At 41.4% G+C, this 72,089-nt stretch overlaps 1 protein-coding gene, 1 long non-coding RNA gene and 1 pseudogene across 4 annotated transcripts in view; 2 read left to right on the top strand and 1 right to left on the bottom strand.

Annotated features, from left to right (window-relative positions):
- The first annotated feature begins 4,066 nt into the window (after window positions 1–4,066).
- Window positions 4,067–28,885, top strand: LOC104863424. Its single transcript, XR_780565.3, has 4 exons — window positions 4,067–4,144; window positions 4,231–4,307; window positions 5,912–5,992; window positions 28,364–28,885. It is a non-coding gene; the product is annotated as an uncharacterized LOC104863424 (long non-coding RNA).
- Window positions 28,886–69,232: 40,347 nt separating this feature from the next.
- Window positions 69,233–72,089, bottom strand: part of LOC104863549 — a 7,091-nt pseudogene continuing 4,234 nt past the window's right edge.
- Window positions 70,403–72,089, top strand: part of Thrap3 (thyroid hormone receptor associated protein 3) — a 50,613-nt gene continuing 48,926 nt past the window's right edge. For 2 of the 3 annotated variants that reach the window (XM_010625803.3, XM_019207718.2), the window contains exon 1: window positions 70,403–70,582. The gene's annotated coding sequence lies outside the window, so the exon portion shown is untranslated. Of the gene's footprint in view, window positions 70,583–71,244; window positions 71,373–72,089 lie in introns of all 3 variants that reach the window. The other variant, XM_010625804.3, reaches the window with a different exon arrangement.

The raw sequence follows: 72,089 nt of genomic DNA on the forward strand, positions 1-72,089 counted from the left end.
TTTCTTCTCCACAGTTTAAAGAATTGTTTGTGAATTATTTCATTGAGTGTTTACAACTTTGTATCATGCTTAGTAGTATCAGCTTCACTTGTCTACAAACAAATAAGAAATCCTGAATTGAAGAAAAATGGGTCAAGAAAAGTAGATGGCACTAAATTCCCAAATTATATTAATACACGTCTCAAAGGAGAAAATAAATTTGACCAAAATACATATTGGAAGAACCAATAGCAGACAGTTTCAAAAAAAATCAATAATTGGTACATAATCCCTACACAGCTGAAAAGGAGCATACATATAAAGGAGCATGTTGTACTACAGAAAATTGTTATTTTACAAGAACAAATAGAAATTTAAACACAATGAACTGACATTAAGCCCTCTATTTACTTGACAGCACATGGCTACATAGATTTTTTTTTTTAATTTTAGCCATTCAGATGAGCATTTACATGCTTAGAGGTCTCCCACTATTCCTTTTTTATTCCCCAAATAATAATGACATTTAGAAACATTATACATTTAGTAGTATTTTTGCCCTCTGTTTTTGTGAAACGCCTTTTCCACACCATTTTAAAAAGTAGGTTTTCCTTCATTTGCTTGTTGCCTTGGAGGAAAAATTGAAGAGTACATAGTCTTCTGAAGCACACATTGAAAAATTATAAATAATTGGTGTATAATCATAATGCAAATCTCAAACTATGGAATAGAAATGAAAACATAGAGTTCTTCTCTTACCAGTATGCAAATGTCTTAGAATTTAATATAAAAGTTTAATCTCCCCAACATGTTTGGTATAATATAGCCTAAATTATCTATAATCAAACCGGCACTACAATAAATGTTAAACAGCTCTTCAATGATGATAAATTGTACTTTTAATAATGATAATGATGCTATTATAATGAAATAGAACATTGCAAAGCACACAAACCCAAGAACTGAAGAAAGAAAATGCTGTGCAACAGAAGGGAATCAAGAAAAGCAAAATCAAACAATTATTTGCTCATCACACACAGCTAATCTGAAGAAATAAGGCTTAGTACCTGTGAGCAATACATGTGGGAACGGCTTTTCTTATCCAGGACACATCAAACAATGATAAAGAGATGATTCTATGAGTAACTATGATAATGAGCTGGGGAGTTCAGATGAAACTGTCAAATTACAAAACAACAGCAAAACTGGCAGAATAGTTTTGTAATGGTTAAGTTGAATCAATTCCTAAAATTATTTGTCTCAAATCCTTCAAGCCCTGTTGGCTTCATTGGAGAAATGTAACAAACATTGGAAAAAATTAAAACCCAAATACAGAAACTTAGGGCACAGAAATATTGGGAACAATCTCTACTATTGCTTGGATAATACTTGTGCAGAAGCTGGTAAGCAGAGGGCATCCTTCTTATCACTCTCCCTGATCACACACCAGGGGTGGGTTTACCTCCGTTTCTTTGTGAAATACTTCTTCACTATCAGCCTATTCCATAGCATGGACTTGAACATATTCTCCTGTACCTGGAAGCATCCCAAGAAGAGGAAAATAAGGGGCACCTTAAAGAAATGAAGAGTCAGACCCTCCTCATGTGTGTCCTTCTCCCTTGTTCACTCCAGTGTGGCATGGGAGCACTTTTACCATAGCCAGAAAGACTGTTAAATTCTGGCCATTCCAGGATGATGCAGATTGATTAAAATATAAACAAAATACAAACTTCAATTTATTTCCCATTCCCTAGTCACATTCCCTAGCAAAAAAATGCTTTGATACCCTCAATAATTTAAAAATCTCTCTGAGTGAGTTTGGCTTGGGTATTCTCATAAATGATGAAAAATAAAATAGTTCAATAGTTAAGAAATGCATCACCAGGTGTCTGTAGATCTAAAGTAATTATTCTGTGGTAATTTTATGCCTTCTCAGTTTAAGGAATAAAACTCCATCATCAACATGAAATGTTTTTCACATTATTGGGTAAATGGAGTTAATAAGGTGGCAACTGAGCAGTTTGCTATTTGTCAGAATGACCAGTGACAAAAAATAGTGCTTTCTTCAAGTACCCACTGTTATTGATCCCACAGGGACAGGGAATGCAAGTGTTACAGTGATGAACAGTCTCTCTCAGTGAAAATGAAGGTTATAGGGAAATTCCAGGAAGGAGCTGTTCATACAATACAGGTTCCCTTTAGTCTGATCAGTGAACACCAGAGGCTGGGATGTGCATTAGTTTATGCCAGGGAGCTGTTTGTCTTCTTGGGTCCTAGACACTGTTCTAGCATTGTGGTTACTACAGCTCTCTATGGATGAAAATAAAAACAAAGATTAGGAAAGTAGCTGCATTTTTATGATAATAGTATACACAAATATATACATGGAAAATGCACATGATCAATAACTTTGGGAAAATGGATTTTGGAATCTTGTCATAATCAGAAGAATGTAATTTTTAAAGAGTTGTTAGTGTATTTGTTTTATAAATTAGGAAACATGATACATCAGTGGCTCCTGACAATTAACAATATAAAACCAGTTATTTCTCTAAGGATTTGAATAAGTGATATTCGTCATAAATTCAGTTTGTAATTTTAATTAATCAACTTTATGCTTGGTAGTGCATTAAATATGGACTCCTCTTCTTTCTGATTAGGATTCAACTGGAATTTAATTTGCAGTAAAAGTTTAGTCCTATTGTTCCTTAGGAGAACACAGGATTTTGCATTATTTTTGATTTGGGGGCGATTGTATGAATTTATAGAAGCATGATTTATGGTGGAAAAATCGTATGTGAACTCAAACAATGTAATGCCTCAATTGTATGTTCCACATTGTTCTATATTTTATTTGTTATTTGGTATGAAATTGATGAGTTCATAAGTTTTTAAAGGTCATTTTAAACTGTGCTGAGTATGTGCAGTGTGACAGACCCAGAGAATAATAGTATGCCTAATTTACCATTAAGTATTCATTTTATTTACAGAGTCCTTGATCAGATGATATCAAAGTAATTGAAATGGCAGAGGACAAAGGGAATTTAAGACTGAAATCCACAACTGCTACTATTAGAGGTCCAGGGATTTGACTCAGTGGTTCTGCTGCCTGCCTTGCAAGTGCAAGGGCCTGAGTTCCAACCCTGGTACAAAAAAAAAAAAGAAAAGAAAAATAAAACAACAACAAAAAAAACAAGTGCTACTATTAGAAAGCTACCATAACATGGCAGGTACTACATAAATATTCTTTGGGTTAACCATTACACAGTCAAAGTTAAACACCAAAACTGTACAATTAATTATGCTAATTCCAGGTGATAAAAAATTATATTTTATGTGGTATAATAACTTAAAAATCTATAGCTATCAAATATCCATCAATAGATATGTATAACTCACTGAACAATTAAAATTAAAATTTTACAACCAGTAGATACTGGATGTCCTATTTTCACATTAAAATAGGCTTCTTTGAAAAGTTACTAATCTTTTTAAATTCTCTAAGTAATTGGCTATCAAAGGATTTTAATACATAAATATCAATTGCTTGACATTCAAACCCATATAAGACACACATCAGAACTTCACTAATTTTTTTTTTTTTTTTTTTTGAGACAGGGTCTCTCTATGAGGGTGAGGCTGACCTGGAACTCACTATGTAGCCCTGGCTGGTCTCGAACTCATAGGGATCCTTCTGCCTCAGCCTCCTGAGTGCTGGGATTACAGCCGTGTGCCACCACACCTAGCACATCAGAACTTCAAGATTGAAAGGTTCATAAGTATTTTGAAGAAGGAAATGTATCCCTTAACAAGTTGCAGAAGGTATGAGGTAGAAAAGGCAGAAGACTACTTGATTAAGCCCTCATCCCATACTAAATAGGGAGTTGGCAATGGGTCAGCTTCCAGTAACTCAAGTAGTCTCAACCCTAATAGAAGGTCGCTTAGCCGGCTCAGCTCCCAGGCACATTGCTAGGTCCAAGTGACGGCCGGTTGCCATTCTCTACTGCCGCCAGCAGGGGCAGTGTTGGGCCTCCAGGCCAGGGCTCTTCTGGCCCCCAGGAAATTCTCAGTTCCCTTCTGGTCCTACTTCCGTTCCTACGGGAGAACTTCCGGGAGCAACAGAAATAAGGGTGATCCAGCTACCAACTCTCTCTGGTTTGTCCAGGTACTTGATTCTCAGTTCAGAAACAAATGTCATTGGATGTTGAATTCTGGTGCCAGTTTAATTTTTTTCTTTTCCTTTCTGCACAGAAAGCATCCTCCGTTACTAACGGTTTCCTGGATTCCGTTGGGAAGGCGGCCATCATGAGAGAACCGTTCCCGGACAGGTAACGTGTCTTCACTTTTCAGAGGGTTTTGATATTTTTATATAGCACTAGTATTATTTTTATTTCCTATAGATCCCAAATATGTATCAGGCTAATGAAATACTTTAAATTCTCAGTAACTGGCCAGGCATGGTGACACACTCCTCCCAGCTACTGAGGAGGCTGAGGCAGGAAGGTCACAAGTACTATGCCAGGCTGGTCCATTAATTTAGTGAGACCCAGTCTTTAGAGAGGAGGGTGGGACTCGGGAGGTAGTTTAGTAGTTGAGCGTGCGGAGGCCCAAGGTTAAACCTCCCATTTGGAAAAACATTCAGTATCTGTCAGCACATCATTTTTGAATTTTTATAAATAAAGAGGTCTTTTATTTGATTGACAATAGCGACAAAGCTAAGCAAGGGCAAAAAGCCAGAAGTGCACATGAAAATAAGAAAGCCAAAAATACATTTAAAAATGTAGAAAGAGGGGCTGGGGATTTAGCTTAGTGGTTCTGCAGTCTGCCTTGCAAATGCAAATACCTGAGTTCAATCCTAAGTACCAGAAAAAATCTAGATAGATAATGAGATAGATAGATGGATGTGCATTAAAGCAGTATGAAAACGTTCACAGGCAAAACATGAGTGGTGTTATAGTTCTTGATCTGACGCTAATGTTGAAAAGGTTGAGAACTTGTTAAAATTCTTGCTCAAAAAATGAAGTGACTCTTGTGTTACCTACACAGATTATTTTATGCCTACAGTCCTATATTTATAGAATACGTAATAATGTCTTGCTTTGGAAAACATGTTCTGTTGCTGAAATGATTTATAGAAACAGTGTATATACATCACAACTATTTCAGGAAAAGGAAAGTGAACGTGAGTGAAAATAATAGGAATGTTTACATGTAGGTATTTAATAGAAGTATTTTTGATAGTCAATTATGAAATGATATAGTCTGACAAATTAACTCGATAAAATGCATATATAATATATAATAATAAGTATTAACTGACATTTAATATAAATACACTATATATTTAGTAGAAGTTAAACAAGATGCGACTTTCATGTGTTGACAACAGAGTTGGGAAGGAGTAGGAATGATCCTTTTTGGTCCCTTTATGAGTGTGTATAAAACTTCATAACAAAACCTCCTTTATTTGTTCTCTCTTTTCAAATATTTTTTTTAAGTATTGTTGCTTGAAATCAAGTAAGTTGATTAAGCCTAATTTCCCTTTGCCTCTCAGTTGTCTTAGGTATATATTTTTCTCTGATTGCAAAAAACGTTGTTTACAATTTGATAAGTGGTGCAAATTATATATTTTATATCTAAGATAATATGTGTGATTTTTTACTTCCAAGATCCAGCCTTTCAGAATGAAGTAAGAGGAACAAGTCATCTTTGTACACATCCACATAATTTTCCTCTTCATGCTCTTGTTCCCTTTGGGTAGTTTTCCATCAAAGATGTTTTCTCTTCAGTCTGAAGAATTTCTTGTACGATTATGTGTTACTGTTTGAATAGGAACAGATATTCTCAAGTTTGTTTCATCTTGCTGTCAGTCTGGAAAGATAGTATTTGGGTTAATGAATACTATGTTGACTATTTTTAATTTTTATTTCAGTATTAGAAAGGTGCAGATCCATTTTCACCATTTCTCCAAGTGTGATTTGAAACAGTAACTGTCAAATTTCAGAGACATCAGGTAATGTACTTTAATTTTCCTAAGCATTTCATGGGTATACATCACCAATATTCTTTGTATTCTTTGTATTTCACACAGATATTCAATATATAGCTTTGGAACACAATAAAAGTATAATAGCTATTTAATCCATCCAATTTTAATGCATTTATAGAAAGAAAATTTGTCAAAAGTAAAATGAAAAGTCTCATGAAAAAATTTTTTCCAGAAGCCCAAATATTCAATTTTTATTTCTTAGTCAGATATGTTCAAATGTCTTCACTCGTGAATAAAGTAAGCGACATATTTTCCAAGCAAAATATTAACATAATTTGTTTTAATTGTTAATTTGATGCAATTTTTGACATGTATGAGAAGTTGTATGAGAACAGATGCAATTTTGCTCAAACAAAATGAAGTGATACACAGGCAAAATATTTCAAATCTACAATAATTATATAATATTCATCAGCATTCAAGTGTGGCAAATGCCTCCTAATTTGAACTGATTTATATAAACAGTACATATTAGGCAATCTGTATACTTTTTTGTGAAAATGAAAATATATGTATGGGCTTTGTACATGTGACGATTTTGGTATTTCACATATTCACAAAATGATAGAATATTTAACCAATCATACATCAAACAATTCTGAAAAGACATGAAAACAAGAACAATATATTTCTGTTTTTCTGTAGCAAGGGCTATGGCCATGATCTTTCATCTGGCAGGGATGCAATAGCATTCAGGGAAGTTGGGAAACTGTAGTAGAAAACATGGAAGGCTTTGAGGATACCCTGGTAGCATGTTTTTGGCTCAGTGAAGATAGTCAGAGACCAGGTAGAAGTGGAACCTTGTATAAGATTGACTAGGGGGCATATTTGGTCCCCTCCAAGTTTGAAACAGGGTCCACAGTGAAGAACGTTGGCAGTTATTGACCAAGTGCTCGCTGTCGGAGCCGGGTCACTGTAGAATTTGTGGTTTGGCTTCCTTGTCTTCTTGCTACATGAGCAGTTGTTATTTATGTTCTGTTCATTCTCGGTCTCTCTATTGTTCCTTACAGGAGATACAGAAGTAAGTGTACATGGAAAATGAATATATTTAATGTGATTGATGAATATAACATGTAAAACAGGAAGCTTTACTTTTTATCATGATACCACATTATTGAGAGAGAAAAAGTGGTAGTGGGTTTTGAGAAATTAAAGTGGTATTTTTAAGCAAATTTAAATTTTTTCCTACCAGTTATAAATGGTAATTTTTCTTCTAGGACTATATTCAACAAAACTACTCACAAATAGGCATAAAGTTTTGGTTAATAAATGGTGAAAGGTCTGTTTTTTTGTTTTAGATTGTACTTGAAGGGCAAGGGGTGAGATAGGGTCTTTCTATGCAGTGTAGGCTGGCCTTGAACTCACTGTGTAGCCCTCGCAGGCCTCAGACTCATGGCCATCCACCTTCTGCCTCAGCCTCCCCAGTGCTGGGATTACAGGCATGAGCCACTATGCCCAGCTGAAAGGTGTGTTTTTCAGTAAATTGTGTTGTACTCATACATACTTACAGAGCCTATGTTTGATTAATATTACTGATAAAGAAAAACATTTTGTTTCACATGTATGTGTATGTATATAAACGCATCACATATGTGAATGAACCCAGGACCTCACTCGTGTTAGACAAGTGCTCTACCACTAAGCCACAGCCCTGGTCCTTCTGTTTGTGAAGTTAGCATTCACCTTGGACATTTATCTTCTTATGCCTAACTTTTTAAGGTGTAAAATTTTCTTTAAAGCCAAATAATCTTCTGAAGTGTGGATCATCTTCATCTTTCTTTGTTTAATATATTTCTGTTAAATGTTTTCATTGATTGTCCAGTCCCCAGCATGTACTAGGTATAGACTATGAGATGGAAGTACATTACAGCAAACAAATAAATGTGGCATATGTCAGAGCGTTGAAGTTTGGTAGGAATTTTTAGAGTTCCATTAGTAGCTGGGCATGGTAGCACACACTTATAATCCCAGCACAGGAAGGCTGAGGTAGGAGGATCACAAGTTTAAGTCCCTCCTGGGCACTTTAGCAAGACTTTATTTCAAAACAATAAACAGGCCTGGGAATGTAGCTCAGTGTGACAGTCCTGTGCTCAATCCACAGTACCAAATAAAGGAGCTGCATTAGTAATTAAAGTATTACTTATACCTCTTTGTGGTAGGATTACTGGTTGATCTAGCGATTGGCATATGGATCCTTTACTTTTCTTCATCTCCTTAGAATAAAGAAAATATCAATTCATATACATGCAACTTTACAAGAAGAAAATTTCATTTCTCTTTTTTTGTAGTTTTTGCCCTATGTATTATTTAGGCAGTATATTGAGAAATTTATATTGATAATTTATTTGTACATTTACTATTTAAATGAAACAATTGTATATAGTTAAATGTGGGTGATTTTTGCAATGAGGTATTATATATAAAATACTACTTAGCAATATTTAATTAGAAATATTTTTTAGGCTGTGTGTGTGTGTGTGTGTATGTGTGTGTGTTTGTGTGGTGTAAGGGTTAAACTCAGTCCTTCATACTGATCTATTTCCCTTGCTTTTTATATTTTTTGAATCAGGGTCTCCTTCAATTATCTAGGTTTGGCTAGCGCTTGCCATCTTCCTGCTTCAGGCTTCCAGAGTGCTGGAATTACAGGCATTCACCACCACAGCTGGCTGTCAGTTTTCTTTTAATGTAGTTTTCACTTGAAATTTTCCTCCACATATTGTTTACATAGAACTATATAGCTTGATTTCCACATTTAATTTTTTTCCTCATTTCTCTTTGTTGTTGATTTCCAATTTCAGTTTATTGTGTCAAAGAACATATTTCATTTTATTTCATTGTTTTTATTTTATTGAGATTTCTTCTGTGGCCTGTTATGTGGTTTTTGCTGGAAATATTCCAGGTATACCCACAAAGAATGTATTTTCTACAGTTATTTGGTGAAATATTCTGTGGAGTTCTGCTAGGTGTGCTTGATTTTATCATGTTCATATTATACATTAGCATTTTAAAATTTTTCTGCCTAGATGTTTTATCCCTTTGGAGTGTGAGCTAGCTATGTGAGATGATGGGTGTGTGATCATTTCACAGTGTATGCAATTATCAAGCGTTGTACACTTTAAATATGTGCAGATTTACTTGTTGGTTATACTTTAGTAGCACTGGATAGAAATGTTTTTAAGGTGATTTATTGAAGTTTCCATATATTATGGTTGAGCTGTCTTTTTTCCCTCCTCCATTTGGTTATTTTTGCTTGAAATATGTTGGAGCTCTGTTGTTAGTATATATCCATTTATAATTTTATGTCTTTGTGATCAGTTGACTGTATTTATTCTCATAAACACTTTTTTGTACCAGGGATCGAACTCAGGACCTTGTGCTTGCAAGGCAGACGCATCACCCCTGAGCTAAATCCCTAGCCTTGTCATCAACATTAAATAACATTTTTAGAAAAATGATCAATTTCTCTGATATTAAAAATCATTCCTATTTTCTTATGTTTGATTTCGTATATACTTTTTCTATTCTTTCAGTGTACTTGCATGTTGAATATAATGTGTTTTATGTGAAGTGCTGATATTTGTATCTTATTTTTTATTTAGTCTAAAATTATTTTTCTTGAATTGCTTAATCCATTCACATTTAATATTATTCTTGATGTTGGATTTATGTCCACCAGTTTGCTTTTGCTTGGACTCGTGATTATTTTTGTCTTATGTTTCTCATTAAATACGTTTTCATTGAATAATTTTGTTACATTTTAGTGTCTTCGATCGTTTTTCCATGCTTTTGTATTATTAGAGAGATTTATGTGTCTGATTTACAGATTTAATGTATTACAAAGTGCTTCAGATTGACACTAAATTAATCTATAAATCTGTTCAGTTGATCCATGTGTATCTAGTAAGATACAGAACAGTCCCATGGTACTCCTGCATGTTGGTATTTTATATATATATTTTAGTGTCTTCGATCGTTTTTCCATGCTTTTGTATTATTAGAGAGATTTATGTGTCTGATTTACAGATTTAATGTATTACAAAGTGCTTCAGATTGACACTAAATTAATCTATAAATCTGTTCAGTTGATCCATGTGTATCTAGTAAGATACAGAACAGTCCCATGGTACTCCTGCATGTTGGTATTTTATATATATATTAAGAATGTAGGAAAGTGAAATGCATTCATAGATTTCATATTATTTCGTATAAAAATTCTTACCCACTATTTATCATTGCCTTTCTTGCTATGAATTTGTGTTCCTTGCTTTTTTTTTTTTTTTCTTTTTTTTGCAGCACTGGAAATTGAACCCAGGGCTGCATGCTTTCTAGGAATGCACTCTACCACAGTGCTATGTGCTTTCATCCCTATCTGTTTTCATTTTCTATTTTTATTTATTTATTTTTTGTTTTTGTTTTTGGTACCAGGGATCGAACTTGGGTCCTTTTGCTTGTCATTTTCTATTTTTCTTTTGACACATGGTAATGCTAGGTCCCTAAGATTCCTTGAGTGTCCTGGAAGTTGTGATATTCCTGCCTCAACTTCTTGTGTAGCTAGAATTACAGGTGTGTGCTGTAAGACTCAAAGTCTCATTTTCACTCCACGGAGCATGAACAGCCAAAAAGGCCTCCACAATGTTGGGTCCGAAAACCCAGCGAGGCTCCGGGAGCTATTTGGAGTCCTATATGCCTCACTTATCTACATGTCAAATTCTTCCCCTCTGTTTGGGAAGTTTTCTGTCATTAATTCTGTGAACAGCTTTTTAAAGTCACTTGCATTTTCTCCTGCTACTTTGTGGATTCCTATCAATCATGTTATTCTTCTTTGCATCACCTAGGAGTTTCTGGATATCTGTTTGAATCTGTTTTATGGATTCCATTTCTTTCCTATGTTGGGCATTCATTGTTTCCATTTCTTTCTTATGCTGGTCCTTCATGGCTTCTATTATGGTCCTGAGCTCATCTATTTTTTTCTCAGTTTCTGTTCTAGAATCTTGAATCATGACTTTCATTTTGCTCATCATCTCTGTGGTTATCTGGGAAATTATTTCAGTTTTGAATTTTTCTAGAGCCTGATTGATCTGTTTTGTTACTTCCTGTGCTGTGAGTTCTGAGTGTCCTGAAGGTTCACTATCAGACTTTTCGTCCTCCTTTGCCCTACTGTTTGCCATTGGTGAACTGTAAGTCTGTCTTTGTGTCTTGGTTAAGTGTTTTCTCATTTTTATTTTTGCTGTTGGCTTGTCCTTCATTCAATCTCTGGGTTATTAAATCTTCTTGATATCATTGCAGTATAGCCCCCGAGTCTCTAATGACTCATAGACATTCTCACTTTCACAATATCAGAGAAAACAACTCATCCAATCAATCCCTATCCCTTGTCCCAATCGATACAATCAGCAACACAACAGGATCAGTCACCTACTGAAAATTGACCACTTCTGGTAGTCATCAATGCATCACCCCCCAATCATGTGAATTAAATTAAAATCAAGAAGCAGCCCAAAATATGTTTGCAGTGGACAAACTCCTCAACATGGTATATTTACTATTTGGGATGGAGGCCTAGACCTAATTAGGATGAGAAGAGTAAACAAGTAAAAGAACTGGAGAAGGTTTCAAGTGAAGCCGGAGGACACAGAATGACCACACAATCTTTAGGAAATGGTAAAACTCAAAAGGGATAGACAGAGTGCAAGTATAAGGACAAGAATATATCCCCTTAACAGTTATAGGGGCTCACTTTCCCTTGAAACTACTGACCTTTGAGTGAGGCTCAATGATGGAAAAAAAAGAACATTAATAAAAAATTAAAAAATGATAAAAGAATAAATCTGAATTAGGGCAGGAGCAGGAACAGAAAAGGAGGTGAGGGCCAATATGGTGGAGCAAGAGACTGAGTTTGTGAAACAGGACAGAAAAAAGAATTTACAGAGTGGAATGAAGAAAAGAAAGAAAAGGACACAAAAATGACTTTGAAGGGCCTCTTTCAGACTATATTTCTGCTGTCATCATACACATCGTATGCAGCCATGTGCATAACCAAATCCACCTATCTCATCTAGTCACAGGCAGAATCCCGTGACACAGACTGACCTCAGGCCACAAGGACCAACTTGAGCTCCCCAACCTCCTGCAGGGTTGAACAGTTGAGACAGTTCTATCACAGGTTTCTCCTGCCCCTTCTTTATAGATGTTCATATTTGGGACCTCTAAAAATCACCCTTTATAGCCAGCTATGTCTTTGTGGAGTAGGTCCATGGACTGGCACATTCAGGGGATCTGGGGGGAGGGGGAGTTTGGCTCGGCAGCGCCTGTGCAACTACCCTCCTGGGGCTGGGGCAGCGATGTCGGCGCCCCCAACAAAGGGCGCAGCTACCCAGACCCTTCCAACATCATATTAAATGGCCAAAAACTGAAAACTTTCGTGTTAAAATCAGGAACAAGACAAGGATGCCCACTATCACCACTCCTCTTTGATATAGTTCTGGAAACATTAGCCATAGCAATTAGACAAGAGAAAGAAATTAAAGCAATAAAGAAAGGGAAGGAAGAAGTTAAACTGTCATTATTTGCTGACGATATGATACTCTAAATTGAAGACCCAAAAAACTCCGTCAAAAGACTTCTAGACTTAATTGACAGATTCAGTAGAGTAGCTGGATACAAGGTGAACACCCAAAAATCAATAGCCTTCTTGTACACAAATAACAGACTCACTGAGAGAGAAAATAGGGAAACAATTCCTTTCATAATAGCATCCAAAACAATGAAGTATCTAGGAATCAACCTAACAAAAGAAGCAAAAGACCTCTACACTGAAAACTACAGTACTCTGAAAAAAGAAATCGAAGAGGATATAAAAAAAATGGAAAGATATCCCCTGCTTCTGGGTAGGAAGAATCAACATAGTGAAAATGGCCATACTACCAAAACTGCTGTACAGATTCAGTGCAATGCCAATTGAAATTCCAACACTATATTTCACAGAACTAGAAAGGAGAATGCAAAAATTCATTTGGAACCATAAGAGACCTAGAATAGCAAAAGCCATCTTAGGCAACAGACACATGGCAGCAGGTATAACAATTCCCAATTTGAAACTATACTACAAAGCCACCGTGATAAAAGCAGCATGGTACTGGCAAAGAAACAGACCTGAAGATCAGTGGAACACATTGGAAGACACGAAAACAAATCCAGATGTACTCAGCTACCTCATCTTTGACAAAGGCGCTGACCATCCTCAGTGGAGGAAAGATAGCCTCTTTAATAAATGGTGTTTGAAAAACCTGCTACAAATTAAAAGTGGAACCTTATCTTTCACCATGCACTAAATTAAAATCCAAGTGGATGAAAGATCTAAATATTAAAACAGAAACACTAAATTTTCTGGAAGATAAGTTAGGCCGAACTCTTGAAGACATTGGCATAGGAAAAGACTTTATGAATACATGCTAAGTAGCATGAGAACTAGCAGAAAGAATCAACAAGTGGGATCTCATCTTATTAAAAAGCTTCTGCACTGCAAAAGAAACCATCAACAGAAGTAAGAGACAACCTACAATGTGGGAAAAACTTTTTACGAGCTGCTCCTCAGACAAAAGACTATTATCTAGAATATATAAAGAACTCAAAACAACCAGCCCCCCCCAAATATAAAGACCCGATTCAAAAATGGGCATCTGAAATGAACAGACATTTCACAGACAAAGAAATAAAAGCAGCAAGTAAATATATGAAAAAATGTTCCACATCACTGGTCATTCGAGAGATGCAGATGAAAACAACACTGAGATTCCACCTCACCCCACAAAGAATGGCTGCAATCAAGAAATCAAACAATAACAAATGTTGGCGGGGTTGTGGGGAGAAAGGAACCCTTCTCCATTGTTGGTGGGAGTGCAGACTGGTACAACCACTATGGAAATCAATATGGAGATACCTCAAAGAGCTGGGAGTAGAGGTTCCGTTTGACCCAGCCATCCCTCTGCTGGGTATCTTTCCAAGAGAACTAAAAGAATCATACCACAGTGATATATGCGCACCCATGTTTATAGCGGCACAGTTTGTAATACCTAAAACTTGGAAACAGCCCATTTGCCCATCAGTTGGAGACTGGATAAAGAAGATGTGGTTTTTCTATAAAATGGAATATTACTCAGCCATAAAGAATGAGAAATTAGATCCATTCATAGGAAAATGGATATATATTGAGGTTATACTCCTAAGTGAAATAAATAAGTCACACATGTGTAAATACCAAATAGTTTCCCTGGTGTAAATATTGAATAGTTTCTCTGGTGTGAATAAACTGTAATAGTACACAAGATCCTAATGAGATAACTGACATTGTGAAATGGGAAGCAAGGGGCTAAAGGTGTAGGGAAGGTGAGATGGGTAGGGTAAGGGTAATAAGGGAAAAGAAAAAAGATGTGAGAAAATGAAAAGATGGAAATAAAGTGTTTGTAAATGGGGAGGGGAGGAGGGGGTGAAGGGAGGGCAGGGACAAGGGGAAAAAATGAGAACCAAGACTTGTCATGTAGAGGTACAAGATCCCAACAATGAATGTAACTGTACTGTATCCCTAAAATGTACCAATAAATTCAATTATTTAATAAAAAAAAAACTCGGTACCTAGTACTTGCAAGACAGATGGTTGAACCACTGAGCTAAATCTCTGGCTGGCATTGGTGTTTTGATTGAAATTGCCTTAAATCTCTATACCAGTTTTGGAAGTGTGGCCATTTTGACAAGTTTGGTTCTGCCTTTCCAGGAACAAAAGATGTCTTTGCATTTTCTGATGTCCTCTTACATCTCTGTTTTTCATATTATTGTAGTTTTTGTTGCAGAGGTCTTTCACTTACTTGGTTAGGTTAATACCAATTTTATTTTTCTTGACACTGTTGTGAAAGTTATTATTCTCCTAATTTCTTACTGGGTGAGTTCATTATTCTTGTGGAAAAACGCTATTGATTTCCTTGTGTTGACTTTGTATTCTACTTGACTACTTAATTTGGTTATTAATTCCTGAGATCTTTCGGTGGAATTATTTGGGTCTTCTTTGTAGAGGACCATGTCACTGGAGGTACTGTGATTTGACTCCTTCCTTTCCTGCACATATCACATTTGTTTCTTTCACTTCCCTGAGTGCTCTGGGTATTGAGTAATTTATTTAAAAAGAGTGGTGATAGTAGACATATTTCTTTTGTCTCTGATTTTAGAGGTAAAGCTTTCCAATTTTCACTGTTTAATAGGATGTTGGCAGTAGGTTTATAATAAATAGCTTTTATCACATTGAGATAAAGCCCTTCTGAACCTATTTTCTTTCTTTTTTTAATCTTACTGAATTTATTGGTAGTTTTTAAGTATGCTCTGCAGTTACCTTCATCATTGGGTTCTTCTACCCTTACATGACAGATCTTGGTCCTCATTTATTCCCCATACCCCTCCACTCCCATCACCCCTGCCCCTCCCCTATTTACAAAGACTTTGTTTCCATTTTCTCCTCTTTTCATATTTTTTCTTTTCCTTATTTCCTTTTGCCTTCCCACTTTCCCTACACCTTTAGCTCTTTTCTTCCTATTTCACATTTTCAGTTATACAATTTGTATACAGCTATAAAATTTACACTTTTAGTTTTTCACACCAGAGAAACTATTTGGTATTTACAAATGTGTGTCTTATTTATTTCACTTGAGTATGGCCTCAATATGCATTCATTGTCCTATGAATGACTATTTTCTCATTCTGTATGGCCGAGTAGTGCTCCATTTTATAGAAAAAACACATCTTCTTTATCCATTCTCCAACTGATGGGAAATTGGGCTGTTGCTGAGATACAGCTATTACAAATTGTGCCACTATAAACATGGGTGCACATATATCACTGTGGTATGATTCTTTAAATTCTGTTGGAAAGCTACCCAGTAGAGGGCTAGCTGGGTCAAATGGAACCTCTAATCATAGTTCTTTGAGGTATCTCCACATTAATTTCCACAGTGGTTTCACCAGTCTGCATTCCCACCAACCATGGGGAAGGGTTCCTTTCTCCTAACAGCCCGGCCAGTATTTGTTATTGGTTGATTTCTTGATAGAATGCATTCTTTTCTGGAGTGAGGTGGAATCTCAGTGTTGTTTTCATCTGCATCTCTCCAAGGACCAGTGATGTGAACATTTTTTCATATATTTATTTTCCACTTTTACCTCTTTGAGAAATGTCTGTTCATTTCAGATGCCCATTTTTGAATTAAGTCTTTATATTTGGGAGGCCTGATTTTTTTGAGTTCTTTATATATTCTAGGTAATAGTCCTTTGTCTGAGGAGCAGCTGGTAAAACTTTTTTCCTGCGTTGTAGATTATCTCTTAGCTATGTTGTTGGTTTCTTTTCTTTTCTTTCTTTCTTTCTTTCTTTCTTTTTTTTTTTTGTTGTTATTTTTTGTTTTTTGAGACAGGGTCTCACTATGTAGTTGAGACTGAACTGGAACTCACTATGTAGCCCAGGTTGGTCTTGAACTCCCAGCGATCCTCCTGCCTCAGCCTTCCAAGTTCTGGGATTACAGGTGTGCACCACCAAGTCTGGAAGTTGATAGTTGCTTTTGCAGTGCAGAAGCTTTTTAATATGATGAGATCCCAGTTGTTGGCTCTTTGTGGTAGTTCCCATGCTACTGAGGATTTGTTCATAAAGTCTTTTCCCATGGCAATGTCTTCGAGAATTCTCCCTAACTTATCTTCCAGCAAATTTAGAGTTTCTGTTTTTCATATTTACATCTTTAATCCACTTGGATTTTAGGTTAGTGCATGATGAAAGATAAAGTTCTAGTTTTAATCTTTGGCAGGTTGAAATCATTTCTCCAGCACCATTTATTAAAGAGCCTATCTTTCCTCCACTGAGGGTGGCTTTTTGTCAAAGATGATGTACCTGAGTACATCTGGAGTTGTCTCCATATCTTTCAGTCTATTCCACTGATCCTCAGGTCTTTTTTTCTATAAATAGTAATAATTACTGGAAGTTTTATCATTATTAAGATCCGGATATTTGTTACAAAAATAAGTACTATTTTTTACACTAAATGAGCAGAGAATATTTTTGCTAGAAATGAATGAAGGAGATTTTTATTTTGAGGCAGAGCCTCAGTGAAGTCACTAAATTGCCCTGGCTGGCCTGGAACTTGCCAAGGAAATAAATGTTCTCATTGGCCTAGATTGAATATTAGTGGGTAAGTAGAATGAGTACATTTCCATAGAACAAAGAAGGAACCTTGGAATTAATTAATTTCATATAATGTAATTCCCAAGTAAGAATGGGCACTGTCATGTCATTATATCATATTTCTTTTTTGTTCACTTTTTCAGTCAAATTGGTTAATGTAGTATATTCCATATTTTTTGTGCATTGCATTAGATTTGTAAAAGAGTGATGTTACTATCACTTGTAATTTGATTACTGGTACTAGTTTCTACCATTTAGAGAATCAGTAGAACAAAAACAGTGGCAGTCACAGAAAGCACATTGATCAGCAGAATACCATAGTTTGTTTTATCAGTAAATATAACCCACTCTCAGTATCAAAGGGTATTCTATTATCAGGAAAACATTGTGATATCAAATTCCACATAGCTACAGGCTTAAAGCTACCATCATTGGCTTTGCTGAAGTGGCATCTGATGGAAAGTTATGAGGTCAGAATGCCAAAGCCCTGGGGGCTGTGAATTTAGCTCAGTGGTTCGGCCACCTGCCTTGGAAATGCAAGGTCCCGAGTTCAATCCTTGGTACAAAAATAAATACATTAATAAAATAAAACAGAATGCCTGGGCATTGGTAATATTGAGCAGCACTATGAAGAGATGAGTATTACTGAAGAAGAAATTTCTGAGTGCTCACTGTGCCTGAGGTTCCATGGTAAGAACTTAAGGGAGAATTCAGTTTCGTTTTCACAGATCCTAACAGAAGGATATTATATGTTTAATGAGGTTACTGGGGTTTAAGAAGTACATAATTGGCTGTGACAAATCAGGGAAGTGAGAATTAGATCATAATATTTTCTTGCTTCTGTGGTTCTCGGGACTGAACCCAGGGCCTTGGCACTAAGGTACATCTGCAGCCTTCTTATGTCTTTTTAAGTTTTGAGACAGGGCCTTGCTGGGTCACAAAGTTGCCCAGGCTGGCTTGACCTTGCAATCCTACTTCATCCTCCCAGAATGAGACCCCACATCTGGCAGGCCTTGAAACTCTAAGTTCCAGGTTGCTGTCTTTACACCTTCATTGTAGAGTCAGTTCACACATGGACTTTTCTCAATTGTGAAAAAAGTGGATAATTATGTTATGGCTTAAAATCCTGTTAGTTGTGTAGAAGTTTGTTCTCCCTTTATTCTTCCTTCTCCCTTGGCGTATCTCTTCCTCTGCCTTTTTCTTTATTACCATCTTAATAATTGGTGTTTATGAATGATGAAACCTGTGTATTCTCTACAAAGTGAGATTTGCATACATAATCATTTTTAAATGACAGTAGTTTAAAAATTGAAATAAAACTGTTTGCTCTGGTGTTATGGCAGCTATAGCATGATTCTCTCTCAGTACATTGTGATGAGAATCAAACTGGCCAAGAGAGATTAAAACCTAAAATCAGTATAGAAGTCTATTTGAAAAAAAGATTTCTTTTTAAGTTAGAAGAAATCATGAGAAGTAATATGAGCAGAGGTTTTCCTTTAAAACTATTATTTTTAATGCAAAGGCATTAAAATTTGTGGTGCATTTAAAAATTTAGGTGTGTGCACGTTAGAAATATTGCCATTGCAAATGTTTAGTAAATGATCTTTTTGCAGATAAAACTCTTACATCAAGCAAAATATGCAATTTCCTATTATTCATCTATTTCTCTGAGCCAGAGTAAGAGACTATGCCATAAGGCACTCTTGTTATTATACTAGAGCTGCTTGCTTCTTTCTAGCCATCACATGCAGGCTCCTACTTTGTATGGGAAGAAGGCCCCTCCTTCAGGACAGCCTGCATCACCTTTTCCGGGAAGTTGTCAGGGAGGGAGTGTCACTCCTCAGGCTCAACAGGATTCAATTGTGCTTTAAGAACAAGTCTTGTGGCCCAGGGTGGTGGCCGGATTCCTGCTCTGTTGGGCTGGAGGATGTTGTCATACAGCTGATTAGCTCTAGTTTTCCTCTCACATGTCCACTGCTTTACCACCATGCTGCCCACTTTGTGCTCAAAAGCAACTATGGAATGTGACCAAGCAACCTACGTGGAGCCCTCCTGGAAAATATTATGCCTGTCTGTGCTGCCTCCGTGTCTTTCTCCTTGCTTCTAATGAGCTGCTACATGTGGGGCGCCAGTGAGCTGTGAGCACATGGTTTCTCCATGGGGCCTCCTGGTTACAAGATGTGCACACCCACTCGGGCACTGCTCACTGCCAATGGCAAGCAAGGTGCTGTTTGTCCTGAGCCAGAGTAAGAGACTGCCATGAGGTGCTATTGTTATGTTGCTAGAGCTCTTCACTTCTCTCCAGCTGTCACAGGCAGGGTGTTACTTTCTGTGGGAAGAAGGCACCTCCTTCAGGACAGCCTGCATCACCTTTTCTGGGACGTTGTCAGGGAGAGAGTGTCACTCCTCAGGCTCAACAGGATTCAATTGTTCTTCAAGACCAAGTCTTGTGGCCCAGGGTGGTGCCTGGATTCCTGCTCTGTTGGGTGGACGATGTTGTCATACAGCTGACTAGCTCTTGTTTTTCTCCTTCATGTCCACTGCTCTACCAACATGCTGCCCACTTTGTGCTCAAAAGGAATTGTGGAATGTGGCCAAATGCCCTAGGCAGACCCCTCCTGAAAAATATTTTGCCTGGCTGTTCCACCACAGTACTTTTGTGGCCACAGTCCAACATGGCTGTTACAGAGAAAGAGATGCTTTCTGGAGTGTGGGGGTGTCAGAGTTGGAACACGGAGGCATTGTTGTTGTGAGGACACCAAGCTGAGTTTGCTAGGATCGGTGCTACCTCCTACCAGAGTTGAGTGTAAGATCTCTCGTGCCCATGTTGGAGGTTCTCAGGAGAGGCCATGCCAGGTGATCCATTGCTCTTGGCCAAGAAAGCCTCTGTTCTGCTGTACTGGGAGTTTGAATTTTCCAGCATGATTTATCCCATTCTTTGTATAGGGGCTGGAATTTTGACATGGTCTGTTAGGTATGAAGGGGACAGAGGCTTATCCTTTGCTGGGCACCTGGTGTGGGGTTGGCAGTCCACTACACTGTGGGCCAGTTTGCCAGTGACTTGGGCCCTTGGCACCCTGCCATTCATTCCTGGAGAGGAAATCCATTGCAAGGGATCCTTTCCCAAATTATAGTTGATTTCTGGGTTGGGAAGCATGAGTATCCTTGGGTTCAGTAGGCTGCCCTTCTTTTAGAATTACAGCTTGACCTTGAACTAATGCATGCACTTGGATTGCTGGTCTTCCCCACATTGGGGGAGCTGGGCTTGCAGTGTGCTGGTCCTTTGTTGACCTAGAGTGGGAATGCTGGGCCTGGAACCCCAATTGCATTCCCATACTCTGAGTGGGGATTTGTCTGCCAAGTTCTCACTTGGCTTTGGTTCCAGAACTCCCTGGTCTGAACGCACTAGTCTCTCAAAGTCATAGCATGTATGAGAAAAGGACTGGGGACATTGTGTAAAGGCAGGACGGTGCCACCGCTGACACACTCATCCACATCGACTACCTTTGGTGCGTGCTGTGCCTGTCCCTAATTTGGGACCCATCTTCTCTTTTGCCATTCAGTCATGGTCTTGCTCGCTGTTTGCTTTGTGTTCTGGATGCCAGTAGAGGCCCTTCAAGCACGTGCTGGCACACAGCCCACTGGCTCCCATGTCGTTTCCTGACTCCGAGTTGGGGGTTCTCTTCCTATAAACAGGAGTTCTGTCCCACACCATCCCAGATGTGAGGACACACATGTCCCACGAGATCCCGCTGTCAGAAATTGACAGGTTCCACTCTGGGAAGACAGGATAGTGATTTCCAAACACAGCCCTCTGAATATCTCTTTGTCTGCTGAGTATGACCATCTGTGGAAGGCCTTCCCTTCTTCTGCATGTCAGTCATGGGGCCGTTGGAATATTTTCCTGAGTTCTTGGCAGCAGAACAGACCGCGTTCACAACCCCATCCTCAAAGGCCACTGACTCCATTTCCAGTTCTGCATCTCTGGGGACATGCTACGGCACTGCAGGCCTGTGTGGGTGAATCCATGACACAGACTGTGTTTGTGCAGCCTTCCTCACGGCTACAGGAGGCTTTGGCATGGCAGAATTTTATTTACTATCTCTTGGATTGAATTGTGGCCTGTTGGCTGTTGTCTTCTGTTGGAGGATGCATGGCAGCACTTTTCTCATTGTGAAACACCTTCTGCTTTATAGCCTCGAGTGGTCTTTATTGTAGTTCTTTAGAGCTCAAGCTCACAGGATTGCCAGAGTATTTCTTGGGGCCATGTTGAATAACGCACTCCTCGCTGTGCCTGAGTGGCTTGTGGACTGCTGCTTCTGGAAGAAATGGGATCCATTTTCTTTTCAGTGATCTGGCCTGTGTGCAGCTCAGTCAGGCTGAACAGGAGCACGCAAGCACCATGTTAGCCCCTTGTTAGTGCCATGGGAAATAAGCTGCCATTTGGTACGAGACAGATAACAAGCATATGGCCATAGGCTCTCATAATTCTTTGACTCTAGCTACAAAAATGCTCCTGGCTGTGTAATTTCCATGTTGCCACTTTGAAGTAACAATAGAAGGTTTTGCTGTACATATGAATACAGACATATATAACATATGTGTGCCGAGTGAATGCATGTGTAGATTCATGCTGATGTGAAGATGGGTTGCTAAGGGATATGGAGTTAGATCACAGAAAATGCACAGTAGACAGTGAAGGAATCCGAGGTGTAATATGTACACTTTTAGCTACAGTAAAATTGTAGAGAAAAATATATTAGCAGATACTTAGTACGGTAGATAAGTGAGCTCAACTTAGCCACTGCATATTAGTCCTAAGGATTTCTTTTAAAACATTTTTTTTTTTTTTAGTTGCAGGCTGATCCAAATTAATTGGAAAGACCATCAGTGTCAAACTCAAATTTTGATGTATTCATTTGTTTTAAGCATAGCCCCAATGAGCATATTTCAGGCCATTGCAGCTCAGCTGCTTTTCATACCTTGTGAAACTATGCTCAGTATGTGCTATGCATAAGTGAGATAATCCCAGGGCTGAGTATACTCAATGCCAACATTGTCCTTTGAAGATCTCTGATGCAGAGACTCTGCCTTGCAACTGAGTGACATTACCTGAACCTGTAATCCACTCCCCATTTCTTGCTACCCTCCAGGCATCACCTTGGCCACTTGTCCTACAGTCACACAGCCTTGGGATAGTCTTGTGCTGTGAGGGACCTCCCCCACATGCAAACCTATCAATGCACCATCCAAATAAATTTATATTTGCAATCTTGCCATGCTTTTATCTTTTTCCTTCCTCAAATGGGATTCCCCTCCCCTCCTCTGTGGAGCCATGATGAAAGGGAGGTGTCTCAGTGGCAGGTGGCATAGAGGAAGTAAAAGATTATCCAGGGATGAGATTTAGTTCAATCTGCCAAGAAGCCCAGGGCAGCTATTTGTCATCTGAGAGCACCCAGCCTTCATGGAGACTCTGGGAGAAGAATGAGCTCCCACGCAGAGACCTCTCAGGCTTTTATTTAGTAAAGCCATTTGGGCATGGAGCTGTCCCAAGGCGGGGAAGTTTTTCTCGGGGAAAGAGGAAGCACAAGGGCCAAATCCAACATGCTTCACTTAAGTTAAACTTCTTTTTGTTTAACCATTCACTCCTCACCCCCTGTGTGTTTTTGCCCCACAGTTTAACCATTCACTCTACAGACAAGGCTCCCACAGATTAGGATTTGCAAAAGGAATTCTGAATCGGGCTCTAGTACAGACTACTCCTGCATCTTCCATGAAAGCCTGACATCTATTAGTGGTCAGTGGGCAGGGGCTCAGAGGTCCCCTGGAGTTGCTCCCCATCCCCCTCTGTCTGGAGAGTTGACCCTGATGGTAAGAGGTGAAATGTGGATGCCTGGCTTCAGCAGTCTGTTTGTGTGAATACAAGAGCTGGTAAGAGTCGAGAAGGGAAGCCTTGATTTGATTCCTTAAATATCAGTGCCCGAGGCAGCTTATGTGAGGTGTGACACCGGAAAGCATGAGGGAGTGCAAATAATGGGGAAGAGAAAGAGATAAAACCAATCTGCATTATTAAGGTGACTGCTGTGTGTTCCATTCTACATTCCAGAGAAGCAGAAAAAAATGCCCATCCTTAAAACAAGATGTTTGAGTATCTGTGTGTCTGCTTCCTTTCTGCACTGTGAGCACCGTTCCTGGATGTACTTCCCTCTTGTTTCTGGTCTGTGGTCAGATGAGGGCCTAGAATGCTTACAAGGTGATCAGAGGAGATCACGGAGCAAGATGCAGGAAGGCATGTGCTTGAGGTTGGGTCTTGCCTTCAAGTGCAGGGTGAGTCTAAGTTTGCAAGGAACTGTATGACTGAGCTCAGAGGCAGGCAAAGGAGGTATGATAATGCAGGTACCAAAGGCATCTTCCTTAAAGGTTCAGCTAAGGGCTCCTCCCAAACTTCACTGCTGCTGAATACAGACCACTCTTTCAAGAAGAAACCATTTTTTTTCAACTCACCATGATGAAATTTCAAACTCGATGAACCTGAGTTGCTGTTTGGTTGTTGTGTTGGTGCTAGCCAAATCAGACGGTTACTTCTCAGTTCTATGTTTGGGAGTTGTTGGTACACAAGTGTATTTACATCAAGGGGCTGAATGGAGTAACTGGAGGATGTGGGGAGAGGAGGAGGAGAGGGAGAGAGGTAAGGTGGGGAGAGAGGGAGAGAGGGAGAATAAGATGGAGAGAGAAAGTCAATGTGAAGGACCTTTTGCTGATTTGATAACTTTTAAGGAACTCATAACAATGAAAAGGTAATAAACAAAATATTGCTTTTGTTACATATTCTGTATGCTTTATTCATTCCAAAATATTGAGTTGAAGACAATAAGGTAGATTTAAAAGAATGTAGAAAATGTTAAAAATGTCTAAGGTACATGATTGGAAAAAACTGTCTGCAGCCCAGTCTCCGGCCTCAGTCTCCCCGGTGCTGGGACTGCAGGTGTGTGCCACCACACCCGGCTTTGTTTGATTTCAGTTTGAAAGGTTATGGAGGTCTTTATTTCAATGCACTCTGAGCTTGATCTCACTGCTAAATTTCCAAAATGTCTGTCAAGTGTATTGTAAAATGTTCCTCTGAACATATCCACGAATACATACCACAGGCCGTGTAGCAGCAGCAATGGTGGAGGCAGCAAAAGTCAACCTGTTGAATGTCTCGTGTGTTGAGAAGTGTGGTGGGTAAGCACTGTATGCTCTGTGTGACAGCAGTCAGAGGAGAACAGCCTTTCTGCTCCAGTTTCAGAGGTAGGGACCTGGGGGGCAGAGTGGAGTAACCAGCCATGAGCATACTGGCAGTGGCTCTCTAGGGAAACCAGCTGTGCCCTGCCCAGATCAGACCCTTGGCAATGCATACAGCAGGAGAGATATGCACTGCTGGTATCTAGAGATTAGGGTTGAGTGTGCTCCTGTTCAACCTGCAGAGCCCCAGCATAAAGGCCACCCCCAAGAAAGTGCCTGGCCCCAACTGGCAATAGTACCAAGTGTGAGAGGCCTGCTTGTGGCCAGGGTAGAAATGACATGTTTGTATGGTTGTTTACTATTTGATTTTCCACAGTGGCAAAGCTAGAATTTAAGCACAGCTGGTTTGCCCCCAAGTCCATTAAGTAAGAACACTGGAATTGCTTCCAGTCATTAAAGAATCTGAATTGGAGCTACAGGAACTGACAGGAAAATGTCATGTGTATGTCTATCATATATAGTATCAAGTGCAGGATTATTTGTATGCGTGATTTCATTTCTGTCAAAAATGTGTGGGATAATAAAATAATTATTCAAAATCATTCATTCTTTCATGCATTTATGTATTTCACAGCAGCACTGGAAATCGAACCTAGGGCCACTCTAGCCCTGAGCTATACCCCTAGACCTTTCTATTTTTTACTTTGAGAAAGAGTCTCACCAAATTGCTTAGGCTGACCTCAAACTTCTGAATGTCCTGTCTCTGCTTTCCTGGTAACTGGGATTCCAGTTATGCAAGTCCGAGCCTGGCAAACCAAAGAATTTTGTCTCTAGCAGTTAATGGTGGACCTATCTGTAAGATGGAATTAGATGGCACTGTGTGTGTGTGTGTGTGTGTGTGTGTGTGTGTTTGTGTGTGTGGTCAAGTCAGTGTCATACATTTTTCTTATTTAATTAAGAAATAAATATATATTTTTATGTAAAACCAGTTGTACTGAAATATGTGTGTATTGTGGAATGGCTAAGCCAAGGTACTTATGTACATTACTGCACATTCTTGGCATATTTTTGAGAAGGATAAAATCCACTCCATTAGCCATTTTCAGGAATACTTCTTATCACTGTAGCCACATGTTGTGTAATAGATCTTTACAGCTTATTTCTTCTAAGGAAAATTTTGTGTCATTTGGCCATTGTCTCCCCTATCCAATAACTGCAGTAACCACTGTTTCCCTCTCTACTTCTATGAGTTCCACATAGCTAGATTCCACTGTACATGAGATTGTGTGGTATTCATCTTTCTGTATCTGGCTGATATCACCAAGTAGCATGAAGCCCTCTTGGAATGTCCAGGTTACAGCAAATGGCAGAATTTCAAACACTTAGAATGCCTTGTTCGTGAGTGCATATTAGTTATACAGAACAGTGGGTTGTGTCCAGGCGTATTCCCACACGTTACAGTTTTTAAATTATTTTCATTCCCATTACTCTTCTTACCATTTTTCTTCCTTCTTTTATTGCATTGCTCTTCTCTCTCCCATCTAATTTTATGCTCCCCCTCTTTTCCCCTTTCTCTGCCTCTCTCCCTCCCGCTTTCCAATAAGCCGTGCATAGGACCGTGTGTGTGTTGCCAACTCCTCCATGTTGTTCACAGAAAAACAGTCGGTACTGAGCACTGCCCCAGTCCCAGGGGGAAGATGGAATTTTGCATAGTTGTTCCACCTTCCTTGGTTTAATGTGATGGGAAGCAAAACCATTAGGATGAGAATGAAAAACTGAGTAAATCCTGCATTCATTAAGAGTGGTGCATTTCATGTATGATGTGGTGGTCTAGGCCTGTAATCCCAGTGCTCTGAGAGGCCGAGGCAGGAGGATCACAAGATGGAGCCTAGATTGGGCAACTTAGTGAGACCCTGTCCCAAAATAAAAACTATAAATAAAACATACTGGGGATATAGTTCATTGGTCAAACCCCATGGGTTCAATTTCCTTTTCTATACATACACAGTGCCACAAAATGACACACATGGTGTGTTTCACTGCGGAAAGTTCACATCCAAAAGAAAACCACTAAAATCCATTTTAATGCCTAGTTAGTGTTGTGCTTCCTGAAATAATTACTGTAACCTGTACCATTGCATGCAATTTATGTGTATCAAGAAATAAGATGGATGTGTTGAGGGGTATGGATATAGACAATGAACAGACGAATGAAAGAATGCATTGAACTCAGGCCCTTGTGCTAGGCAGTCATGGCGCCACTGAGCTAAATCTCCAGCTGCAATTGGAGAATTGATACCATTCACATGGACAATTATTACCAAAAACTGTTGACTTATTCCTGTCACTGCATTATTTTCCTGTTGATGATTCCCCTTTCTTTTACCCTCTGCTTACCTGCTCACCCTGCCTATTGCATTCATGCTATTATACTTTTTGACATTGTTGGCCTCCTTATGCCTTTCTTGGATTGTGTTGGGAATTTTTTCTTTTGGTGTTGGTGAGGTGGCCATGAATTTGTTAAGGTGCTTTATGCCATATAAAGACCTTTTTTGCCCTCCAACTTCAAATAACAGTTTTGCAGGTTCAATCAGTCTTTGAGTTGCAAGGCGTTTTCTTTTGGGGCTTGAAACCCTTCAATCCTGGCTCTACTGGCATTTAAATGTTTTTGAGAAATCTGCTGTTATTCTAATGATTTCATCTTTATAAGTGATTCATTGCACTTCTCTAACAGATTTAAAAATTCTGTCCTCTGTTGGACTCTGGGATTTGAATTGATGTGTTGTGAAGTTCTTTTCTGATGGGAACTGTTTCCAGTTGTCTAACCCTAACACCAGTAGCAGCATCTCCCTGGGGTGTCCCTGGGCGTGACTGCGACTTTGAGCGCCCACTGCCCCCAGAGTCCTCTCAGCACAGCTCTCTCCTCTGTCCTCATCGGCATCACCAGTTGGGCAACTTACAAAGGCCCTGCCTAAGGAGGAAACTCACAGTGCCTGGCATGTGCTCAGGGCAAAGACCCTGCATTCATTCCCCAGTAATAACTGAATGTGACTTTTGTCCTTTCATGTTGGCACAAATTTGACATAAAAATTGAATGGTACTTGGTGTTGTTGAGGTGGGAACTGGAAATGATTATGTAATGCATTCATTGAACGGTAAAAAGTGATGTGACTTTCTGAAAGGTACCTAGGAAATATCTGTTAAACCAATAAATACGTGAGCAAGGCACTGGAATGTATATTATGCCAATATTTATACAATTTTTCCAGGATCACTATGCATAAACATTGTTAAAATGAAGTAGATGAAGAGGAAGAGTAGGATGAAAAAACACACCTATAGTGACTAAGATAACTGAACCTAGCCTAACTCCTAGCTCATTTTGTAAATAAAGATTGATTGTAGGCAAATAAATGGAGAATCAAGTATCAGAACAAGTTACGAGGGTAGCACTCAAACAGCAGAAAAGCAGACTTTATACTGAAAGAAAAATGGTGCTGTGAATTTTAAGACAACCTAGCCGGAGAATTCAGAATCTGGGGTCAGCGGAAAAGTGAAATTATGGGCTGTTTGTACTTTCGTTTTACTCCTCGGTGTTACAATTTTATTTTGTAAGCCGGTATTTATTTTTAGGGATGAAAGTTATACAGGATATGCTAATCAGTATGTCAAGAGCCTATCTGTACTTTGATTCTATTTTCAAAAACGTTCTTCCATTTGTCCACAAGATGGCACGAAAGAACATTAAATACAGTAGCAACAAACAAAAATGAAATCTGTGGTTTACAGTGAAAAGCATTTTCCCATGTGTCCACAAGATGGCGCCAAAGCACATCAACTTTAGCCGCTAAAGAAAAAATAGATCTCTAGTTCATATTCTGAAATTTTTTTCCATTTCTCTACAGGATGGCAGCAAAAATCCATCGCATACAGCAACAAATGTCTGAGTGGCCTGAAATTGAACACTGCTCTTAATGGCACAGTTCCTTTTGTACCTCTGGCTCGCACTTGTTTTTATTAGATTGTTTTTGTTTCTGATAAAATAACTATGAATTCACTGGAACCTTGGCAAGTGAGAGATAGCACAAGTCACACACTGTGGCAATAGTCAGATGCAGGCAACATTAACAACCTGGCATTAATCTGTACTTCGAGATATGTGATAGAAAGGAGAAGCTACACATTTGTAAATCAAAATGTATCCTGCCTCAGTTCATTTATCTTCTACCATCTCTTGTTAAATTCATCTGGACTCATTTCCCTCATTTTGTTGAGAAGGTGACTTTAAATTTTTTTTTTAATTAATTAATTATTTTTTGTACCAAAAATACTACTCTGGACCTTGAATGTTTGAGGCAGGTGAAGCACCACTGAGCTAAATCCCCACACAAGATGATGATTTTTGTTTTGTTTTGTTTTTTGAGACAGGGTCTCACTATGCCGTTGATACTACCCTGGAACTCAGTATGTAGCCCAGGCTGGTCTTGAACTCACAGCATTCCTCCTGCTTCAGCCTCCGGAGTGCTGGGATTACAGGCATGCACCACTACGCCTAGCTCAGATGATGATTTTTAAAGGTCTCAAGGTGAACACGCAGTGGTTCTTTTCAAATTCATTAACTGATTTCAATTAGTCATTTAGGCTCTTGTCTTCCAACTAAAACAAATTTTCCCATTTATTGAATGTTAAGAAAAATTCTATAGTCACTATATGAATCACTATCCAAAGTTCATGCACATTAATTATCATTTTTTCATCATTTTTGTGTACTTGTGGTAATGAGGAAGGAGCCCAGTGACCTTGATAATCAACAGTACCCCTATTTCCACATTTTTATTTTGAGAAAGATCCTCACCAAATCTCTAAGTGGCCCAGGCTGCAGTTGAACTTGGGACCCTATTGTATCACTTTTCTGAGTGGCTGAGATAAAATGTTTTCAATTGACAAATATTGTGCATCCTTTATGTCCACGATCGTGGACATTACCTAGAAAAGTAGATTGCACAAAACACATAGCATACTGAATTTTAAATACCCACACATTAATAGAATCGTGGATGGATTTGTGCAACTGGCTAAAGATTTTCATAGGATATATTGTAAGACTTGAATAGGCTAAAGTGACTCCATGCTAATAGGCCAGACTGTGCTTCTTCATATGCTAATTGCTACCTTGGTTAACAGCCCGCCCAGGGGCAAATGGTTTGACAAAAGGTGACCCTAGAACATTTCCTGCATAAGATAAGCAATGTGTTTGCAGTCTTGTTCTGTGAATTCCCTGACTCTTTGTTTAGAAAAACCTTATAAAAAGTACCTCAGCCCCTGAGCAGTTGCCTCTCTGAGCCACCTGGCTCCGGGAGTGCCATCTGGCCAGACTAATAAAGGTCTTTTACCATCTAGCCTGGTGTGTTCCTTCCTGGGTTTCTCGGTTCTCTGTCGTGTTCCCGGAGCCTCGCTGGGTGTTAGGGCCCAGCATCGTGGAGGCCTTTCGGCTGTTCACGCTCCGTGGAGTGGAAGTGAGACTTTAGGTCTTACATTAGGGCTTATCCAGTATAAAATCACAGGAGTTAAAATTGTGCAAGTATTTCAAAAAAATATTCAAGGGTAAATTAAAAAAATAAAAAAGACCTCCCTGTGATGTTAAAATTTAGAAAAGGACCCCTTTCTGACCTATATAGAAAGGGCCATATGAGTCACTTATAGTTACTCCCACAGCTATCAAGGTAGCTGAAACTCAGCTACACCACTCTAGAGTAAAACAGAATTCCAGGGAATCCGACTCCAGGAGGCCAAGAGACAACGCACTCAAAGCCCTGCTCTCACCACACCGGAAGCTGGTGAGTCTACGCACGGCTGAAGAAGGAGAACTACAATCTAGATATAGACTCTTATATTGTGTCATACTGTTATGAGTTATTATACTTCTAAATTAAGAGTTTATGAGCCTACAGATGATAAAAATATGAAAACTTTTTGTGCTCTGGGAATCCTAATCCGCAATTTAGCTGTCTAAGAGATGCCTTTACAAATTGCTGTGACCCCTTAGCTAAAAATTTAAAACAATGAATCAAGGATTTGATTCTACCTAAGATCAGTGGGGATTGTAAGACTTGAATAGGCTAAAGTGACTCCATGCTAATAGGCCAGACTGTGCTTCTTCATATGCTAATTGCTACCTTGGTTAACAGCCCGCCCAGGGGCAAATGGTTTGACAAAAGGTGACCCTAGAACATTTCCTGCATAAGATAAGCAATGTGTTTGCAGTCTTGTTCTGTGAATTCCCTGACTCTTTGTTTAGAAAAACCTTATAAAAAGTACCTCAGCCCCTGAGCAGTTGCCTCTCTGAGCCACCTGGCTCCGGGAGTGCCGTCTGGCTAGACTAATAAAGGTCTCTTTTACCATCTAGCCTGGTGTGTTCCTTCCTGGGTTTCTCGGTTCTCTGTCGTGTTCCCGGAGCCTCGCTGGGTGTTAGGGCCCAGCATCGTGGAGGCCTTTCGGCTGTTCACGCTCCGTGGAGTGGAAGTGAGACTTTAGGTCTTACATTAGGGCTTATCCAGTATAAAATCACAGGAGTTAAAATTGTGCAAGTATTTCAAAAAAATATTCAAGGGTAAATTAAAAAAATAAAAAAGACCTCCCTGTGATGTTAAAATTTAGAAAAGGACCCCTTTCTGACCTATATAGAAAGGGCCATATGAGTCACTTATAGTTACTCCCACAGCTATCAAGGTAGCTGAAACTCAGCTACACCACTCTAGAGTAAAACAGAATTCCAGGGAATCCGACTCCAGGAGGCCAAGAGACAACGCACTCAAAGCCCTGCTCTCACCACACCGGAAGCTGGTGAGTCTACGCACGGCTGAAGAAGGAGAACTACAATCTAGATATAGACTCTTATATTGTGTCATACTGTTATGAGTTATTATACTTCTAAATTAAGAGTTTATGAGCCTACAGATGATAAAAATATGAAAACTTTTTGTGCTCTGGGAATCCTAATCCGCAATTTAGCTGTCTAAGAGATGCCTTTACAAATTGCTGTGACCCCTTAGCTAAAAATTTAAAACAATGAATCAAGGATTTGATTCTACCTAAGATCAGTGGGGATTGTAAGACTTGAATAGGCTAAAGTGACTCCATGCTAATAGGCCAGACTGTGCTTCTTCATATGCTAATTGCTACCTTGGTTAACAGCCCGCCCAGGGGCAAATGGTTTGACAAAAGGTGACCCTAGAACATTTCCTGCATAAGATAAGCAATGTGTTTGCAGTCTTGTTCTGTGAATTCCCTGACTCTTTGTTTAGAAAAACCTTATAAAAAGTACCTCAGCCCCTGAGCAGTTGCCTCTCTGAGCCACCTGGCTCCGGGAGTGCCGTCTGGCTAGACTAATAAAGGTCTCTTTTACCATCTAGCCTGGTGTGTTCCTTCCTGGGTTTCTCGGTTCTCTGTCGTGTTCCCGGAGCCTCGCTGGGTGTTAGGGCCCAGCATCGTGGAGGCCTTTCGGCTGTTCACGCTCCGTGGAGTGGAAGTGAGACTTTAGGTCTTACATTAGGGCTTATCCAGTATAAAATCACAGGAGTTAAAATTGTGCAAGTATTTCAAAAAAATATTCAAGGGTAAATTAAAAAAATAAAAAAGACCTCCCTGTGATGTTAAAATTTAGAAAAGGACCCCTTTCTGACCTATATAGAAAGGGCCATATGAGTCACTTTGACTCCCACAGCTAGCAAGGTAGCTGAAACTCAGCTACACCACTCTAGAGTAAAACAGAATTCCAGGGAATCCGACTCTAGGAGGCCAAGAGACAATGCACTCAAAGCCCTGCTCTCACCACACCGGAAGCTGGTGAGTCTACGCACGGCTGAAGAAGGAGAACTACAATCTAGATATAGACTCTTATATTGTGTCATACTGTTATGAGTTATTATACTTCTAAATTAAGAGTTTAGGAGCCTACAGATGATAGAAATATGAAAACTTTTTGTGCTCTGGGAATCCTAATCCCCAATTTAGCTGTCTAAGAGATGCCTTTACAAATTGCTGTGACCCCTTAGCTAAAAATTTAAAAGAATGAATCAAGGATTTGATTCTACCTAAGATCAGTGGGGATTGTAAGACTTGAATAGGCTAAAGTGACTCCATGCTAATAGGCCAGACTGTGCTTCTTCATATGCTAATTGCTACCTTGGTTAACAGCCCGCCCAGGGGCAAATGGTTTGACAAAAGGTGACCCTAGAACATTTCCTGCATAAGATAAGCAATGTGTTTGCAGTCTTGTTCTGTGAATTCCCTGACTCTTTGTTTAGAAAAACCTTATAAAAAGTACCTCAGCCCCTGAGCAGTTGCCTCTCTGAGCCACCTGGCTCCGGGAGTGCCATCTGGCCAGACTAATAAAGGTCTTTTACCATCTAGCCTGGTGTGTTCCTTCCTGGGTTTCTCGGTTCTCTGTCGTGTTCCCGGAGCCTCGCTGGGTGTTAGGGCCCAGCATCGTGGAGGCCTTTCGGCTGTTCACGCTCCGTGGAGTGGAAGTGAGACTTTAGGTCTTACAATATGCCTGTGTTTGTGTAGACTTAGCTAATAGTCAATAATCTGAAACCTCAGTTGAACAAAATTACATGATCTATAAAATAATCTATTAATAAACAGGCTATTTCCAACCTTTGGACATCAGAGACTCCTACTTTCACCACATTCCCAAAGGCTCTACTACCTGTGAGGTCTCAGCCACGTACCTCTCCCTTTGCTCCCCCTTCATCCATTACCTGCCTCTCCACTTTTCCCCTTCTATCTCTCTCTCCTTTTTCCATGTTGTAAAAAAAAAGGATAATGTGTGTGTTCATGGTTGCTAGGCATCACTGTAGTGGCTACTAATACAGAGTGAAACTCAGTGCTGCAGAAATACACTGCCTCCTCACCTGCAACAAACCACCCGTCACTTTCTACAGTGTGGCTCTGATCAGGTCACCACTGCATGCTGATATCACACCCAGGGCTGTCGCCAGCAGACAGCGATTCCTGTGTCTCTGTTTATCATTTCTACCCTTACAGATAATTTCTTGAATTACCACTGAGAAGGCCAGAATTCGCAATTACATCTCCCTGAGCTGTACTCAAGGAATGAACATAGCACCCTGGGCCACACCTTCTAAAGGCTCTGAAATAGAACTCTTCTTCACCTTTCCACATTCTCAAGGTTTCAAATTCTTGGTCTTCTACATATGTCAGGAAACAAGCTAAAATGTAGGCACCTACCAATCCTCTCAGGTCTGGGTGACATGAAGGGATAATGGAGATGCAACAAGGCCTTTGGACACTTTGGCATCTGTGTCTTTTCAGAATGTCCTTCACAAGGTCCTGTACTCAACCTGAGGAGGTAGTATTCTAAAGGATAAGGGGGCTGAGACGAAGGTTGCCTTGTCTTCCTTCTGTGGCCTTTATTCCAAGAAGAGTTCTTTGAGGCCCAAAGACAAGGGCCATTTTCCCTGAGTTAAACAGCAAATGTCTTAGTGTGCTGGTGTTCAGGGGCCTTGCACAGTCTTGAGTAGACTTTGCTCTAGTTTCTGAAACAGAACTTTTCCTCCCTCCTGCTTCTCATAGAAGACCCTTCCTGGTTTCTTACTATTCCTCTAGCCAACTAGCCAGCGCTTTGGCCTACCTCCATTCTGTGGATCCCTCTCCCAACTTCACAGGTCCTTCACCACATCAGAGCCTCGAGTTCCATCCTACAAGCACACTGTGGAGGGCAGTGTGCCAACTCCAGCACTGCAGGAATAGGTGCCCACCAAACTCGCCTGCTCTCTTAGCATCCACAAGTCCCTATTGCCCTGACTGCCTCCTATTCACATCCCACATCCTCATTTACCTGCTTCTTCCTTACATGGCTTTGCACAGTGCTAGACTTCACCTCCCATGCCTCCGATTTTCACCATTTCCATTCAACAGACGATGACAGCGATCGGATACCATTGTTGAAGTGAAATATGGACTTAGCCAAATGGGGAATCCAGTGCCTCATCATTCTTCTACCTGTTTTGGAAGCACTGTGTAAAATGGCATTGTAAGAAATGAAAGTGATAGGGAAAACCTTAATAAGTGAAAATTTAGGAAATGTCACGATATAAGATAACTTCTGCCCCTCACCCTGCTTAGTTCAGAATCAACCAGTACCCCAGACACCTAGCCTCCCCACAAAAGTTTGTAAGTGAAAAGAACCATTATTAGCTTTGTTAATCAAACAAGCTCCCTTCCCCCTTGCTAGAGTGGGCAATTGAATGAATCTAAAAGGTAACTTCCCTAACAACTGAGTAAGATCAAAGCTGCAAAACCCTATAAAAGTAAGAGTTGTACCCCAATGGAGAAGTCGATCAGGGCACCTCCATTAAGTGTGATCAATCCCATCGATGGAGTAAACTTTTTTATTTTACTTCCATTCTGCTGCCTCCGTCTCCTTTCGTAATGTTAGGGAACTGATAATTATGTTAAAGTATGCTGCATTATGTTAAAGTAGGCTGCATTCTCCTGGTACATCTTGGCCCCTAAAATGACCTCATGCCCTTATCTCTGGTTTTCCTCCCCCGCAAGGCCACAGTGGTCCAGGAAAGTTGAAACCTGTGTCTGCAGGACTGGGCCCATAAAAGCAACCTGGCCTGTGATAGGTTAAAAGTAGCTCACTCCTCATAAATAAGCAATAGCCCACCCCAAAACTGATAAAAGGACCTTCCTTTCTTTGTTCTTCTCTCTCCTTCTGCTTCTTCCTCCTCTCTCTCTCTCTCTCTCTCTCTCTCTCTCTCTCTCTCTCTCTCTTCTTTCTCTCCGTTCTATCTCGCTTCTCCCACCCCTTGAATAAAACCTCCAGTCGGACCTCTCAGTGTGTGTGTGTGTGTGGCCTATTCCCTTTCAACCATGGCCTCAGTTCCAAGCGAACAACTCACCAGCATTATGACACCTGAGCTGTGTCATGACCCTGACGGTCACTGTGCACTCTGACACTCTGCAGGGCTTCTCTGGACACTGAATTGACATCTGGGCCACAAAATTCGCCTCAACGACTCTGATCCAACTCCTCTTAACATACACATTATATCTACTTCCTCCCCAAAATTCTGGCCCTTCCTATCTCACGTGGAGGTCCGGATGGCACGACACATGTGACAACAGTGGCGTTAGCTCCACGGCTGGGTTAAACAGAAGTAGCCTAGACTGCCTTGGGTTTTCCTGTGAAAGTACCCTGAACACCAGCACTCTAAGACAGGTGGCTGTTTTACTCAGGGCAAATAAAGGTTCAGGTTGTGCCTTACAGCCTTTCTTAGGGGAAGCAGGGCCCCATGAGGAAGACAAGGCTATCTCTGGGTGGGTCCCTCACCTGGGAAATAGTGTTCTAGTCAGGTTGTGTACAGGCCCTGAAGAAGGAACTTCTGAAAAGAGGGAGCTGCCCTAAAGCCCAGTGACCCTGGCTGGGTCTCCGTTACCCCTTCGCATCACACAAGACTCCAACTAGCAGCACAATCCTATTTTCCAGCCATTCCACAAGGGCACTTCCCTTCCAGGAAGTGAGCGGAGGTGTGTACCGAGATTTCACTGAGCAGTCCAGGGTCCTGGAGCGCACCTGGGACAACTGAAGGAATCTCAAAACACGATTAGATCCTAGACTGAGTCCAACACCTTTGTTACCTGAAAGGGAATAGTGACACTCAACAGCTATGCCACACACACACCGAGAGGTCCAACTGGAGATTTTATTCAAGGGGTGGGAGGAGAGAGAGAGAGAGAGAGAGAGAGAGAGAGAGAGAGAGAGAGAGAGAGAGAAGAGGAAGAGAGGAAGAGAAGAAGAGAACAAAGAGAGGAAGGTCCTTTTATTGGTTTTGGGCTGGGCTATTGCTTATTCATGAGGAGTGGGATACTTTTAACCTATCACAGGCCAGGTTGCTTTTTATGGGTCCAGCCCTGCAGAAGCAGGTTTCAACTTCTCTGTCTCCCTGTGGCCGTGGTGGGAGGGAAACTAAAGATAAGGGCATGAGGTCATTTTAGGACCCAAGAAGTCAAGAAATACCAGGAGAATGCAGCCTGTGCTGGCGGCATCACAGCACACTTTAACATGATCAATTCCATAACATTGGTTGTGGGGGAAGGGTGGATTGTGGGAACCATGGAGACTGCAGCGGACAGGCTTGGCTCTGAGAGTCATCCCCATCCGTTGGGGCACATGTCCTGGCTCCTGCCCAAACATGCGTGAGAGAAGAGGCATGAGGACACCGTGAGGATGTTTACCTGTCACTCATGTTGGCTGAGGGAGGAGGGCCTACCATGCTTCATGACCAGGTCTTCTATGTATAGAAATCAAGTCCCAGTGACAGCCAATGTGCCTCTCTCACCAGTTTCCAGGTACGAATCAGCTTTACGTAGTGTGTTCTGCTCCCTTTGGTGATGTCATCACCACTCATCTCCAGACTTTCTCTCCTTCCTTTCACATGAGAACCTCCGTAGCCTAGAACTGCAACCTGAGGCTCCTCCCTGTGCCCTGGCCCTGGGAGCACTTTGGTCCTGTCTGGTGCTGGGTTCACACTCTAATGTCCCCCGGAAGGGACGCCTACGAGGAGGTTCCTTCACTGCATTGCATGCTTCACTCCATCGAGAGATCTCTTCCTCCCTCTTGCAGCAGTTGACCCAGGCCTGTGCCTTCTTAAGGCCCAGTGTGTTGGTTCAACTATTCCCGAGTCTCTGATACAGAGCTCCTTTCCTCCCTTCCAGCTCCTGTGGGCTGCCCCTTCCTGGCTTCCTCGTTTTCCCCTAGCCACTGGGTTGTGCTTCCGCCTAACTCCATTCCACTGATCCCTCTCCCAATTTCCCAGGGCCTTGACCACATTAGAGCCTCCTCATCCCTTCCTGCTGAGGACACTGTACAAACACAGCCACTGGAGGACCGGGTGCCCCTCTGACCCTCCGTTTCTCTGCACCATCACAAAGGCCCTATAGCCCTGGCTGCCTCCTAGTCACCTCACCCTCCCACATGTCTCTACTTCCTACTTTCATGCCTTCCCTGACTGCTTTTGTCTCACTCCCAGTTGTCCAGTTTTCTCTCTTTTGGGAAGATGAGGGATTTCAGCCCTCAAATGACATGTAAATGATATTTGTCCTCAGCCACCTTGGGAATTGGGTTTCTCATCATTGTGCTACAGGATTTTGAGGTGCTGTGTTCCCTGTGAGTTCAAGGCCAGCCTGGGCTGCATAGTGAATCTAAGGCCCAATGCTGGAGGTGCAGCAGAGAGAGGAGTTGTATTCAGCTCGTACTCATGATTGGGAGGCAGAAGCCCCGAGGCCAGGTGGGCATCGTGTTGGGCATGCAGGTGCAGGCAGGTGAGCTCATCATAAACAGGAGGAAGGTGCAACTTGGGTCAGGCTCGCTCTTATAACTAACTTTGTGCAGACCTCAGCACCCAGGATTAGCCTTAATTCAGGCCAGGCTTCCTGCAGAGGAGCCCTGACTGCAGGCACAGGTGCCTCATGCTGGAGGCCAGCTCCACACAGCGACATGGCCTGGATGAGAGAGCACCTGCATCCAGGTGAGATAGGGTGAGGGGCAGCATGCCAGCCGAGGTGCGAGCGATCCAGCCATTGCCAGTGCACAGGTATGGGGAAGAGGTGGATCTGGTCCTCTGCTGGGGGAGAGAGGTACAGGCATGGAGACCGCTCCACAGCTGTTGTGGGAGGAGACTCTTTGATGGAGTGCAGAGACCGATTAGGGGAGAACAGCATGTGCAGGTGGAATGCCCAGGAGTGGTGAAGTCGCTACGTGACCAAGGACCCATGTCTGTTGCATTGCACCTGTCAAGGTGGCAGTGGTTTCAGGGCCCCAGTAGGAAGGAGAGAGGATCTGTGGATGGTTGGAGTCTGCTGGGAACGGTCAGTCCCTATCCACGGCCTCTGATTCAGCAGATGACTACTTAAGGAGGTAACAGTGGCTTTGTTTGGGGGGTAGACTACTTTATTCAGGTACAGGAAATTAGAGAAAATTTCTACATCTTCTTTAGAAGAGATATTTTCACTTTAGAATATTCTTTATGCCAACTCTGGGTGTCTGATGGGGTCCTGAAACTTATCTAGAAGTTTCACAAAAAAAAAAAAAAAAGCTAAGTTTAGGTTAATGTAGCTCTCGTACCTGTGGAGAGGCTTTGGAACTAAAAGCTGCATGGTGAGACACCCAGGAAAGAGAGGGATTAAACTGGGACAGGAAACAGAAAAGAACAAGCGTGGTTCCTGAGCACAGGGTCTGGCTAGTCTAGTTTTCATTGCGACATCAATAGCCTCCCAACCCCAGGTCAGAATGTCTTTGGCAATGCTGATGCTGCCCAGGGCCTGTCAGAGCCGTGCTCAGTTCCCACGGAAAACGCGCGGGAAGCAGGTGTCCCCTGGAGCTTTCTGGTGGCCCACAGTGATTGGTGAAGAATCCTGCCCTATCATACCCAGTCTTCCACTTGGGCTTGGAAATACGAATGGCTGACGGGATGCGCCAGGCAAGTGCAGCCAGGCTGTGAGGAGGTGAAAACAGCTCCCAGACAGTGACACCGGAGTCTGATCTCCCCCTGTGGGTTTGGCTCCATGCTCACTTCACTTCGGATCCCTGCCTCCTGTCTATAAAGTAAACCCCTGACTTAAGTTTGGCAGATCAGTTCTCAGACACATGGTAAGTGATCCCATAAACTTTGGAAGTTTGCTGTTTGGAAACTTGTTGTGGAATATCAAATGGGATGTTAAATACCTGGCTAACTTTGCGAAGCCAGACCAGGGCTCCCCATCAACCTGCACCCACAGCTCCTGTCTGCCAGGTGCTTTCCTTTCCTTTTGAGGTCTCCCAGATATGCCGAGGACACTGGCCCTCCTGGAAGGGACCTCTCTCCTCGCTGTAGTGCAGGTGTCCTGGCAGCCTTTCCAAGAGTGCTTTGCAACCATTGACCGAAGAAGGTCGGCCTTGTCCCTGGCACATGGTCTCAGTGAGTTCTGTGCACAGCCGTCTTGGGGGAGACCGTGAGGACAGAGCAGCATTTCCACTCTGTCCTGATCAGAGAGCACAGGACTAAGTCAGTCACCATACTGCCATGAGAAGTGGGAGCACTCGACAGTATGATTTAGAATTTTGCAGGATTGGGTAGGGAGTAAAAGAAACATTTTCTTTCTCTTTCTAAAAGTGTAATCAGACCCAAATAGTTAAGATGTATAATCAGCTTCAGAGAAAAGGGTTCCTTGAACCCTGTAAATAGCACTTAATTAACCAGAAGTGTTGTAAACAGGTAGATCCATCAGATAATGGCCATTCTTCATCAGTTAATTAAGTCTTATTTAATCAAGTCGGGCTCTGCTTGTCTTTGGCTGGGTAATTTCATGTTCTCGGCAGCTTTTCAAGTGGAGTTCTGGAAGTCCTGACTTGCTGTTGTGACAGGATGGTGAAGTTATTACCCAGAGCACTTGGCAGAGTGCTGGCTGGCCTGGGGGCAGGTGCCTTTCCCCCACTTTTTGGAAGATGAATGTCGCCATCTTGGAGTCCATTGCAGGAGCTGTGAGGGACACCTCCCTGTAAGACAGTGACTCTGTGAATGACAAAGGACTTGGGATGGCTGCAGAGACCCAGTGAGAGTTCACTGTCAGAATAACCGGCATGACAGGGGCATCGGTTCTGGTGACACCCAGCATTTTCAGGACTGGAATTGAGGTAGCATGGTATGGTTGTTTACTGTCAGCCAGAGCATCCTGAGGACTTCAGGGACTGCCAGAGTACTGAGTGAATTCTAGAAATTTTATGAAATTCCTGAGATATTTATATTCACAGCAACCCTCTCACATATGAGATGGGGGTTAAACTTCTTCCTTGATAATGCTTCTTTTGCAAGTCAACATAGCAAACTCTACCGAATTATTATTATTATTATTTTCCTCATTGAGTTTATTGGTACACTTTAGGTATACAGTAGTTACATTCATCATTGGTATCTTGTACCTTTACATGACAGGTCTTGGTTCTCATTTTTTCCCCTTGTTCCCTGCCCTCCCTTCACCTCCTACTCCCCTCCCCATTTACAAACATTTTATTTCCATTTTCTGATTTTCTCCTATTTTTTTTACTTTCCCTTATTACCTTTCCTCTACCCTTCCCACTTTCCCTACACTTTAGCCCTTTTCTTCCTATTTCACATTGTCAGTAATCTCATTAGGATATTATGTACTATTATAGTTTGTTCACACCACAGAAACTACTTGGTATTTATACATGTGTGACTTATTTATTTCACTTAGGAGTATATCCTCAATATGTATCCATTTTCCTATGAATGAATCTAATTTGTCATTCTTTATGGCTGAGTAGTATTCCATTTTATAGAAAAACCACATCTTCTTTATCCAGTCTCCAACTGATGAGCAAATGGGCTGTTTCCAAGTTTTAGCTATTACAAACTATGCCACTATAAACATAGGTGTGCATATATCTCTGTGATATGATTCTTTTAATTCTTTTGGAAAGATACTCAGCAGAGGTATGGATGGGTCAGATGGAACCTCTAGTCCTAGCTCTTTGAGGTATCTCTGTATTGATTTCCATAGTGATTGCACTAGTAAATATATGAAAAAATGTTCCACATCACTGGTCATTCGAGAGATGCAAATGAAAACAACACTGAGATTCCACCTCACCTCACAAAGAATGGCTGCTATCAAGAAATCACTCAATAACAAATGTTGGTGGGGTTGTGGGGAGAAAGGAACCCTTCTCCATTGTTGGTGGGTGTGCAGACTAGTGCAACTTTATTATTTTTAACTTGCCTCTTTAAAAAAGTAAAAACCTGATTGATTTCCCGGACCCAGTGCCAGGAGGGTGAGTTTTGCCACAGCGGCCCTGGCTTGGACTTCAGATTCCCCTGTGCCACGCGGCCCAGCCCAATCTACAGGCCTCCTCCATAGCCATGCCTTTCCCTGCGGGCGCTATTGATTGCCCGGACCCAGCGCCAGGAGGGTAGCTGCACGGATGCAGCTGAGCACTGACCCCACCCCCCACCCGCGCTTTCAGATCCCCTGATTGTGCCAGTCCTTGGATGCACTCTGCAGAAGCATGGCTGACTATAAAGGGTGGTGATTGATCCTATTGTGTTCCTGATTGTATCGATTGGGATAAAGGATAGGGATTGATTTGATGAGTTGTTTTCTCAATTATGAAAATGAGAATTTCTATAAATCATTAGAGAATCAAAGGCTGGGACGCAAGGATATCAGGAAGATTTAATGACCCAGATACTGAATCAAGGGCAACCGAACAGCAAAAATAAAAATGAGAAAACACTTAAGCAAGGCACAAAGTCAGACTTCCAGTTCACCAATGGCAAACAGTAGGGCAAAGGAGGATGAAAAGTCTGATAGTGAACCTCCAGGACACTTAGAACTCACAGCACAGGAAGTAACAAAACTGATCAGTCAAGCTCTAGAAAAATTCAAAACAGAAATTATTTCCCAGATAACCATAGAGATGGTAAGCAAAATGAAAGACATGATTTGAGACTCCAGAAGAGAAACTGACAAAAAAATAGATGAGCTTAGGAACATAATAGAAACCATGAAGGCCCAGAATAAGAAAGAAATGGAAACAATGAATGCCCAACATAGGAAATAAATGGAATCGATTAAACAGATTCAAACAGATATCCAGGAGATTAAAAACTCTGTTGAAAGCATATGCAGCAGAATAAAAGATTGCAAAGATAGAATCTCAGATATAGAAGATAGGATCGCAGACAGTAACCATGAAAAGAGAGGTCTCTAAACCAGTAAGGGAGCATGAGAAATCGATCCAACAACTCCTAGATGATGCAAAAAAGAATAACATAAGACTGATAGGAATCCATGAAGTAGCAGGAGAAAATGCAAATGACTTTAAAAAGCTGTTCACAGAATTAATGACAGAAAACTTCCCAAACAGAGGGGAAGAATTTGACATACAGATAAGCAAGGCATATAGGACTCCAACTAACCACGATAAAAAAAAAATCTACACCTAGACATATAATAATCAAGATCCCAGAAATCCAACAGAAGAACAAAATACTACAAGCAGTAAGAGAAAAGAAACAAATCACATGCAAAGGAAAGCCCATCAGAATCACAGCAGACTTTTCAACACAACCCCTTAGGTCAAGGAGAGCCTGGAGTGAGGTATTTCAAGTCCTAAATGAAAACAATCTCCAACCAAGACTGATGTATCCTGTAAAACTCTCTTTCAAAATGGATGGAGAAATAAGATACTTCCATGACAAAGAACACTTGAGAAACGTCATGAATACTAAACCAGCACTACAAGGAATTTTAAACAATATCCTAGAAAAAGACAATGAAAATCACAACACCATGAGGCCCAACAGAGCAAATCAAATAGCCAAGGCAAGAAACTAAAAGGAGAGGTCAAAAAATTAAAAAGAGTCAACAAAAGGACAATAACATGACAATAATAAGTCAGTCCATATCAGTTATAACCATCAATGTCAATGGCCTCAATTCACCAATCAAGAGAAATAGATTGGCAAAATGGATTAAGCAGCAACACCCAACAATATGTTGTATACAAGAAACACACCTAATGCAAAAAGCCCATACACTGAAAGAGAAAGGATGGAAAACAATTCTCCACGTGTCAGGAGCCCAGAAAAAAGTAGGGGTAGTAATCTTATTTGCAGACAAAGTAAATTTCAAACCAAAACTGACTAAGAGAGACAAAGAAGGCCACTACATCCTTGTAAAGGGAACAATTCAAGAGGAAGAGATGACAATCATAAACATATATGAACCAAATATAAATGCCCCCAACTATATAAAACAAATGTTAAGTAACATGAAAAACCAAATAAGCACTAATACAATTTTATTGGGGGATTTAAATACCCCACTATCACACATTGACATCTAGGCAGAAAATCAACAGTGAAATAATAGAACTGAACCAAGCTTTGGAACACATAGACTTAATAGATGTCTACAGAATATTCCACCCCACAAAATCAGAATATACATTCTTTTTGGCTGCACATGGATCATTCTCCAAGGTAGACCACATTTTGCCTCACAGAACAGATTTGAATAAATGCAAAAGAATTGAAGTTATTCCCTGTATATTATCAGATCACAGTGCAATAAAGCTGGAGATCAATAGGATAAGAAACCATAGGAATTTCATAAACACATGGAAATTGAACAACACTCTCCTGAACAATCAATGGATCACAGAGGAAATTAAAGAAGAAATCAGACAGTTTTTACAAATAAACGAAAATGCCAATACAACATACAGGAATCTATGGGACACAATGAAAGCATTTCTATGTGGAAAATTCGTAACACTGAATGCCCACATTAGGAAAACAGAGCAAGCTCAAATAACCTAATGATGACTCTTAGACTCCTAGAAAAACAGCAAGAAAAACCCAAAGCTCAAACAAGAGGGGAAATTTTAAAGATTAGAGCAGAAATCAATGCAATGGAAATGAAAAATACGATACAAAAAATAAATGAAACAAACAGTTGGTTTTTTGAAAGAATAAATAAAATTGATAAATCCTTAGCAAACCTTATCAAAAAAGGAAAGACAAGGCTCAGATTCATGCAATCAGGAATGAAAAAGGCAGTCACAACAGATTCCACAGAAATCCAGAGGATCATTAATACCTACTATGAGAACCTGTACTCTAATAAAATGGAAAACACAGAAGAAATGGACAGATTTCTAGATACTTATGAATTACCAAAGTTGAATGAATAAGATAAAAACATTTTAAACACCCCAATTTCAATCAGTGAAATTGAAAATGTAATTAAAAAATTACCAACAAAGAAAAGCCCAGGTCCTGATGGATTCACTGCTGAATTTTACAAGACATTAGAGAAGAACTACTGCCATTACTTTTCAATGAAATTGAAAGGGAAGCAATACTTCCAAATTCATTCCTAGAAGCAAGTATCACTTTGATTCCCAAACCAGGGAAAGTTGTAACTAAAAAAGAGAACTATAGGCCAATCTCCTTAATGAATATAGATGCAAAAATCCTCAATAAGATACTAGCAAACAGAATACAGAGGATCATCAAGATCATACATCCTGACCAAGTTGGATTTATTCCAGGGATGCAAGGATGGTTCAACATATGTAAATCAATAAGTGTAATACACTATATTAACAAAGTCAAGGACAAGAACCACATGATCCTCTCAATAGATGCAGAAAAAGCATTTGACAAAATTCAACACCCATTCATGATAAAAACCCTGCAAAATCTTGGAATAGATGGTCTATATCTCAATTTAATAAAGGCTATCTATGAAAAACCATCAGCCAACATCATATTAAATGGCCAAAACCAGAAAATCTTCATGTTAAAATCAGGAACAAGACAAGGATGCCCACTGTCACCACTCTTCTTCAATATAGTACTGGAAATAGTAGCCATAGCAATTAAACAAGAGAAAAAAATTAAAGCAATAAAGATAGGAAAGGAAGAAGTTAAACTGTCATTATTTGCTGACAATATGATACTCTACATTGAAGACCCAAAAAACTCCACCAAAAGACTCCTTGACTTAATAGACACTTTTAGCAGAGTAGCTGGATACAAGGTCAACACCCAAAAATCAATAGCCTTTTTGTACACAAATAACAGACTCACTGAATGAGAAATTAGGGAAACAATTCCTTTCACAATAGCACCCCAAAAAAAGGAAGTATCTGGGAATCAATCTAACAAAAGAAGCAAAAGACTTATACACTGAAAACTACAGCACTCTGAAAAAAGAGACTGAAGAGGATATAAGAAAATGGAAAGATAGCCGCTGCTCCTGGGTAGGAAGAATCAACATAGTGAAAATGGCCATACTACCAAAACTGCTATACAGATTCAATGCAATACCAAATGAAACTCCAACACTATACTTCACAGAACTAGAAAGAAGAATCCAAAAATTCATTTGGAACCATAAGAGACCTAGAATAGCAGAAGCCATCCTAGGCAATAGACACATGGCAGCGGGTATAACAATTCCCAATCTGAAACTATACTACAAAGCCATGGTGATAAAAACAGCATGGTACTGGCAAAGAAACAGACCTGAGGATCAGTGGAAAAGACTGAAAGATACAGAAACAACTCCAGATATACTCAGCTACCTCATCTTCGACAAAGGCACTGACCATCCCCACTGAGGAAAGATAGCCTCTTTAATAAATGGTATTGGGAAAACTGGATCTCAACCTGCAAAAGATCAAAACTAGACCCTTATCTTTCACCATGCACTAAATTAAAATCCAAGTGGATGAAAGATCTAAATATTAAAACAGAAACACTAAACTTGCTGGAAGATAAATTAGGCAGAACTCTGGAGGACATTGGCATAGGAAAAGACTTTATGAACAAGTCCTCAGTAGCACAGGAACTAGCAGAAAGAATCAACAACTGGGATCTCATCTTATTAAAAAGCTTCTGCACTGCAAAAGAAACCATCAGCAGAAGTAAGAGACAACCTACAATGTGGGAAAAAAATTTTACCAGCTACTCCTCAGACAAAGGACTATTATCTAGAACATATAAAGAACTCAAAACAATCAGCCCCCCCAAAATATAAAGACCCAATTCAAAAATGGGCATCTGAAATGAACAGACATTTCTCAGACAAAGAAGTAAAAGCCGCAAGTACATATATGAAAAGATGCTCCACATCCCTGGTCATTTGAGAGATGCAGATGAAAACAACACTGAGATTCCACCTCACCCCACAAAGAATGGCTGCTATCAAGAAATCAAACAATAGCAAATGTTGGTGGGGTTGTGGGGAGAAAGGAACCCTTCTCCACTGTTGGTGGGAGTGCAGACTGGTACAACCACTATGGAAATCAATATGGAGATACCTCAAAGAGCTGGGACTAGAGGTTCCATTTGACCCAGCCATCCCTCTGCTGGGTATCTTTCCAAAAGATTTAAAAGAGTCATACCACAGTGATATAGGTGCACCATTGTTTATAGCGGCACAGTTTGTAATAGCTAAAACTTGGAAACAGCCCATTTGCCCATCAGTTGGAGACTGGATAAAGAAGATGTGGTTTTTCTATTAAATGGAATATTACTCAGCCATAAAGAATGAGAAATTAGAGTCATTCATAGGAAAATGGACACATATTGAGAATATACTCCTAAGTGAAATAAATAAATCACACATGTGTAAATACCTAATAGTTTCTCTGGTGTGAAAAACTATAATAGTACAAAAGATCCTAATGGGATAATTAAGAGTGTGAAATAGGAATAAAAGGGCTAAAGATGTAGGGAAAGGGGGAAGGGTAGGGGCAAGGAAATAAGGGAAAAGAAAACATATGAGAAAATGAAAATAAAGAGTTTGTTAATGGGGAGGGGAGAAGGGGGTGAAGGGAGGGCGGGGACAAGGGGAAAAAATGAGAACCAAGACCTATCATGTGAAGGTACAGGATCCCTGTAATGAATGTAACTGTACTGTAGACCTAGATTGTATCAATAAACTCAATAAAAAGGAAAAAAAAAGTGAAAACCTTTTGAGGTTTTTTTTCCCAGAGCCCACTGAGAAATCTCCAAATCAGCTCAAGACTAATATTTATTTAGTATTCGATTTTAGGAAAACGATTTCAGAAGATATCAAAATATTTGATTCATTATGGTTACAGGTTGTTGTGAAACAATACTTATTTAATAAAATTGATAATAAAGTAACTATAATGGGTGTAATGAATGAGAGAAAAACAAAAGCCACTTAGCTTTTCGAGTGAGCAGATTCAGTTCCGTTTGCAGGCGCTTACTGTGGTATGACACAGAATCTCTGTCTTCTGTAGGGGATCACTTAGCAGGTTCAGAAACCAGGCAGTTTCATTTTTATTAAGAGCAAAATAATCTAAACAACAGCTTTACCATTTTGATAGAAAATCAGCAAGGAAATCCCACTTGCTTTGCAGCTGTGGACTGTTGGGGGCACAGCTTGTTTTAAAAGAGCCATAGGAGCCACTGGGACCCCAGCTGCTAACCCGTACAAGATAAATCACTTTCCCCATTCCTTCCTGTCCACACCCATTCCCTTTCGATGTTCCCCTGTCCCCTCTCCTCTTGCCTTTATTTATTTTTGAACAACCAATCATTCTGTTTAGAAGAAAATTACTTAATTTTCCCTTTAATAAAACTCATCCTACATCCCTGAAAGGGGCTTCCCTTCATTGTTTATTTTTCTAGTATCCCCACTTACATAGATTGTTTATAATTCTTTTTTTTTTTTTTTTTTTGTACCGGGGATTGAATTTGGGTCCTTGCGCTTGCAAGGCAGGCCACTGAACCGCTGAGCTAAATCCCCAGCCCTATAATTCTTTTCAATACCAGGGATCAAACTCAGGACCTTGAGCTTGCCAGGCAAGCACAGCACTGCTGAGCAACCTCCCCAGCCCTATTTTTTATAATTTTTAACTATTAGAAACCCTTGTTGACAGAGAAAAGTAGGAAAGAAGCAGCTGTGAACTGTTCCCATACACCAGCATTATGCAGCTAATAGGAATATTTTATGTTTGTTTACAGTAAAAAATTATTGTGGCTAAAGAGCAGGTCTTCCAAGAGATCCAAATATATTTATTCACTTTGTAAGACTAAGAAAACAAAGTGCATGAACTTAATTTATAAATACTTCAGTGTTTTACTCTGAAATGATCTAGACATTTATTGAATATCTGGGGTTTAATTGACTATAGAAGGTTGCAAATTACTGAAGAGGTTTTAGAAACTATTTGGAGGCAAATTAATTGTAAGATAAAAGTCAGTTTAATGAGTTAGTTTCATTTTTAAAGTCTATGTGTTGTGTAATCTTACCATCTGGTAGATACAGCACTGGCTGTATTGACCACCAAACCCATGCACAGCACTGATGAGCATTTGTGCTAAATACCAACACCACAGAAGACAGCTCTTCTGCTTTTATTAAACTATTAAGGTGGCGTGAGATACCAGTGATTTACCTACGTCAAGTGGCCTGGAGACCGTTTGAGTTAGTCCTTTTATTTCTGAGAGTTTAGGGATGTTTGTTGATGAAAGCACATACTTTTCTCTAGTTAAAACAGAGCTCCTGTATTAACTTGATGCATCCAGAGGTTCCGAGATATCCAGAGCATTTATCACGCTTATGCATTTTAGCATGCAGGCAGACACATCTAGACATCTTGCAGTTTTTATTGTAAACCTTCACCATGAGTGAGGCATCAACACTGTGATACTGGATGCACCAGTGTACATGGGGAAATTGACTCTTGCCTTTGTCTCTCTTTGTATTTTTATATAATTGTGTTTCAGGCAGCTAAAACAAGTTGTGACCTGCTTAACAGGAGAGATAAGTCTTTTTATCAATTTTTGTGGCAGGGATATTTAGGATTTTCTCTTGTCTTGATGTAGAAGCTTACAGATGCTGTAAACTGAATTTTGTTTCCAGTTAGCCTTTACCAGTGGTTACATTTTGGGGTCCCTGAGTGCCACTTAGGAGTAGCAGGGGGCCCACTGCTCCCAGCTGGGTGTTGAGGGGCTTAAGTGAGAAGAGAAAGATCCCTGAGGAGCCAGAGCTGGGTGTTTGGGGTTCTAGAAGGAGCCAGGGAAGTGCAGGCCTCTGTAGTGAAGTCCTGCTGACCGGAAGTGGGCAGAGGTGGTGCCCAGCAGGGATCCAGTGCTCATTCGGGATTTGATGGGGTGACATTCAGTCCATGCTCCCACGAGAGGCCCGGATGCAGGATGAAGCCCCCGGGGAGAACAGGCCTCAGACCACAGCCAGGAGGAAGTATCTCCACCCCAGGAGGAAGTGATGGGCCTGGGCTCAGCTCCAGGCAACCGGGTGAGAGGGTCACCTGGCTGCAATTATTCATGGGTACAAAGGGCAACCTAGGGGCAGGAAGAGGAGGTGCAGCCCCATCTCACAGAAAGCCCTGAGAAAGACAGCAAAGACTGCCACTGCCACTGCCACGGGCAGAGCACGGCCACGAAGGCCATCATGAAAGAGACAACAGGGGCCTTCCCGGCCGAGAAGCTTTATCCGAACCCTGAGAGCTTGGAGCACTTGGTATGGTGCCAGCACAGATGGGTGCCCAGGCTCTCCATGTATGGGTAATTATTCTGTGGTAATTTCATGTCTTTTCAGTTTAAGAAATAAATCAATCATCAACATGAAATGTTTTTCATATTATTTGGGAAATGGAGTTAATATGGGGCCAACTGAGCAGTTTGCTATTTGTCAGAATGACCAGTGACAAAAAATAGTGCTTTCTTCAAGTACCCACTATTACTAATCCCACAGGTGCAGGAAATACAAGTGTTATAATGATGAACAGTCTCTCTCAATGAAAATGAAGCTTATAGGGAAATTCCAGGAAGGAGCTGTTCATACAATACAAGGTTCACTTTAATCTGATCAGTGAACATCAAAGGCTGGGATATGCATTGGTTTATACCAGGAAGCTGTTTATCTTCTTGGGTTCTTGACACAGTTCTAGCATTTTAGTTACTACAGCTCTCCATGGATGAAAACAAAAACAAACAAAGATTAGGAAAGTAGCTGCATTTTTATAATAGTATACACAAATATATACATGAAAAATGCACATGATCAATAAGTTTGGGAAAATGGATTTTAGAATCATGTCATAATCAGAAGAATGTAATTTTTTAAAAGTTATTAGTGTATTTGTTTTATAAATTAGGAAACATGTTAGATCAGTGGCTCTTGACAATTAATATAAAACCAGTTATTTCTCTAAGGATTTGAATAAATGATATTCGTCACAAATTCAGTTTGTAATTTTAATTAATCAGCTTTATGGTTGGTAGTGCATTATATATGGACTGCTCTTTCTGATTAGGATTCAACTGGAATTTATTTGGTAATAAAAGTTTAGTCCTATTGTTCCTTAGGAGAACACAGAGTTTTGCATTATTTTTGATTCGGGTTTATTGTATGAATTTATAGAAGTATGACTGATGGTGGAAAAATCATATGTGAACTCAAGCAATGTAATGAATCAAGTGTATGTTCCACATTGTTTTATATTTCGTTATTTAAATACACTGGTGTAAAGCTGATAACTTTATAAATTTTTAAAGGTCACTTTAAACTGTGCTGAGTATGTGCAGTGTGACAATCTCAGAGAATCATAGTATGCCTAATTTATAATTAAGTGTTCATTTTATTTCCAGAGTCCTTGATCAGATGAGATCAACATAATTGAAATGGTGGAGGAGAAAGTTAATTTAAGACTGAAACCCACAATTGCTACTATTAGAGGGCTGGGGATGTGGCTCAGTGGTTCTGCTGCCTGCCTTGCAAGCGCAAGGGCCTGAGTTCGATCCCTGGTACCAAAAAAAAAAGAAAGAAAGAAAATGAAAACAAACAAACAAAAAAACAAGTGCTACTATTAGAAAGCTACCATAACATGGCAGGTACTACATAAATATTCTTTGGGATAACCAATTACACAAAGTAAAACACCAAATTTTACAATTAATTATGCTAATTTCAGGTGATAAAAATTATATTTTATGTTGTATAATAACTTAAAAATCTATAGCTACCAAATATCCATCAATAGATATGTATAACTCACTGAACAATTAAAATTAAAATTTTACAACCAGTAGATACTTGATGTCCTATTTTCACATTAAAATATGCTTCTTTGAAAAGTTACTAATCTTTTTATACTTCTCTAAGTAATTGGCTATCAAAGGATTTTAATACATAAGTATCCATTGCTTGACCTTCAAGACCATATAAAACACACCTCAGAACTTCAAGATTGAAAGGTTCATAAGTATTTTGAAGAAGGAAATGTATCCCTTCACAACTTGCAGAAGGTGTGAGGTAGAAAAGGCAGAAGACTACTTGATTAAGCCCTCATCCCATACTAAATAGAGAATTGGCAATGGGTCAGCTTCCAGTAACTCAAGTAGTCTCAACCCTAATAGAAGTTCACTTAGCCTGCTCAGCTCCCGGACACGTGGTACCAGTGGTATTCACATTGCAAGGTGGAAGCGCTGGCCGGTTGCCATTCTCCACTGCCACCAGCAGGGGCACCATTGGGCCTCAAGGCCAGGGCTCTTCTGGACCCTAGGAAGTTCTCAGTTCCCTTTTGGTCCCATTTCCACTCCTAGGGGAGAACTTCTGGGAGCAACAGAAATAACTATCTTAGTTTGTACATCTACGTAATTCTCAGTACGGAAACAAATGTCATTGGGTGTTGAATTCTGTTGCCAGTTCTATTTTTCTCTTTTCCTTTCTGCACAGAAAGTGTTGTTCTCCGTTATTAATGATTTCCTGGAATGCCATCATGAGAGAACCATTCCCGGACAGGTAACGTGTCTTCACTTTTCAGAGGGTTTTGGTGTATTTAGGCAGCACTAGTATTCTTTATATTTTGTGTAGATCCCAAATATGTATTGAGCTAATGAAATCTTTTAAATTCTCAGTAACTGGCCAGGCATGGTGGCACACTGCTGTGATCCTAGCTACTGAGGAGACTGAGGCAGGAGGGTCACAAGTACTGTGTCAGGCTGGTCCATTAATTTAGTGAGACCCAGTCTTTAGAGAGGAGGCAGGGACTCGGGAGGTAGCTTAGTGGTTTAGTGTGCAGAGGCCCAAGGTTCAACCTGCCATATTGCAAAAATGTTCCATATCTGTTGTCAGCACATCTTTCCATTTTTATAAATAAAGAGATCTTTTATTTGATTGACAATAGCGACAAAGCCAAGCAAGGGCAAAAAGCCAGCAGTGCACATGAAAATAAGAAAGCCAAAAATACATTTTAAAATGTACATAGAGGGGCCAGGGATTTAGCTCAGTGGTTCTGCCACTTGTCTTGCCAATGCAAGGACCTGAGTTCAATCCCCGGTACCAAAAAAAAAAAAAATCTAGATAGATAGATAGATGGATGTGCATTAAAGCAGTATGAACACAGTCACAGGCAAAACATGAGTGTTGTTATAGTTCTTGATTTGACACTGATGTTGAAAAGGATGAGAACTTTTAAAAATTCTTGCTCAGAAAATGAAGTGACTCTTGTGTTACCTACACACATTATTTTATGCCTACAGTCCTACATTTATAGAATACATAATAATGTCTTACCTTGGAAAACATGTTCTGTTGCTGAAGTGATTTATAGAAACAGTGTACATCACAGCCATTTCAGGAACAGGACAGTGAACATGAGTGAAAATAATAGGAATGCTTACATGTAGGTATTTAATAGAAGTATTTTTGATAGTCAATTATGAAATGATATAGTCTGACAAATTAACTTGATAAAATGCATATATAATATATAATAATAAGTATTAACTGACATGTAGTATAAATATACTGTATACTTAGTAGAAGTTAAACAAGATAAGACTTTCATCTGCTGACAACAGAGTTGGGAAGGAGTAGAAAATGATCCTTTTTGGTCCCTTTATGAGTGTATATGAAACTTCATAACAAAATGACTCCCTTTCTTTGTTCTCTCGTCTCAAATATTTTTTAAGTATTGTTGCTTGAAATCAAGTAAGTTGATTAAGCCTAATTTCCCTTTGCCTCTCAGTTGTGTTAGGTATATATTTTTCTCTGGTTGCAAAAAACGTTAAGTTTACAGTTTGATAAATGGTGCAAGTTATATATTTTATATCTAAAATAACATGTATCATTTTTTACTTCCAAGATCCAGCCTTTCAAAATGAAGTAAGAGGAACAAGTCATCTTTGTACACATACACATAATTTTCCTCTTCACGCTCTTGTTCCCTTTAGGTAGTTTTCCATCAAGGATGTTTTCTCTTCAGTCTGAAGAATTTCTTGTACGACTATGTGTACTGTTTGGATGGGAACAGATATTCTCAAGTTTGTTTCATCTCGCTGTCAGTCTGGAAAGATAGTATTTGGGTTAATGTATAATATGAGGACTATTTTTAATTTTTATTTCAGTATTGGAAAGGTGCTAATCCATTTTCACCATTTCTCCAAGGATGGTATGAAAATGTAACTGTCAGATTCCAAAGTCAGTAGGTAATGTACTTTATTTTTCCTAAACTTTTCATGGGTAAACCCTTGTATACATCACTAGTATTCTTTGTATTTCACACAGATATTCAATATATAGCTTGGGAACACAATAAGAGTATAATAGCTATTTAATCCATCCAATTTTAACGTATTTGTAGAAAGAAAATTTGTCAAAAGTAAAATGAAGTCTCATGAAAAAATATTTTCCAGAAGCCAAAATATTCTATTTTTATTTCTTAGTCTGATATGTGCAAATGTCTTCACTCATGTATAAAGTAAGCAATGCATTTTCCAAGCAAAATATTAACGTAGTTTATTCTGATTGTTACTTTGATGCAAATTTTGACATGGATGAGAAGTTCTATAAGAACAAATACAATTTTGGTCAAACGAAATGAAGTGATACCCACTAAAGCAAAATATTTCATATCTACAGTAATTATATAATATTCATTAGCATTCAAGTGTGGCAAAAACCTCCTAATTTGAACTGATTTATCTAAACAGTACATATTAGGCAATCTGTATATGTTTTTGTGAAAAAAAAATGTATAGGTTTCATACATGTGACGGTTTTGGTATTTCACGTATTCACAAAATGATAGAATATTTAACCAATCATATATCAAACAATTCTAAAAAGACATGAAAACAAGAACAATATATTTCTGGTTTTCTGTAGCAAGGGATATGGCCATGATCTTTCATCTGGCAGGGATGCAATAGCATTCAGGGAAGTTGGGAAACTGTAATAGAAAACATGGAAGGCTTTGAGGATACCCTGGTAGCATGTTTTTGGCTCAGTGAAGATAGTCAGAGACCAGGTAGAAGTGGAACCTTGTATAAGATTGACTAGGGGGGCATATTTGGTCCCCTCCAAGTTTGAAACAGGGTCCACAGTGAAGAACGTTGGCAGTTATTGACCAGGTGCTCGCTGTCGGAGCCGGGTCACTGCAGAATTTGTGGTTTGGCTTCATTGGCTTCTTGCTGCATGAGCGGTTGTTATTTATGTTCTGTTCATTCTCAGTCTCTCTATTGTGCCTTACAGTAGATACAAAAGTAAGTGTACAGGGAAAATGAATATATTTAATGTGATTGATGAATATAACATTTAAAATAAATACTAAGCTTTTCTTTTTATCATGATACCACATTATTGAGAAAGAAAAAAATGGTACTGGGTTTTGGGAAATTAAAATGGTTTTTTTAAGCAAATTTAAATTTTTTTCTACCAGTTATAAATGGTAATTTTTCTTCTAGGACTATATTCAACAAAACTACTCACAAATGTACCTAAAGTTTTGGTCAATAAATGGTGAAAGGTCTGTTTTTTGTTTTTCGGTGTATTTGAAGGGGAAGAGGTGAGACAGGGTCTCTGTGCAGTGCAGGCTGGTCTTGAACTCACTGTGCAGCCCACGCATGCCTCAAACTCATGGCCATCCACCTCCTGCCTCAGCCTCCCCAGTGGTGGGATTATAGGCATGAGCCACGATGCCCAGCTGAAATGTTTGTTTTTCAGTAAATTGTGTTGTGTTCATACACTGAGAATATAACTCATATATACTTGCAGAGCCTACGTTCATTCACTGTTACTGATAAAGAAAAACATTTTGTTTCACATGCATGTGTATGTATATAAACGCATCACATATGTGAATGAACCCAGGACCTCACTCATGTTAGACAAGTGCTCTACCACTGAGACACAGCCCTGGCCCGTCTGTTTGTGAAGTAAGCATTCACCTTGGACATTTGTCTTCCTATGCCTAGCTTTCTAAGGTGTAAAATTTTCTTTAAAGCCAAATAATCTTCTGAAGTGTGGATCATCTTCATCTTTCTTTGTTTAATATATTTCTGTTAAATGTTTTCATTGACTGCCCAGTCCCCAGCATGTACTAGGTATAGACTATGAGGTGGGAGTAAATTACAGGAAACAAGTAAATGTGGCATATGTCAGAGCGTTGAAGTTTGGTAGTAATTTTTACAGATCCATTAGTAGCTGGGCTTGGTAGCACACGCTTATAATCCCAGCACAGGAAGGCTGAGGCAGGAGGATCACAAGTTTAAGTCCCACCTGGGCACTTTAGCGAGACTTTGTTTCAAAATAACAATAAAAAGGCCTGGGAATGTATCTCAGTGTGACAGTCCTGTGCTCAATCCGGAGTACAAAATAAATGAGCTATAAGAGTAATTGCAGTATTACCTATACCTCTTTGTGTTAGGATTACTGGTTGATCTAGCGATTGGCATGTAAATCCTTTACTTTTCTTCATCTGCTTAAAGAAAATATCAATTCATGTACATGCAACTTCAACAGAAGAAAATTACAGTTCTATTTTTGTGGTCTTTTTGTCCTGTGTATTATTTACACATTTTATGGAGAAATTTATATTGATAATTCTGTTGTACATTTAGTATTTATATGAAACAATTGTATATAGTTAAATGTGGGTAATTTTTACAATGAGGTATTATATAAAATACTACTTAGCCATATTTAATTAGAAATATCTTTTGGGAAGATGGGTGATTTCAGACCTCCAATGACATGGAAATGATATCTGTCCTTACCAAATGGGAATTGTGTTTCTCATCATTCTGCAACGGGATTTGGAGGTGCTGTGTTCCACAGCATTGTAAGACTAGAAAATGTTGGCTCAGTACATGACGTAATTGTGTATGAGATGGATTCATTTGTTGAAGTTACTATATCCTGGCCTGTACTTTGTGCTGGAATCTCAGTACGCATCTCCCCTTATGTCTTGGAAGGGGATGGTCCTTCTGCAAAGGCTCATAAATAGGTCTGTGCTGGGATTTTGGGGGCTGCATGACATGTTGAGCTAAGAGAGACCCAGCCAGGGCCTTTGGTCTTTTTGGCAGCTCTGTCTTTTCAGAAAGTCCTCGTCCAGTTGCTGCCCCACCCCAGTTGAGCAGGCCACTTTCTCCCAGGTGAAGGAACCGGCCCTCATGTTGCCGTCTTCCTCATGTGACCCTTCTTCCAAAAAGAGTGGTTTGAGCCCCAAGGAGATGGGCCATTTGCCCTGAGTTAAACAGCAAAATGTCTTAGAGTGCTGACGTTCAGGGGACTTTAAAAGGGTAAAAACTCAAGCATGTGCATGTTTCATCTGTTCATCAGGGCCTTGAGCCAGGGCCGTTGTTTTGTTAAGATTGTGCTGCTGTGTAGATCTCCCGCTAAGCAGGGTGAGACCCGGATATTTGAGGGAGGATAATTGAATTGAGAGGTGTGGGATCAGAGTCAGTGAGGTGGTTTTCCATGGCCCAGATGTCAATACAATGTTAAAGGAGGCTGGCGGAGAGGGAGAGTGCACAGTGAGGGGTGAGCCAACGCAGAGCTGGGCTGTCATAATGCTGCTGAGTTGGCAACGGAGACCAGTGGTCATGGGCGTGGGGGAAGGGTGAATAGTGGGAGCCATGGAGACAGTAGAATACAGGCTAGGGCCTGAGTGTCATGCCCATCAGTTTAGGCCTGTCTCCTGGCTCCTGCTGAAAGACGCAAGTGTGAGGAGGCTCTGAGGACACTGAGGGTTTTTGTCTCTCAGTCCTGGTGGCCTGGGGAGGAGGCCATCAACAACCTTCATGACCAGATCCCAGAAGTCAGCAAGCGGGTGAGTGGACACTCTGTCGTTCACCTTTTCGTATCGGTTTAAGAGAGATCGAATCATAGCGGCAAGCAGTCAGTGTGCCTTTGTCAGTGGTTTTCAAGTACAGCACAGTTTTACCGAGCTATTTCACAGGACTATGGGACTGTCATCACCCTCCATCTCCAGACTTTCTCACCATCCTTCCAAATGGGAAGCTCTGTGGCCTAAACAGCCTCCTGAGTGTCCTCGGTGACACTGGGAACACTTTTCTCCCATCAGTTTCTGGTGTTCACACTCCAAAGATGGCACGAATGGCATCCTACAGGACTGGTCCTGGTCTGCCTGGGGTGTCTTTCACTCTGGAGAAAATGCTCTTCCTCGGGCCCTCTTGCAGCCCTCGACACAGTCCTGTGCTTGTGAAGGTCCATTATCTTGGGTAGACATTTCTATAGTTTCTGAAGCAGTACTCCTTTTCTTACCTCCCGCTTCTCAGAGGTGCCCCTTCTGGATTCCTACTTTTCCCCTGGCCACCAAGCTCACACTGTGGGCTCTCGCCATTCCTTGGATCTCTCTTCCAAATTCCCAGTCAGTTTGCTATGTGGCAGCATTGTGTTCACTCCTACATGCCCACTGGGGAGGCCCCTGTGCCCACTGAGCCCGTGCAGGAACAGATACCCATCGAACTCTCATTCTTTCCTCGCATCCACAAGTCCCTGTTGCCCTGGCTTCATCCTACTCACATCCCCCGTCCTCATTTTCCTGCTTCTTCCTTACATGGCTTTCCACAGTGCTATACCTCACCTCCCATGTCTCCCATTTCCTGCCTGTCCATCCCACAGAGGATGACAGCCATCAGATAGCACTGTTGAAATGATATATGGACTTAGCCAAATTGGGAATCCTGTGCCTCATCATTCTTCAACGTGTTTTAGAAGCACAGTGTAAAATGGCATTGTAAGAAAAGGAAGTGTTGGACTCAGTCTAGGATCTAATCGTGTTGGAGATCCCTTCAGTAGTCCCAGGTGGGCTCCCACACCCTAGACTGCTCAGTGACATCTCAGCACAAACCCCACTCACTTCGTGGAAGGCATGCGTCCTCGTGGAACGGCTGGAAAATAGGACTGTGCTGCTAGGTGGAAGGTGTGTGATGTAAAGGGTAAGGGAGATTCAGCCAGGGCCATTGGGCTTTAGGGCAGGTCCATCTTTCCAGAAGGTCCTTCTCCAGGTCCTGTCCCCAACCTGAGCAGGACACTATTGCCCAGGTGAGGGACCCACCCCACAGGTAGCCTTGTCTTCCTCAGGGGGCCCTGCTTCCGCTAAGAGAGGTTGTAGGGCCCAACCTGAACGGTCATTTGCCCCGAGTGAAACAGCCACACGTATTAGCATCCTGGTGTTCAGGGACATTTTTTTGTCCTCATTGAGTTTATTTACATTTCAGGTATACAGTGGAGTTACATTCATTGTTGGGCTCTTGTACCTTTACATGTCAGGTCTTGTTTCTCATTTTTTCCCCTTGTCCCTGCCCTCCCTTCATGCAGAACCTTTGCCTTTGGTTCTTCTCAGGCCCTGTCCTGTCTGCTTCTTCCCACTGTGTCCCTGTCCTAGGGTGTCTCAACTCAGCACTCCTGAGTTTGGGATATGAGGAGGCTGTCCCTGTGCATTGTGGGATATTTACGAGCACACTTGATCTTTACCCATCAAGCACAAGCAGTGTATCCCTCCACACTCTTGGGGCTGTAATGCCCCAAAATATCTCCCGACATTTCCAGGAATAGGAAGGGGTTGCTCGTGAGGAACAAACCCTTTTCCTCAAGTAAATTAGAATTCCTAAAAAGGGGCAGCCGCTGGGTATCTGGCCAGTTCTCCCATCAGCCCTTGTGCACACACCCGTCCCCTGGGGCCATTAATGCTCTAACTCAGAAGTGGGGAAACTGAGGAGGGGTTTGAAGGGCTGCTGAAACCAGGGGTACAGCAGCAAACAAGGGCTACCTTCATGGAGCTTCTGTTCTTACTGAATCCAAGAGGCATCGTACCTGTATTCTGAAGTTATACGAGGAGGTTAAACATGTCAGGGAGAAAGGAGAGGTGAGCCCTCAAGTGTAAATGAACAACGTACTTGCAGCTAACGTGTTCTATCCCATAATATTAGATGTTAAGAAATGTCTAATTTAGTTTTTGTCTAAATTGGATTATCTGCTCCAAACTCCTTGCAGAACTGGCTGGTAGAAAATTTGACATTGGAATCTTATTTATTTTTTAATGGTTTTTTGAGACAGGGCCTCATCATGTGATTCAGGCTGGCCATGAACTCACTGTATAGTCCAGATTAGCCTCAAGTTCATGGCGACTCTCCTGCCTCAGCCTCCCAAGCCCTGGGATTACAGGTGTGTGCCACCACCTCCAGCCTTAATTATAGTCATATCTGGAAATCTCTACCCAGTGTTGTACTTGCTGATAGACATTTACAGATGACAGGATGCGGGGTACACTAGGGAGAGAATGGTTGTTACTATTGGTTGATTTCCATGGCATAAGTATTTCCACTATAGCCAGTTTCAAGCTACCAATCAAATGGAACAATGTCAGAGATAGTGCACCACTAGGTAATGGTTCCACCATTCTGATGTGAATAAGCTCAAGAGCATAAGTAATGCCGATTATAACCGAGTAGCTAAGAACATTTTTAGTGTTATTACTTCTGAATATATATATACATATATATATATGTATATATATATAATATATATATATATATATATGTACATACACATATACATACATACATATACATATATTGGTAGGCAGGCACAGTGCCATTGAGCTAAATCCCTGGTCCTGAACATTTTTTATTTTTTGAGACAATGTAGTTCAGGTTAGCTTTGAACTCACTTTGTAGCCCAGGGTGGCCTTGAACTCATAGCAAATCTCCTGCCTCAGCCTCCCTAGTGATGGGATCACAAGTGTGTGTCACCACACCCAGGATGAACATTTAAATATCAGTTTATAATTCAAATTTCCATAATGTCTATTCCTCTGAAGCACTGTGTATAATTCCTGGGGCTTACCCAATTTACACCATTCAGGGGAGAGCTCTAATCTTCCAAGTTCTGTTGGCTTAGCCACAGTATTTCACTGGGACTCGCATGATAGCCCCTCTCCGCATTCACACACCCATCCTCTCCTGGCAATTGCAACACCACAGACCTCTCCAAGGCGATTTGAGACTGGAGAGGGAATAGTGCAGATTACAATTAACTCAAGGAAGGAAAAACAATAGCAAAGACAGCCAGACGCCTGCTGGCTTTCTCAGGCTTGGGAGAAATTGTCAGACCTCGGACGCAATGCCCATTTTTCCCCTCCCAGGGAGCTGGAAGCTCTGCACTCTGGAGTGACCCAGCTCCATATCTCCTGGAGCCAACAACCCTGAGGAAACAAAGGCTCTGGATGGAGGATGTCTTTTGGTACCTGGCAACCTCTGCTTTTGGCCTGGCGACCTAAAGCCTTTAGCAGCCTCAGTATCCACGCCCAGCCAGGAAAGAAGAAACAATGCCCACAGCAAGGACACCCAAATCAACCACTACCTCAGTCCAGTTCTCTGTTGCGTAGTCAGACCAGGGTGGTGGCAAAGACCAGCTGAGCCCTTGGACTATAGAAAAGGACAGATTCTGGCTAAATTTCAAGAGAAACTTCTTGGCCTCCCCAGAGGGAAATTAAACCCAGGCACCGCATGTAAGGGTAAGCAGTCACCCTTCCAGGCTGCCCAAGTGACCAGTCAAGGTTGATGTGCCTCTCCCATGTTCTCGTTCCTCTGGCGGCCCCCTGCCTCAGGATGAAGAGGTATGAGGGCTGAACACTTGGACTTGTTACAGTAGTTGTCCTATTCTACACATGAGAAAACTGAGTTTTATCTTGTTTTTGTTTTTTTTGGCGCCAGGGATCGAACTCGGGTCCTTGAGCTTGTGAGGCAGGTGGCGGAACCCCTGAGCCAAATCCCCGGCCTGAGAAAACTGAATTTTATGAAGCTCAGTCTTATGAGAAGTCCCTTGCTTAAAGACACACAGCTAAGGAAGTAGTTGAGGCTGGAATTTGAGCTCAGATGACACTAAAGCCTGTGCTCTTTGTGCTGTGTGACCTTGTCTCTCATCAGTGCCTGGCCCTGTCTATCTTTGTAGCTTCTCCTAGCATAACCTCCACCATTTCCCTGTGAAGGAGCTGAGGGAAGGAGAGAGCATGAACTTATTGGTGAACTACAAAACAATTTCACCTTAGTTACTGCTAACCAGACATAAGCATATTTTCAGGCTTAGTACCCCTCCCTCTCTCTCTCTCTCTCTCAGCAAGATAGAGTTTCTCACTCTTGACCTGAATATTTTGAGCTAGATTATTCCTTGCTGTGAAGGGCCGTCCTGTGCACTGGAGTGTTTAGCAGCATCCCTGGTTTCTGCCCACTAGATGTCAGTACTACACCCTCTGGGTAGTGGGTATGGTTGGGGAAAGATTGTGACAACCAAAATTGTGTCCAGACATTGCCAAATTTTCCTGTTAAGAAACACTGTTGGGGCTGGGGATTTAGCTCAGTGGTTCTGCTGCCTGCTTCACAAGTGTAAGGTGCTGAGTTCAATCCCCGGTACCAAAAAAAAAGAAAAAAAAAAGAAAAAGAAACACTGAGTTGGGGCTGGGGATTTAGCTCAGTGCTTCTGCCTCCTGCCTCACAAGCGCAATCGAGTTTGATCCCTGATACAAAAAAAAAAAAAAAGAAAAGAAACACTGAAACTATATCAACAAAGCGGGCCTTAGGAGTTGCATTAGTCTGTTTTCTGCTATTATAACAAAATACCAGAAAATGAAAAAATGGAAACAAAGTGCCTGTAAACGGGGAGGGGAGGAAAGGGTGAAGGGAGGGCAGGGACAAGAGGAAAAAAATGAGAACCAAGACCTGCCATGTAAAGGTATAAGATCCCAATGATGAATGTAACTGCACTGTCTACCTAGAATGTACCAATAAACTCAATTAAAAAAAAGAAGGAAAATATTCCCATTATCAAAAGCTAAAAAAAAAAAAAAAAAAAAAAAAAAAAAAAACAGAGGCTGGTTAATATATAAAGAAGAGAGGTTTATTTAACTTACAGATTTGGAGGCTGAAATTTCAATATTGGGCAGCTTCATTGGTTTGACCTTTGAGGACAGCCTTGTGGGTACAGATCACAACACGGCAAATGGTACCATGACAGGAAGGATTGGAGTAGGGGAGAACATTCACATGGAAAGGGGCCGGGGATTTAGCTCAGTGGTTCTGCTGCCCGCCTTGCAAGCGCAAGGTCCCGAGGTTGATCCCCGGTACCAAAAGAACAAAGCAAAACAAAACAAACATTCACATGGAAAGACAGGAAACAAAAGGGATTGGGGACTCAAGGGCCAGCCTCTCATCTTTCCACCTTCCTCCTTCATCCCCTTCCTCCCTGCCTTATGGTGCTGGGAATTAAACCCAACCTTGTGTTTACTACGTATACATTCTATCACTGAGCTTCATCCTCAGTTATTTTTAATTATTATTTCGCAGTACTGGGGACTGAAGCCAAGGCCTGTGCATTGAATTATATCCCCATCCCTTTTTAATTTGTTTTCAGTTGCCCAGGCTGGATTTGAACTTGTGATCCTCCTGCCTCAGCCTCCCAGAGTGCTGGGATTACAACCCAGCTGAGTTGTTCTTTTTATAATGAACCTACTCCCACAGAAATTAACTGGGGTTCCTTGGAACTACATTAATCCCTTCTGAGAGTGCCAACCTCCATAATCTAACAACCTTCCATTACCCCCTACCTCTTTTATGTTTGATTTTTTTTTATGGTAGTGGGGACTGAACCCAGGGATTTCACAGAACTGTATTCTTAGCCCTTTCTAAGAATGGAGTCACTAAATTGCTAAGAAGCCCAGGCAGGGCTCGAACTCGACATCCTCCTGTTTCAGCCTCCCAGAACAATGGCATTTACCAACCTATTACACCATGCCTGGTTTAGGCTCTCCGTCTTCAGGATTCCACTATCTCAACACAACCACACTGAGACCAAGCCTCTAGCACATGAAATTTTGGAGGACATAGTCAGACCATATCCAAAGTGGAGCAGTAATAAATCAAATGCACAAGCCGGGCATGGTGGCTCACGCCTGTAATCCCAGCACTCAGAGGCTGAGGCAGGAGGATCTCTGTGAGTTCGAGACCAGCCTGGGCTACATAGTGAGTTCCAGGGCAGTCTCAACTACATAGCGAGACCCTGTCTCAAAAAAACAAAAGAAAGAAAAAAAAAATCAAATGTAGTTGTGAGGAGGAAGCTCCCCACTGTGAAGCAGCTCCAGGAAGGTGGATCCGGGAGGTACAGGATAGGCTTCTGAAGCAAGGCTGCTGAGTCAGGGAGGCCTGAATCTCTCCGTCTGGAGCACCCCTCTGAGACAGGACACTTCGCCTTTCCTAAGAACAGCCAGCTTTGTGGGGCCCCAGCACCATGAAGTAGTAAGAGGAGTCGTGATGTTTCATTCTCTGCCACCCCAGAGGGATCCCCAACTGCAAGGGGGACTCGCTGGGAAAAGAGTGGTAGCAAGAGGTTGGTGCCATATTCTGCTTCTGCTCTGCAGGGTGGGGAGGAGGAGGAGGAGGGAGTGGGATGGGACCGAAAGGATGTTCTTGGACCGTGCTACTCAAGTATGCTCGAGGGTACAGACTGGTCTGTCTGCTTTCCAACCACTGAGAGTGTTTAAAAACTTTAACAGCCAAGTGTGGTGGCACATACCTGTGATCCCAGCCCTGCAAAAAACAAACACAGCCCAGGCTTTGGAGCCAAGGGCCAACATTAAATCAGGTTCTACTCTTTTTTTGTGGTACTGGGGATTGAACTCGGGTCCTTGCACTTGCGAGGCAGGCTCTGGAACCACTGAGCTAAATTCCCGGCCCAGGACCTTGCACTTGAGAGGCAGGTAGCAGCACCACTGAGCTAAATCCCCAGCCCTCAGGTTCTACTCTTCGTGTGCTGTGTGACCATGGATTAAATAACCTCTCCGTCCCTTGGTTTTCTTATCTGTTAAAAAAGGAAGATGAGCTGGGGATGGTAGCACATGCCTGTAATCCCAGCACTCAGGAGGCTGAGGCAGAAGGATTTCCGGGAGTTCAAAACCAGGCTGGCCTTGAACTCACTATGTTACCCAGGCTGGCCTCAAACTCCAGTGATCCTCCTGCTTTTAGCCTCCTGAGTGCTGGGATTGCAGCTTTGTCTCACCATGCCTGGATAACACAACATGCTTGAATAGCAATGAAACCGAGTAATTTTATGACTTTGAGCCTAATAATAAAAATACATTTTATATTATTAAAATTTCACTTGTAAGCCATTTATGTCACATTTTATAAAAGACACAGTCTATGATGAAGTAGAAGTTAAAAACAAGCAAAAAGAAGTTGGGCATGGTGGTACAGGCAGATAACACTAGCTCCTTGGGGGCACAGAGGCATGAGGACTGAAAGTTTAAGACCAGCCTAAGATGGGCCTGCTGGTGCACATCTGTAATCTCAGCATTTGGGAGGCCGAGGAAGGAGGATTGCTTCAAGTTTGAGGCCAAACTACATGGAGAGACCCTGTCTCCAAAAAAAGAGTCGGGAGATTTAGCTCAGCTCTACTTGGGTTTAACCCCCAGTACTGTAAAAATAAAATAACATAGAATAAAATAAGCTGGCAAGATGTCATGTGCTTGTGATCCCAACACTCTGGAAGGCTGAAGTAGGAGGATGGCAAATTTGAGCCCAGCCTTGCAATTTAGTGAGACCCTGCCTCAAAATAAACAATTGAAAAAAAAGAGAGGGGTGGGATGGAGGATGTTGCTCTGTGTGAAGGCCCCAGGCTCAAGATTCAATCCAAAGAGGGCTGGGGATTTAGCTCAGTGGCTCTGCACCTGCTTTGCAAGTACAAGTCCTGAAGTCTTGAGTTCAATCTTCCGTACTGAAAAAAGAAAGATTCAATCCATAGTGTACCACAAGGAAAAGAAAGAAAAGAACAAATGTTTGAGATGCTAGATACACTTATTACTCTGATTTGATCCTTGTACATTGTATACATGTATTAAAATATCACTCTACATCCCATTAAAAGCAAACACACACAGCCGGGCATGGTGGTGCATGCCTGTAATCCCAGCACTCGGGAGGCTGAGGCAAGAAGATCGCTGTGAGTTCGAGGCCAGCCTGGGCTACATAGTGAGTTCCAGGTCAGTCTCAACTACATAGTGAGACCTTGTCTCAAAAAAACCCAAAAATAAATAAATAAATGAATGAATGAATGAATAAAATAAAAACAAAACAAAAAACCAACCCCCCCCACCAAAGCAAGAAAACAAAAAAGACTCTGGTCTTCCAGTGTAATTTGATCTTGAGATTTGTTTGCTTGTTTGTATCTTGAGACAGCGTCTTACTATATAGCCCAGATTGGCCTCCAACTTTTGATCCTGCCTCAGCCTCCCAAGTAGTACTTGCTATTGTGTGTACCATCACATTTGGCTTATTTTTTTTCTTATCATTTTCAATCATTCTGGGAAAGCCAGGCATGGTGGTGCATGCCCCTAATCTAAGCACATGGGTGGCTGAGGCTGGAGGATTGCAAGTTTGAGAACATTCTGAGCAATTTATTGAAATGCTATCTCAAAAAGTAAAATTAAATATATTTCAGCCATAAAAAAGAATGAATTCATGTCATTTACAGGAAAGTAGATGGATCTTGAAATTATAACGTTAAGTGAAATAAGTCAGACATAGAAAGTTAAGTGAGTTCATGATTTTTGTTATATGAAAAACCCCAAAATAAATCAACTGTAAAACAGGCAGATTTCTTGGAAGAGGGCAGGTGGGTCAGGAGAAGGGGAGAAAGGGTAGGGAAAGGAGGAGAAAGGGAACCGAAAATGACCAAGATATACAGGAGCCAATCCCCATAAAGAGTGTAAATAACATGTATCGCAAACATATAATAATAAAAATGGGGAAACGTAACGTGAGAGTCGAAAATATACATAAATAAGGCTGGGGATGTAGCTCATTGGTAATACCTCTGGGTTTGATCTGCAGCACCTGTGCCCACACACACACACACACACACACACTCTCACACTTGGGCCAGGCACCGTGGTGTATGCCTGTTATCCCAGGAGTGTGGGAGGCTAGGACAGGAAGATCACAAATCTGGGCCCAATCTGGGCAATTTAGTGACTCAGCAAGAAATTAAAAAATAAAAAAGGGATGGAGATGTACCTTGGTGTAAAGACCCTGAGTTCAACTCCTTCCTCCTCCTCCTCCTCCAAAAAAAAAAAAAAAAAAAAAAAAAAAAGCACCACTCTTCTAAAATTAGCGCTGGGGCTGGGGATGTAGTTAAGCAGTGAGAGCAACCACACAGGATGTGTGAAGCCCTGTTTTCAATCCCCAGTGCTGCTAAATCCTGTAAATAAACAAATCTCAGCTCTGATACCTCCCTGAATTTTAGAATCTCTTGGGTTAATATTTTAAAAATCACCATTATTGGGTCTCTCAAAATCTCTGGAGGGGTGGAACTCAGACATGGACATTTTGTGAGAAATCCTCAGTGGATTTAACATGCAGCTGGGTGGAGGGTCTCTGCTTTATGGAAGGGTTAGTATTGGAAATAGCACACGGAGACCTCTGGCACCTGTAATCACAGCACTCAGGAGTCTGAAACAAGAGAATCGCCACAAATTCTAGGACATCCTGGCTGCACAGTGAGTCCAAAGCCAGCCTGAACTATATGGAAAGACCCTGTCTCAAAAATAAATAAATAAGAGAAACCTCAGATGATTCCAGTGTGCATTCACATTTGGGAGGCCCTCACTAAAGTATTCCCTGACGCTGGATGCTAACCAGTTGATGGAGTGACTGTTTCCCATCTAAGCTCAGGGTTGGAGGGACTTCTCTGCCACAGTTCAGCAGCTTGCCAGGCAGGTGCAGCACCAATGAACTACGTCCCCAGCCCAGGGACTTAGCTAATATTAATCCAATAGGGAAACAAGTCGAGTACCAAGGGAATATGGTAAGAACAAAGGCATTCTCGGAAAGGGATTGGTCCAGATGCTCTGGTCACCCACCTATGCCTATGCATCTGATGCCTGTCTGGGCCCACGGGGCCAGGTGGTGCTATTGTATAATCTCAAATTGCTGTGTATCTCTAGAGAGGGCTTCAAGTCTGGCTTTTGCATATCCATTTTGAGGCCTGGCCCTCTTCAGATTCACCTCCAGCCACAACTTTAATGTTTTCATCCTTTGTGCTGACTTCCTCCAGTACCCAATCTCTGACTGTATATTGATTTCTATCTAATTTAGCTGTTTATAATAAAGGGATTATCAGAATGCTATCAATCACCAGGGAAGAACGGAAGGACGCTGAGCAGGCAGATCAACAGATGGCCATTGTACTTGTTCCCAGGTTTATGAAGGGGTGAAATGTGTAGAAATCATAATCATGATCTCAAAAGGAGAGGATTATGCCAGATCAGTCGAGGAGAAAGCCAACTCAAGAGGCTGAATGGAGAAGAGAGGGTGGGAACTAAGATGCCTGAATAGAAAGGAGTGGTGGGGGCTAAAATGTGGAATAAGTTTTTGGGTCATGGAAGGGGTAGATATTGATAAGAGGTAAGAGGACATCCAAAATAAGTATTTTAGCTGGGCGTTGTGGCACCCTCCTGTAATCCCAGCACTCAGGAGGCTGAGGCAGGAGGATCGCTATGAGTCCGAGACCAGCCTGGGCTACATGGTGAGTTCCAGGTCAGTCTCAATTATAGAGTGAGACCCTGTCTCAAAAAAACAAAAAAACCAACCAACCAAACAAACAAAATACAGTATTTGAGAGAACAACATGGCTGGGAGTGGTGGCCCATACCCGTAATCCCAGTGAGCTGGGAAAATAATCAGCTTGAAAAACTAGAGATAAAAAATGCCAGCCCCAACCAACCTATCCTTGCCTTACCTGCCATCACTATTCTCTTGTATTGTGGCTACTCTGTAAGGCTGGAAGGTTAGGCTGCATGGGGCTGGCAGGTTTTTCCCCCAAGACAGGGTCTTGCTTTGTAGTTCAGGCTGGCCTGGAACTCACTATGTACCACAGGGTGGCCTCAAACTCATGGTGATTCTCCTGTCTCAGCCTTCCCAGTGCTAGGGTTACAGATGTGCACCACCATGCCATGGCCATGGGAGGTGACATTTTTGATCTCTAGTTTTCAAGGCTGATTATTTTTTGGCTAGGTCTTATTTGGGAGGCTGAGGCAGAGGATGGCAACTTAGGCAGATGCCGTCTTTCAATGAAAAAAAAAAAAAAAAAAAAAACCAAAAAGCAAAAACAAAAAAACCCCCAAAGGGCAGGGGAAGTAGGCTAGTGCAAAGGGCTAAATTCAATCCCCAGTTAACCAACCTCCATCACATTTAAAAATATATTTATCCATGCGGGCTTTGTCTAGTTTGCCCTAGGGATCCAGAAATCCATGAAAACTCATTTTTGTTCTTGGGGAGCTCACAGATTATAGTCAGAAAGATAAACACACGGCCCCAGAAATTATAGAATAAGGTGGAGAAGTCCTTCCCCAAGAGTTTAGAGTTGGGGAGGTGTTAGTAAACTTGGAAGGCATGAGAATCCATGGCATATGTGCAAGTTCACTAGTGCAGCAATTGTGGGGGAAACCAGTCTGTGCAAAACACGATAAGTAAAGTGGTTTTCAAACTTGTATGTAGGTAAGAACCATCTGAGGTCTGTTTATTTGCAGTCTTGCTGGTGGACCCTGAGCATCCACACTGAGCTATATATACACTTTTAAAATTTGACATAGGATATTGTTAAGCCGCTAAATTACCAAGACGGGGCTCAAGTTTATGATCTTTCTGGCCCAGCCTCCCAGTGTGCTGGGATTATATTTTGCATCACCAGGCTTGGGTCCATTTAAAACGCAGATTTAGCCGGGCGGGTGGTGCACACCTGTAATCCCAGCACTCGGGAGGCTGAGGCAGGAGGATCGCTGTGCCTGGGCTACAGTGAGTTCAAGGTCAGTCTCAACTACATAGTGAGACCCTGTCTCAAAAAACCAAAACAAACCCAAAAAACCCCCACAGATTACAGGGATACAATCTGTGGGAGTCTGCTAGCTCAACAGGGCACCTATCTAAACAAACTTCTTAGGAACACCACGGCGGGGTGGGGGAGAGGTGGCTGCTGAAATCACTGCCCATTTTAGCTTCCTGGGTCACCAAAAGAGGTCACAGTAGCTCAGTTAAAAAAAGAAAAAAAAAAAAGGAAAACAAACTCAAAACCCTCCATATTGCATTGTGCTTTCGGGTACTCTTACGTGCATCATTTTGTTGGAGCTTCGAAACAACTCTCCAGGGCTGGAAATAGGAGCCTCTCTTTCTTTAAAAAACCCAATCTCATTTATTGGGGCAATGAGCCTCTGGGGGCGGGCGTAGGGCCTCACTGCAGAGCTTGCTAACTGGCGCTGCCTCGTGCGTCCTGAGGCTTCTTTCCTTGTGGAGGTTCGGGTGGGCTAGAAAAGGATTCAAAGCGCAGGGGCCTCAAAGGTGTCATCTTCCTAGAACGCCAGCCCCACTGTGCTCGGGGGCCTGTGGGCTTGCAGTCTGGCTCGTAAAGCCACACTCATCCAACATATGAACAGCTGGTCCTTGGACGGCCGCTGCTCGTCGGGAAGCTGCTTTAGGATACCCTCGACGACGCGTTTCAACTCGAACACGTTGTTCGCCTCCTGGGAGTCCGTGAAGATGGGCTTGTGTCTTGGATCACGAGGAACACGGCCTGGGGGCGACAAGGTGGCGTCAGGGACCGGCGGGCCGCCCCTCCCCCACGCCGAGTCTCATTTCAGGGGTTGGAAACAGATTCAGCGGAGGGAGATGGCTCAAGATCACAATGGCGATCAACTCAGATTATAAAAGCCATGCGACCCAATTCCCAGCTCAAAAGCTTTCCGACAACTAAGGCCTGCAGGCTAGTGGGTGGGGCCTAGGCCCTTCCTAAAGTCTGGTTCCAAAATGGTGGGGGCAGTGGCGTCAGCAACGCCCCCGCCCCTTCCGTCTACCTTCCTCTCTCTTCTCTAGGCCACCCAGGCGGGGGGAGGGGAAGGAACTGAGTAACACACGTGACTTCCGACGACGCGGTGCGTGACGCAAAGCGGCGGGCCCAACGCTGGCTTTGTCATATGGGAAATGTAGTTCAGAAGACTACTTATTGGGCGAGGAGCCGCAGGTATAGGACTACATTTCCCAGGAGGCAGCTGGCGTGACGCCGCCATTGCCAGCGACGGAGAGCGGGGACGCGGAGCGCGCTGTCGGGCGGGGGAGAGGTTCGGGCCGGTTGTGCCGTTGCGTGGTTGCAGCTGCGAGTTGCGGCGGTGGGCCCAGGTGAGTGAGCGCTTTTGATGGGAGTTAGGCCACCTTAACCGACTCTAGCGGGTTTTTTTTACTGTCTTTTCTTCGTGGTGGCTGGGTCTGGGTCCGGGTAAGGCTGGCGCGGAGCCGCTTCCCCGCGCTTACACTCGGGCCTCCTCTGCGCCGGGCCCTCTCTCCGACTCCTCCCTCTCCCCGCCCTTCAGGGCTTCAGTTCTCCGGCCTAGCTCCGAGGCTCCGGGCCGCTTGCTTCCCAGCAGTTTGTGTACTTTCTTGCCTCTGCTGTCTGCAATCTGTGTGGGGAGGCCCTAACCCCCTCCCACACACCTTTCTTTGGTCGTACGAAGCCCATTATTTGGATTCTCCTTTCCCGGAACTCTTTGAATCCTACCCCCCCCACGTCTCCATTACCCTGCTTCTGTCTTCTAGGGCCCGTATGCCTGGCGCTCAGTAAATATTAATTAATACTTCTCCGTTCTTTTTAGGCCTTGTGGCCAAAAGAGGTATAAATCTAAATTTATCTTATCGGGGAAATAATTCCATCTTTTTCTTGGGCTGGAACTGAGGCCGATTTCATTCCAGTAGTAATTAGCGTGTGTCCTGCTTACAAGAAGCAACTGTGTCTCGGCATCTCAGCAACTTTTATCAGCTATTTTCTTTGCCCTTCTGAATCTTAGGGGTGGAACGTGGCAGCGGAAGCTGGCGAGCAACACTGGTGCCCAGAAGTTGGAAGCCATCAGTGAGAGCACAGTGTTTACGACGAGATTGTTAATTGGATTGAAGGGAAAGCTTCTGAGAGAAGATGGTAGGGCCTGGCGGGAGGGAGCCAGTGAAGCTTTTGGTGGTAGTGTAAGGGAAGGATTCTGGAGCCAGTCTGCCTGGCTTTGCCAGCTTTCGATTTTAGAGCAAGTCTTCACTTGCAGGTGCTTCAGTTTTCTTTTTCTTTTTTTCTTTTTTTTCTAAAATAGTAGTGAATAACTGACCTTTTTAAAGCGTTATTGTAAAGATAAAGTAAAATAAAGATAATTTATCACTCTGACTATAGGATTGCTAGGTTGTGGGTCCAGAGTGCAAAGGCATATATCATGCCATTTTTCTTCTTTTTAAATGAAGTCTGTTTTTGTTCGTGGAAATACTGATTGTGGTAGTATGTCCTGTTGTCCAGACAACTTGATAATGTGAATTCTGTAGAAGCCTGTAAAAGGTACAGAAATGTTTGCTGTCTTGAACGAATTGTGCAGCAACCTGAGCTCAGTTTGCTCGTGCTGGAAGATTTGAGAACTAATACTTATCATAGTTTAGCCTTTCCAAAAGCAAGTTGTAGTAACCCTTTTAGGGTTGATTGCCTTTTTGTAAAAGAGCTATTTGTTTGTTTAACTTGATTTCTTTTTGGTGCTTTTAGAAACAGTGAAAGAATACCAATTTTTTTTTTGTTTTTTATGAGCCCGGGTCTCACTATGCAGTTCAGGCTGTCCTTGAACTCACTATGTAGCCCAGGCTGCCCTCACACTGGTGGCAGTGG

This window comes from Fukomys damarensis, unplaced genomic scaffold, assembly GCF_012274545.1.
Source record: "Fukomys damarensis isolate Sample0158 unplaced genomic scaffold, DMR_v1.0_HiC HiC_scaffold_23, whole genome shotgun sequence".
Classification (NCBI taxonomy): domain Eukaryota; kingdom Metazoa; phylum Chordata; class Mammalia; order Rodentia; family Bathyergidae; genus Fukomys; species Fukomys damarensis.